This window comes from Lepus europaeus, chromosome 20, assembly GCF_033115175.1.
Source record: "Lepus europaeus isolate LE1 chromosome 20, mLepTim1.pri, whole genome shotgun sequence".
In the NCBI taxonomy this organism is placed as follows: domain Eukaryota; kingdom Metazoa; phylum Chordata; class Mammalia; order Lagomorpha; family Leporidae; genus Lepus; species Lepus europaeus.
In genome coordinates this window covers 53720900-53792988 of record NC_084846.1, presented here as the reverse complement: position 1 = coordinate 53792988, position 72089 = coordinate 53720900, and positions in this window count along the sequence as shown.

Sequence of the window (72089 nt, the reverse complement as noted above, 5' to 3'; positions counted from 1 at the left end):
TTCTGAATTTTTCCAATCTATGTATGATTAAAGTACTCTCACATAGGGATACTAAAAAATTTTGTTTTTTGATAATGCTTAGAACAACTACTATAAAAAAGAATGGGATAACATTCTGTGCTTTTAGCACTTTTTTTGACAACATACATATCACTTCTGATGATACACTTTAATTGATTATATGTTTATAATTTTTACTGGATTCTATTACTTCAAGGTCAGAAGAGTTGATCACATACTATTCAGTTCTTCCGTGGTCCCTACCATTCATGCTGCACAGAAAGTAGAATATTAATAAAAATTCTCTGTGTTGAATGGATCAATTCTGTGATTCTTACAGCCCAGTGGGAAGCTGCTGATAGATCTGAAAGTGTGGGAAGCCCCCATCACTGAAAAAGTGGAAGAAACCAAAGGATAAGGAAACCAACTATGGGTATCATTAACCAAAGATATTGGGCTACCTCAAGGACCATCCTGATACCAGGAAAGCCAAGAGACCTTGGATATAATAGTCTCATGACACTAGGTTCTCTTGGTCCAATAATCAGATGGAAGTGGGGTATAGGAAAAGATAGGCATTAGGGATGTTGTTACAATTTGTAAACGTATTTTCAAAAAGTATATATAAAGGAACACTTGGTGAATATTGAGTAGTGGTTTAATGAAAATCAAGAAGACTTAGTTAAAATTTCATCTGATAGCAAGAATGTTCTAGAAACCATCCCTCTTCTTCCAGCATGCATGCTTACTCCAAGACCTGCTCCATTGTAGTTTCAGCGGTCTCTGCACCTTTTCAGTATGTTCTCCCACCACACTGTTTCTAGTCAACCTTTGAAGCACTGACCTGGTTGGTGGTATCACAGTGTGATCCCCCTCCCCTGGAGAATCAACTGTCAGCTTGTAGGATTTGTAGGATTGCTCTGATGAGTAATGTAGGGTGATCTTTGTGGGTCGCCAACCAAGGTCTCCTGAGGTCACCACTTGAGGCACTAAAAGGAAGAACATGTACTTTATCAGGTTTCAGAAGACCAGGAAAGACATTGGAAGCACAAGAAAGCCCTCATGCATCATTGATGGCTTGAAAACGACGGGCGCTCCTCGGAAAGTAGGGGAGGCAGCCTCTGGGAGCTGCAGGCGGTTTCTGGCTGATGAGCAGCAAGGAATGGGGAGCTTGGTCCCACAACTGCCAAAAGCTTAATTTTTCCAACAAGAATGAGCTCAGAAGTGGATTCTCCCCCAGAGCCAAGAGGTTGAATTCAGACTCTCTGAGAGCTTGGTTTCAACCTTGCCATACTCAGTGCTGTACTTAAACGCATAAAACTGGGAGCTGACAAATAGAAGCTGTTCTAAGACACTGAGTTTGTGAGAATTGGTTACTTACCAATAGAAAACTAGTATAGCAGATACTGCAGGTACTGGAGTGAGAGGCAATGGAGGTTTGGACTATGGTGGTGGCAATGGAGATAGACACAAATATAATTAGAGATATTTAGGATGCCATTTTATGTCCCGGTTGTTCTACTTTAGGTCCTGCTCCCTGATAAGGTGCGGGGAGATGGCTCAAGTATTTGGGCCCCTGCCACCCACGTGGGAGACTGAGGAAGCTCCTGGCTTTGGTCTTTTTCAGCCCTGGCCATTGTAGCTATCTGGGGAGTAAACCAGCAGATGGAAGATCTCTTTCTCTTTGCCTCCTCCTCTCTCTCCATAGCTTTGACTTTCAAATAAGTAAATAAATATTTGTCTAAAAAAAGAGAAATATTTCAGGGCTAAAATATAAATGCCTATGTGACAGTTTGAGGATAAAGGGGGTGGGATAATTAAAACAGTGTCTGCTTTGTCAGCATTCAAAGTCTGTTGCATTGGAAGACCATCATGCCATGTGGATTCTGAAGTGCTTTTGGGAGGTGGAAAACACTACTGGGTTTTAGATAGAGATTGACGTGGCTTTGGGATAATTAATAGGAGATGTGAAGTACGCAATTTGATAGGAGTCACTGGTATATTAGTGCTTTTTAATGTCACAGACATGGATGATGCTATCCTGAACAGGATGGTATGAGAAGAGAATGGGATGTCCAGGTTCTTAATATCTAATAATCCAGTGAAAGTGAATAAATCCATAGGGAGAGCGTCATTTGGTAAGAAGACAAAATATTAAACAAGAGGTTTACTTGTGAAGGGGAGAGGTTGGAGAAGTGGCTGTGGCTTGTGTATGTGTGTGTGTGTGTGTGTATGTTTCCTATGGGAGACATGTCACATATTTTTTATAAAGCTTTATTTTATTTATTTGAAAGACAGCGTTACAGAGAGGTAGAGACAGAGAGAGACAGAGACAGATGGCCGCAACGGCCAGAACTGTGCCAATCTGAAGCCAGGAGCCAGGAGCTTCCTCCGGGTCTCCCACATGGGTGCAGGGGCCCAAGGCCTTGGGCCATCTTCTACTGCTTTCCCAGGCCATAGCAAAGAGCTGGGTCAGAAGAGCAGCAGTCCGGACTAGAACCGGCGCCCATATGGGATGCCAGCGCTTCAGGCCAGGGTGTTAACCTGCTGTACCACAGCGCCGGCCGCCACATGTCACATATTAAAGCCACTTGAAGGATCCAGCTGGGAAGAAGGTGTAAAGTACACAAAAGGGAAGAACAGATAACATAGTTTCCCGAGGCAGTGGAGGAGATGAGATTCAACGTTCACATGGAGGTTGGTTCCTCCACTCCTTCACCAGGAGTGATAGGGTGCTGACAGGTTTTGAGATTGACAGGTCTGAGTATTAGGAAAAACGAAACGAGTGGCACTCCAGCCTGATGGCTTCTCATTCCTCCAAAAACTATGCAACTACGCTCTTCTGTTGAGAACGTGGGAGGGAGACGAGGCATTCCAAGGGAGAAGAAGTGTGAGTTAAGTCTACAGCAGTCATTGTTCAAAAAGGAAGACTTGCCTGCCTAGAGCTCCACAGGTAACTTCTGGGCAAGCCTGCATGTCAGCATGCATGCAGAGTCATCTTCCCACCAGTGTTTGCCCTCTACCTTCTCTCACGGTGAGATAGAGCTAATATGCAGTGTCTTTTCCCCTTGAAATGCCACAACACATAGCTCACACCATCTTTCCACAACACAGCATATCATAGCACGACAGAGAACATCTCACTGAGTTAGAAATCTGTTAGCAGGTCTTCTTTCTAAGGATAGGCTGTAAACTGCACAAGACAACTTCTGGTGCCTTAATGTATCTCTTCAATGTACTTGAATGGCTTAACAATGAAGATAAAATATTATTAGGTCCTGGCAAAAATACTAATAAAATAAAAATAAAAATGCTAATAAAAATAACAAGAGTAATTTTTCTCTTTTTAAAAAATAATAGAAATATAACAGATTTCATGCTTTTCATAAATATATTTCTAAGATAGCCATACTTACCTCCCTTTCTCCCATAAACTCCCCTCCTATCTTTTTAACTTTTGCGATATCATACTTTTCTTGATTTCATATATAGTTTTTTTTTTTTTTGACAGGCAGAGTGGATAGTGAGAGAGAGAGAGACAGAGAGAAAGGTCTTCCTTTTGCCATTGGTTCACCCTCCAATGGCTGCCGTGGCCGGCGCGCTGCAGCCGGTGCACTGCGCTGATCCGAAGCCAGGAGCCAGGTGCTTCTCTTGGTCTCCCATGGGGTGCAGGGCCCAAGGACTTGGGCCATCCTCCACTGCACTCCCAGGCCACAGCAGAGAGCTGGCCTGGAAGAGGGGCAACTGGGACAGAATCCGGCGCCCTGACCGGGACTAGAACCTGGTGTGCCGGCGCCGATAGGCGGAGGATTAGACTGTTGAGCCACGGCGCCGGCCTCGGCCTCATATATAGTTTTAAGAGCATGATTCTTCCTATCATATTCTCCCACCCTCCTTCCTCCTTTTCTTATTTTTCTTTTAATTTTTACAATGACATATTTTCAATTTTGTAGGTAGAGTTACAGACAGTAAGCGGGAGAGACAGAGAGAAAGGTCTTTCATCTGCTGGTTCACTCCCCAGATGGCTACAACAGCCTGAGCTGCATGGATCTGAAGCCAGGAGCCTAGTCTCTCACATGGGAGCAAGGGCCCAAGGACTTGGGCCATCTTCTACTGTTTTCCCAGGCCACAGCAGAGAGCTGGATTGGAAAAGGAGCAGCCAGGATTAGAACTGGCGCCCATATTGATGCCAGCTTCGCAGGTGGAGGAGTAACTTACTGCACCACAGTGCTGGCCCCTCAATTTTCTTTATAAGCACAGTTTAACCCTCCACTAAATAAAGAATTCAACAAGTAGTAAGTAGAAAAACCACTATTCATCATTTTTAAGGATAAAGATTAAGATTTCATTGAACACTTAACATGTACACTTAATTTTATTAAGTACATTTAAATTTTCTTATATTTTAACTTATAATTAAATTTTCTTATTTATAATTTGATTTCTTATTTACAATTTAATTTATTTTTAATTTAATTTCCTTTCAACTGCCCTAATTTGTCTATTTAATAGATACAGAAAATAAAGCACAGAGGAGAACCAGCGTCTCCATGGTGACACAACAACTAAGTGGAAAAGTTTTTTGAAACCAGTTCTACCTGATATAGAACCAATACTTTGGGACACTAGCTTCGATGGTCTGCCTATAGTACTAATTAAATATTTAACAAGATTCTCTTATTTCAGAAGATGTTTATACCAAATATCTAGAAAAATTTCACCCTCAATCTATTGAAGACAGAAAGGTATTACAGAGCAAAAGTAAATTCACTTATCCATTTTGTATAGATGGCCTTTATGTAGAGAGCTCAATGATAAAAGTGCTGCAGAAGGAAATCAGTGTGGGACCTTCCTAAACAACTGAACAAAATCCAACACCATTATTCTTGCATTATACAGGAAAATTACAAAGCAACTTTGCTTCTACAGGCATGAGTATCTTCTTCATCTACACATTAATGAAATAGAAAAAGGAACAACTTTGATTCAGGACATTGATTAATACTAAGATTGTTCAGATAAAATTAGTGCCATCTTATGAAGCGATTCTACGATTAACTGAGAAAATGGTTCAACACACATCTGAAATCTAAACAAGTACCCAATCCAAAAGAAATGACAAAATGAAAGCCTTACTACTATTCCTCAGGTCATTGTATTTTAAGGAAAATGTGCAGAAAAAGAATGGCATGGAAGAAGGAGTACAATTTAGGAATAAATGGAAAAACCCCTTATGTGTGAATTGTTCTGAAATAACCATGCAATCTGTATTTTATGGGCTGTTTCATTTATTTCTCTAATCTGTTCAAAGAGAGCAAGGAACGCTGCATGAGGGGTAAGTGATTTCATCTGTTGGTTAAGACGCCCACATCCCCTGTCAGAGTGCCTGGATTTGAGTCCTGACTACACTATCAACTCTATAGTTTCCTACTGGCATGGATCCTGGGACAGGTGATGGCTCAAGCAGTTGGGTCCCTGCCACCCACATGGAAGGTCTGAATTGCATTTCAGGCTCCCAACTTTGGTATGGCCCAGGCATTTGAGGAGTAAACCAGGAGATGGGATCAAATCCAGGAATGCTGATATAGCACATGGGCATTTAATTGCCATTTTAACTGCCAGGCTAACGGCCCATCTTGGCCTCACACTTTTAAGATTCATTTATGTAATTTTATGTATCAGTATTATGTGTATCTGAAACTCATACTTTTTAATTTCTGTGTAGTATTACATTGCAAAAATACACCATAGTATGTCAATCAATTCACCCATCAATGGACATTCGGATTGTTTCCACTTTGGGGCAATTCTAAATAAAGCTATTATGAACATTTCAGGGTAAGTTCTTGTGTTGATATATATCTTCTAAAAACTAAAGAATAAACTGCTGAATTTAATAGTAAGCATATGTTTACCTGTTTTCCACAGTGGCTGTACCATTTTACAATTTCACAAAAATACAGGAAATTTCAGGTTTCCATATTTAAGGCAGCATTTGGTATTGTAAATATTTTGAATTCTATCCTATTTGGCTCATGCCTAGTGATATCTCATTGTGTTTTAATTTGCATCTCCATGATGAATAGAGACATTGAGAATCTTTTCTGACTGTTGTTGACCATTTATATAAATATTCTTTGGTGATGTTTAAAGATTCATTTTACAATTTCTATTGATTTTTTTGTAATACTCAATTTTAACTTAGATAATCTGGATGCACACTGTATAGGAAAGTGTTAATGCGTAGGCTTGAGTTGCTTAAACCTTGCTTATTCCCAAGAAAGGCCTGTGTTCATTCCAGGCCTTTGGCCACTGACTAGGAATAGGATACACGGAAGTAATGTTGCTGCATGGTGAAGGTATTAAGTGACACCACACTGCTTACTTTAAAGTGGTGATTCTGTTATATGAGTTTTACCTAAACAGACAAAACCAGCAATTTTTAAAATGGGCAAAGGATTTGAATAGATATTTCTCCAAAGAAGACATATAAATGGTTGCAAAGCACAAAGAAAAATTCTCAGCATCAGTAGTCACCAGGGGAATACAAGTCAAAGACATGATGTAAGAGCGTTCCGTATCCCCCAAGACAGCCACAATAGAAAAGACAGATGCTAACTGTTGGTGAACATGCAAAGAATTTGCAACCTTCAATTATTGTTGGTGAGCATGTAAAATAGTGTGGTTGTTGAGGAAATCAGTTTGGCAATGTCCCAAAAAGTTAAAAATAGAGTTAAGCATAAAACCTGGCAATTCTACTCCTGAGTATATAAACCTGAGAGAAAAGAAATCCCATATACACTTGCACAGCATGTTCATAATAACCAAAAGACAGAAACAACCCAGTCATCAACTGATAATACAGTGTTGTATCTCCATTAAATTGAATATTATTTTATAATAAAAAGAAATGAAGTTCTAATGTGTGCAACATGGACAAAACTTGAAAACAAAATTCTCAGTGAAAAGTCTAGACACAAAAGAGCACAGATTAAATCATTATATTCTCATGAAATGCCCAGGATAGGAAAATCTCTATACCTATGGTAAATTAGTGGTTGCCCAGCACTGGTGGAAGCTGGGCAGGGAGGTTGGAGTTGCATGGACATTTGACTGTTAATTAGCATACCATTTCTTTTAAGTGGAAACAAAATATTTTAAAACAAATTGAGAAGATCATTGCACAACCCAGTGAACACACTGAAGATGTTGTACACTTTAAATGGGTGAATTGTATGTTATTTGAATGGTGCTTCAATAAAGCTGTTTATAAAGCAATCACTGTGCTGGCTGGAATCTTTGAGTTTTAAATCAAGCAATGACTAAGCCAGGAACTTCTTCAGCAGATCTGTACTTCAATGCATTCAACACATTTTGCAAACTATCTTAACATAGAGCTTAAAACACTTATCATAATACTAAAAAAATAAATACTGCATTCTTTTAATACTGAAAGTACCCACAGAAACCCTTGTGAACCTTTCTAAAGATAATCAAGTCTTTGCCACACAATCTCAGAAACTTCTCCTCTGAGAGCCAACATTAAGTTAAGCATTTAAAACAATTTTCAGGATAATCAGATTGGTAAAATAGCTAACACTACTAATGGGTGAGAGCTGAAAGGAGTAAACTGCCAATTATAACTTGATGTGTCTCAGTGAATTTTTCCTTTCCTGATTCAAGATATTTTGCCTTTGTTAAAGTGATGAAGTTGATTCTTTAATAATAGTTTTCATATTTAAAAAGTGGCTTGCTGTAGTTTCTGCTTTTTTGCTTTTGGTCCACTAGGTACAGGGACCAAGGAAGTGTGATTCTAAGAAACAGGGAAGGGTTTGAGTTGTAGAAAATGTGGAGAAGCAAAGAAGAGTGTGCTGGCTGCTGAAGGCAGCTCGGCCTAGAACAGAAACCTGGGATGTTCCATCAATGAGCTGTAGGGTAGAACTTCTCCAAGTCTTGTCTTCCTCATTTATAAAGTGTGTGTCATAGTAATACCATTCAGAGATGATGAAAACCAAATTATTATATATGTATAAATCCTCAAGAAAATACTAGATATTATTGCAACCACCAAATTATTACTGGTTTTGTTATTTTTATTATTTTGATGATCATGTCTCTTGAAAATTCCTGACCCCCAAACGTTTCGCTAGTCCTCCAAACCTTCTGGAGCAGATTTTAAAGGAAGATTTGTTTTCTACATTCAGGTAGACCGATCAAGAGAGGAAGGAGACTGGGGAGGAAAGAACACCAGGGAGTCCATCAGTGCTCCAGTATTCCTCGTGGCCAGGTGCCGAGGGGCACATCTTGCCACTGGAGTCCTGCAGTGCTACTTCAAGGTCCAAGGAATGCACGCTTCATTGATGAACACAACTGGATTTCATGCCCCATCCTCTGATGAGAAGGCAAAACCCTTAATTCAGGGGCAGTCAGCTCTGAGGACACTCAGAGACTTCACTGATCAAACATGGAGCTGTTGTTGGGAATGTGGAAACTGCTTTCCATCCCACTCCTTGTACTTGTACGCGCTGACCGCAATACGGAACAAGGCGATTTTCCCTCGCTGCCAGCGAGCTCCTCTCCAGTTGCACAGCTGCACTGCTGTTGTGTGACATTCTTCATCTAAGTTACTTCTCAGATATCCTTAGAGACAAACTGCTCATAGAAGAAAAATTCACCAAGGAATCCATTCAACTTGACACACTGTTTTCTGGTTTTAAGGAAACCACATCACAGATAAGATTTTCTTCTTGGTTAGTTTCTAGTTACCTGAGAATAAGACTAAGCCACAACAACATAATAAATAAAGGAGACGGAAAAGAGGCTGGCATTTTCTCGAGGTTCTGTCAGATGCACAAGCAGTTTCTATTAGGAGAGCTGAAAAGACGACGCTCCTCGCTCGGGAAAAGCATTTTTCCACATTGTTTGTACCTGTGTAAGTTTTGATGTAAGAGATACTATTTTCTGTGCATTTGTTTAAAATTATCTCAAAGTCTGAGGAAGTGCTGGGTGTCTTCACTGCCTACTCTGCTTGAGGGAGAGTGCAAGAAAATTAGGACCGTGCTGGCTTCCTCGCTGGGCTCTTCTCTCTTTGGTGCCTGTTTCTGCTGTAATTGAGCGCCTCGTTTTGACTTTCACCCCATTACTTCTTGATAAGAAACAAATTGTTTTAAAAAAGGAAATACAACAGACAATTTCAGAGGTCTTTGACATGTTTCCTCTTTTGGCATGTTTCATTCATTTCTGAAAATTTCATTTCATCTGGATTTCTTTCCCTTCAGCTTACCTTATTTTTCTATTGAGTTTTTTGGAGTGTGAATTTGTCAGAGAAAAATCTTCTCAGCTGAGAATTTTTAAAACTGTTTAATAGCCATATATATATATATATATGTATATATATTTGAAGATATGCCTATTCAAATTCTTTGTCTATTTTACAAAATTACTATTGTGATTTTTATTGAGATAAAAGTTATATAACATAACATTAATCACCTTAAAGTATAACAGAAAGGGACATCTAGTACATCTTAGCTTCTTGCTATCCTATCTGATAACATCCTTATATTGCTCTCATAGATGAAAAGTATTTTCTGGAGAATTTTAGATATAGTTACCATGTAGTGCAACCATTACCTCTAGGAGTATGCATGGATTTTAAAATTTTTTGCACCTGTACCAAATAAACTTTTCTGATTTTGTATGAGGTAGCACTATTTCTACAAGCTTTTTGTTTTGCAAATATCAGTGCTGGTTTCCCTAGAATAAGCATCTTTTTTATTTTTTCATGTCACATCAATATGACCAAAGGGAGCTGGAGATTCTAAAGCAGGCAATATTAAGAATAAAAGGGAGCTGAAGTCAGCTGCTGTAGATGCATTGCTTGGTCGCTGAGTAAACTGAGGTACAGAAGAAGCCTCCCACCTTCCGAGATCATCCTCTTCCCAAATCTTCAACTACGTCTGTGTCAGACCACCTTTCTATTTTGGTTGTCAGTAGAGAACACTGATGGAAATGTTCAAATTAATGAGAGTAGGAGGGTTCAGGCCGATTCCCCTGACCCAATCTGTGAACATTTAATTTGCCATTGTGTTGATAACATGGTTATGCATTGGCAGGTTATCCAGAAATGTGCTGGCCTGGGTAGGGTGTGGTGTTACTTCTCTCTATGCAGGCCAGAAACAAAGAACACATTTCAGTTTGCTATTCCAGGTATCTGAAGCTTCAATTTTGAGTCTCTCAAGTGTAATCTAAGACACAGTTGGCAACATCTCTCAATGCTGTTCCAGATGTCAGTGTCAAGGGCTTAAGGGCTTGTCTTGGTGCCAGGCTCTGAGGTAGAACTCTTGAGTCCTGAAGTTCCATTGGTTTAACAAAGTATGTTTTGTTTTATCTTAGAACAGAATAATGGCACGTTCTAGAATGGTACTTTTTTTTTAAGGATTAAACTTATTTATTTATTTGAGAGGTAGAGGTACAGAGACGGGGAAAGGCAGAGAGAAAGGTCTTCCATCTGCTGGTTCACTCTCCAAATGGCTGCAACAGCTAGAGCTGGGCCGACCTGAAGCTAGGCACCAGGAGCTTCTTCCAAGTCTCCCACACAGGTGCTGGGGCCCAAGCACTGGCCCATCTTCCATTGCTTTCCCAGGCCATAGCAGAGAGCTGGTTCAGAAGAGAATCAGCCGGGACATGAACCAATGCACAAATGGGATGCTGGTGCTGCAGGTGGAGGCTTAACCTACTAGGCCACAGCACCAGCCCCAAGAACTTGCTTATTTATTAATGCCATGGGAAAATAAGATGTTGCTGTAGCTGATTTGTCTTTTAAAGGTGTGACCACTTCTCTATTGAAGCACCACTTTGGACAGTTCATCCTTTTGTAAGAATGCATGTCTATTTGATTTAATGAAAGACTTCCACTGTCTACTAATTGTTAACTTATGCTAAACATATCAACATTCCAATTAACTTAAATTAAATCCAATTAGAAAGCAAAATATGCTGAGCCAATTTAAATAAAGTGAAAGCACTGACCAAAACAGAAAGTAGTGTTGAAGTTCACTCGCGTGACTTTCAGCTTTATATAATCAACCATAGGGACAACGAGATTTCCAAAGTGCCACACATCACTGCCATCACACCTTGAATGCTCAAGGCAGGAAATAAAATTATTTTCATAGATTATTTGCTCATTTTCTGAGTTTTTCCTACTGCATTTGAAGCTTTTGAAAATCTGTTACTTGGGTCATATTAGCTAATCTAAAAGAGGATGGTGGGGCTGGCGCTGTGGTGTAAAGGGTGAAGCCGTCGCCTGCAGTATGGCATCCCATATGGGCACCGATTCTAGTCCCAGCTGCTCCACTTCTGATCCAGCTCTCTGCTGTGGCCTGGTCCCCAGCACCAATGTGGGAGGACCCAGAAGAAGCTCCTGGCTCCTGATCGGCGCAGCTCTGGCCATTGTGGTTATCTGGGGAGTGAACTGGTGGGTGGAAGACCTCTCTCCCTCTCTCTGTAACTCTGACTTTCAAATAGATAAGTAAATCTTAAAAAAAAAAAAAAAAAAAAAGGATGGCTAATGTGTGGATCAGCCAAGGTCCAAAAGATAGCATAGATAACATACCCTTTCCAGGTATCTCTAAGGCAAAGGTCTAATAACTGGGTTTAAAAAGCACCTGATTATCTATCTTTTTTTTAACAGAGAGAAGAGCAGTGACAGCAGAAGCTGAAGGTGAAGCCACTTGCAGGCTAGCAGCAGAGAGAAAGCACTGCCCCCAAACAGCTGGAGAGCTCAGGGGAAGAGACGATGTCACACGAAGCCAGGTGCTTTTGCGGCAGTCGGAATCGTGGTGGCAGTGGGAGGCTGTGTGATGGAGGTGGCAGCTAGCAGAATACTGGACCCCTGCCCGAGATCTCACCAGAGGTACAGAAAGATAAACACTGGATTTTGCCCAGCACCTGCCTTTAATCTCTTTCTTTGACTCCCACAGGCTAGGCTTACTTGGAAATCAGGAAATGAGGGTGATAAATAAATAGGATGACCTGTGACGTTCAGAAGACGGGAAATGATGATGATGGGAAAACTTGTACGATGAGTACTCACTGATTTATAAAATAAGAACACCATGAGGAATTTAGAAAGACAATATTTACCTTTCAAGCAAAGGATGTTAAGGAACTTCCAAAAATTATCAAGCAACAATGCAAATTACACTAAGCAAATTACATCAAATGTTCTTGTAGAAATACAAAGGGGTAGAATAAAACACCTCTAGCTTTAAATTTGTGTTAAAAGCTTTTAACGAAATCACTCAGCCTTGCTTTCATTGCATCTCTGAAGGATATTAAATATTTGTACAGGTAATAACTACATTCCAATATTCATGTCAATGTTTAAGAGACTGGCCCCAGTCTACCAATGCAGGGTGTGTCAGATGAGTGACAGTAATGACAACATTTTAGTCATAAGTCAATAAAATTTCCATTGTTTCAGCAATAATTATTGTAGCTATATCCTTTATTTATGGAGACAAAGATCTAGACTCGGAGGCATAAAGATAGTAACTGTATTTTCATTCATTCAAGCAGCTGTTTTCCTGACCACAAATAGGCTAAGTGTTTCAGGAAGAGAAAGAGAAATGGTAGCCCTAGTTTTATGTGCTTAAGAGACAACAGCAAGAAGGAGAAGCATATTAAAGTGTTTAGTTGTGCTTCCCGAAGAAAGAAGAAGACTAAATAGGGTACAGAGTGCTTAAGAGGAAGCTTCCTAGTTAGCCAATGCCAGTTCTGTTTCTTTTTGTGTAATGCTCTGTAAACTGCTTTTGAGCCTTAGTTTACTGTAACAGGTACAAGGATAATATTGCTTTTCTCATGTGGCTGCTATGAGGACTGATTAATATGTTAACCACCACAGGGTGAAGCATGTGTAGTTCTCAATAATGGCAAGAGTAGATGAGCAAGACTTAATTGGAGACTAGAACTGGGTTTTGGGTTTTAAAGAAGAATTTGGATAGGTCAAGGAGGATAGTGATAGAGAAAGTACAAATAGTTTTGAGAAAGACTTATCCAGAGGGAAAAACATATTTGGAGAGAAACGTATAGGGCCAAAGATTAGAAGAAGCTAAGTGAGGGAATATCAGAACGTTAGGATGACTGGAAACACCCAAAGTAAGGCAGTCTTCTCTTCCTGATCATGCTCCTGCCAAGGTGGCGCTTCCATCAGTAGAAGAGGGTTCTTATCCTCTTCTGAAAAACATGGACCAAGTTCACCATATTAAATTTCTGCTCAAAAATACCCCAAATATTGGATAAAATATATACATATTAAAATGCATTGAAGGGGGCCGGCGCCATGGCTCACTTGGTTAATCCTCTGCCTGTGTCGTCGGCATCCCATATGGGCGCCGGGATCTAGTCCTGGTTGCTCCTCTTCCAGTCCAGCTCTCTGCTGTGGCCCGGGAGGGCAGTGGAGGATGGCCCAGGTACTTGGGTGCCTGTACCCACATCGGAGACCAGGAAGAAGTACCTGGCTCCTGGCTTCGGATTGGCATAGCTCCAGCCGTGGCGGCCATTAGGGGGGTGAACCAATGGAAGGAAGACCTTTCTCTCTGTCTCTCTCTCTAGCTATCTGTCAAATAAATTTTAAAAAATGCATTGAAGGATCACATATAAGGGAAACATTTTCACAGACCCATACAGAATTGGGTGTTTGGTATAGCATTGTCAACTTAGTGTATCCCATGTTGGACTGCCTGGGTTCCAGTCCCAGCTCTGCCTCCAATTCTAGGAGCTTGCTAATGTGTACCCGAGGAGACAGCAGGTGACATCTTAAGAATTTGAGTCCCTGCCAACCATGTGGGAAACATGGATTGAATTTCTAGTGCCTGGCTTTAGCTTGTCCCAGCCTTGGCCATTGTGGACACTTGGGCAATGAACCAGCAGATGGAAGATCTCTATGTCTCTATGCCTTTCAAATTAAATAATGGAAGAACACCTGAAAAATAAAGAACTAAACGTCTTCAACATACAAGAATGAAAACTGCAAAAAACTGAGGAAATAAACTCGACAAGAAATGAATAAAATAGAAAATAATCATGTAATAGAAATAAGCAGAAAACTTGATTCTTCAGGGGAAAAAAAACAAACTTACACTGATTTAAAAAAAAAGTGACATCATTACAAATGATGCTGATGTCAAAATTCTTAACAGTTGCTATGGAAAATGTGATACTAATAGATTAGATATTTTAGGGAGAGTGGATAAATTCCTGAAAAATGACAAGTTACTTGTTAAGGTCTAAGTATTTGCAACCCTCCATGATGTATATGCTGAGATCTTAAGAGACAGAGTTGCAGGGGATGGGGGTGGGGTGCTTGTGGAAGTGACCAAGTCATGGGATCAGTTTCCTTACACAAAGGCCTGAGAGAGACCCTGCACCCCTTCTGTGACATGGCAGACACAGTCAGAAGGCACCATCTAGGGTAGGCATTTGGCACAATGGTAAGATGCTGCGTGGGATGCCTGCATCTCATGTGGAGTGCCGAGGTTTGAGTCCCAGCACTGCTTTGATTCCAGCTTCCTGCTGATGCCCATCCTGGGAAGCAGCTATGATGGCTCAGGTATTTGGGTCTCTGCCACCCTTGTAGCAGACCTGGGCTGAATTCCCACTCCTGGCCTCAGCCTGGCCCAGTCCTGGCTGTTGCAGGCATTTGGGGAATAAACCAACAGACGGGCAGCCTTTCAAATAAATAAATAAAAATTAAAATAATTATAATAAAAAAGGTGCCATCAATGAACCAGAGAGCAGGTTCTAACTGGAAACTAAATCTGCCAGTGCCTTGATCATGGTCTTTGCAGCCTCTAGAACTGTGAGAAATGAACTTTTGTTCCTAAGTCCCTCGTTTATGGTATTTTGTTATGGCAGCCCAAATAGACTAAGACACTGCCACGACAAACTAAAAAGAAATCAAAAACCTGAAAATGACTTGAAAGAATTCAACAAGTTACCAAAAATTGCTTCACAAGGGGGAACCCTGGTTTCAGGGTTTCCACAGGTGAGTCTGATCAAATTCCCAGGAAAGAGAGTATTCCAATCTCCCCCCCAAATCTTCCAGGTAATGGGGAAGAACTGAAGTCATTTTTTGAGTCTGGTATGATATTGATGATACCAGTACCTGAAAAGAATACCATAAAGAAGGAGAGTTATAGGCTAATTTCAATCATTAATAATAATATAAAAACTCAAAAAATATTAGCAGATACAGCCCAACAGAATATAAAAGGATAAGAAATTATGACTATATGGAATTTATCTAAGAAATCTACATTCAGTTTAGTATTAGAAAATCAGTTATTATAATCTACCACATTAGGAGTGTACAGGAGAATAGTTATATTATTCTATATCTTCAGGAAAAATTAAGCAATCTTAGAAAACTAGAAAAAGAGGCAAATTTTCTAAATCTGGTAGAGACTTTGTAACAATGTCTATAGCAACATTACACTTAACAAAACCAGAAAGCTTTGCTTGGAGATTGGCTATAAGAGAAGAAAGTTTGCTTTTACTACTATTAAATATTACATTTGAGGCCCTAATAAGACAAAAATTAAATCATAAGGTGTGGAAAAAAGAAATAAAATTGTCATTATTACCAATGATATATTTGCACATAGAGGTATTCAAAAGCAATGATAGATATGAGAATTAGTAGGTTAGTTATATAAGGTTGTTGGATACAAAGTCAGTATTTGAAAATGTTTATGTCAGATTTGATGTGAGCAGGAAAGGTCGAAAGCTTTTCATGCATAAACAGGACATTATGTTCACATAATAAGTTCTAGACGTATACCAAAGGCTTGCAACTGGTGCAGGGACCCAAGCACTTGGGCCGTCCTCCACTGCCTTCCTGGGCCACAGCAGAGAGCTGGACTAGAAGAGGAGCAACCGAGACAGAACTGGTGCCCCAGCCCGGACTAGAACCTGGAGTGCCGGTGCCGAAGGTGAAGGATTAGCCTAGTGAGTCATGGCGCCGGCCTGACATGATTCTATATATAGTGGAACCAAAAGACTCCACTAAGAGACTATTGGAATTCATTAAAAAGTTTGGTAAAGTTGCAGGATATAAAACTAACACACAAAACCCAATAGACTTTTTAAATACAGACAATGCCATGGCTAAGAAACAACTTGTACGATCAGTCACATTTACAATAGCTACAAAAGCTTTTAAATACCTAGAATAATTTTAATCAAGGAGGTGAAAGATCTCTATGGTGAAAATTACAAAACATTAGAAAAATAGATTAAGACAAAAAAATTGGAAAAAATCTTCCATGTTTGTGGATTAGAAGAATTAATATCATCAAAATGTCCACACTACCGAAAGCAATTTATAGATTCCATGTGATCCCAATCAAAATGCCAATGACATTCTTCTCAGATCTAGAAAAAAATGATGCTAAAATTCACATGCAAACACAAGAGACCCCAAATAGCTAAAACAATCTTAAACATCAAAAACAAAGCCAGAAGCATCACAAAACCAGATTTCAATACATTCTACAGGGCAGTTATAATCAGAACAGCCTAGTACTGGCAAACACACACACCAGATGGATAGACCAATGGAACAGTATAGAAACTCCAGAAATCAATCCAAGCATCTTCAACCAACTGATCTCTGACAAAGGAGCTAAAACCAATCCCTGGAGAAAGAACAGTCTCTTCAACAAATGGTGCTGGGGAAATTATATCTCTGCATTCAGAAGTATGAAACAAGACCCCTACCTTACACCTTAAACAAAAATCAACTCAAAAGGGACCAAGGATCTAAATCTATGGCCTGATACTTCAAATTACTGGGGAGAACATTGGGAAAATTCTGCAGGACACTGGCATGAGCATAGACTTCTTGGAAAGACCACAGATGCATGGACAATCAAAGCAAAAATAGACAAATGGGATTATATCAAGCTGAGAAACTTTTGCTCTGCAAAGGAAGCACTCAGCAAAGTGAAGAGACAACCAACAGAACGGGAGAAAATATTTGCAAACTATGAGACTGATTAGGATTTTATCCAGAATCTAAAGAGCTCAAGAAACTCAACAACAACAAACCAATCCAGTAAAGAAATGGGTAAAGGATTTGAACAGGTATTTTTCAAAAGAGGAAATTCAAATGGCCAACAGACACATGAAAAAATGCTCAGGATCACTAGCAGTCAGGGGGAACACAAATAAAAACCACAAGCAAGTTCCAACTCACCGGTTAGAATGGCTGTCATACAAAAATCAAAAAACAATAAAAGATGTGAGGAGAAAAAAACCCTAATTCACTGTTGGTGGGAATGTAAACTAGTACATCTATTGTGGAAGACAGCACAGAGTACCTCAGAAAGCTGAAAAATAGATCTACCATGTGACCCAGCAATCCCACTGCTGGAAATTTACCCAAATGAAATGAAATCAGCATATGAAATTTATCTGAACCTCCCAAGTTTACTGCAGCTCAATTCACAATAGCTAAGATATAGAATCAACCCAGATGTCCACCAACTGATAACTGGATAAAGAAATTGTGATATATAAAGAAATTGTGATATATACTATATACTATATCTATCTATCTATCTATATAGTATGGACTACAACTCAGCTGTAAAAAAGAATGAAATCTTGTCTCTCACAACAAAATATGTATGCATTCACTTGGTATCTCTTCCTATATGGACACTAACTGCATTATATCTGGGGCCCATCCTTATGACTTCTTTTAACCTTAATTATGTCTTGATTTCAAATACCTCCACATTGGGGGGAAGGGGCAGGTGTAGCTTCGGCATATAAATTTGGGAGGTGGGGAACACACATACATTTGGCTGATCACGACTGCTGACCTCCTAGTTACTGACCATTGCCCTGACTCAGAGATTACATTGCTGGAATTAACCTCAGTACTGCCTACCAGAAAGTACTTTTATCTGAGCCGCATACCTTGATTCTTGCCTGGCTCTGTTCTCAAAGCTCATTGCTGTCATCAATTCCCATGGGTAGGTGTCTACTTGTTCCTTATTTGAGTACTCTGCAGCTTTCCCTTATCATACTGACTGGTATTGAATGCCCAGATGCAAGCCTGTGGCCTAATTCCTGCCCACCTCCCCATCTGCTCCCTACTGAGCCTTCTGTATTTTTGCTGCCGGTTTCACATCCATGAATGGACGCTGTTTACTCCTCACCATATGACAAATGGACTGTCACTTTCAGAAATGCTGCCTAATGACTTTCTACCATGGATGTTTCCCCACCAGGCTTTGTGGGGTCACTCATGGCCTCCCTGGAGTTTGCTACAATCTCCCGCCCCCTACTGTAGTGTATTTGTTAGCACTAAGGCCAGAGGCTGTCTCAATAATTTTACCAAACTCAAGAAGTCAAATAGACAATTTACTCACTGTTTATATCTCAGTTGTTTCTCAGGAACACATAATTGGGAAAGTTATTAATTTAAAGAAGAAAAAAGATGAGGTATAATCCCATCTGCAGCAAAGAAAACCAATCATTATGAAAGAGTGCTTAGAGAACTATAGACACTTGTCCCACTTGCGTCCTCTAAGGTGGGTCTTGTATTGAAATCGGTGAATTCTTTTAGAACTGAATGCTTCAGAACGGGGCATTTGTGCCATGACTATGGCTTATGTTCCCATTATAGGAACAAACAAAACCCCATGGGATCGTGTCTACTTAATGGAATGAATTGTTCAACTGATGGGAGATATAAAATGCTTCAGCAGGCAAGCTAACAGAGGCCCTTTTTCCTATTCAGAATAAGCTTTTCTAAAGAACTTTGCATAGATGAAGATCCTTGAAAAGTGGATACTTCCAGTCACGATGGCAGTCATTTCCATAGGATTCTGTGCAATTGGGAACAGTCTGTATTTCATTGAAAATACCCCAATAGGCACAGAGCAAATCATAAAAGTAGATTCTTCTGAGGATTTATTAACTTAATAGATTACTGCTCAATTAGTCCAGAGATTCTATAGAAATTGTCACTCTGTTCTCTGCTAGGATAAAGGAACATGTCTTTCAAAAGCATATTATTCAGTCCTTACATTATTGCAACTGCTCTGGGATCCAAGTGTTTTCCTTCCCTAATCCCCAACCTCAAGAAACTGATCAACAGGGAAATGCTAAGGCAATCCTTTATTCAAAGATAATCAATAACAATTATTTACATTTTTCTTTTTAGATAATTATATAGGCAGTAAAGATAAATTGCTTTTGTTTTCAAGCTGAGTTAGGTAAATCCAGCAACTATAATATTGTATGGCAAAATTGTGATAGAAGAGAATTTTTTATATGAAATCTCCAAGAAAATTTCTAAAAGTTTAGACTTGAAAACAAATTAGGTTTTCTACTTTTTGCTCCCATAGCAGGTTACACAAGGTTATTCTAAGAAATTCAAGGGATATGCACATTATAAAAAATATTCCATGGCCGGCGCCACGGCTCAATAGGCTAATCCTCCGCCTTCAGCGCCGGCACACCGGGTTCTAGTCCCAGTCGGGGTGCCGGATTCTGTCCTGGTTGCTCCTCTTCCAGGCCAGCTCTCTGCTGTGGCCCGAGAGTGCAGTGGAGGATGGCCCAAGTCCTTGGGCCCTGCACCCGCATGGGAGACCAGGAGAAACACCTGGCTCCTGGCTTCGGATCAGCACAGTGTGCCGGCCACAGCCGCCATTGGGGGGTGAACCAACGGAAAAAGGAAGAGCTTTCTCTCTGTCTCTCTCTCTCTCTCTCACTGTCCACTCTGCTTGTCAAAAAAAAAAAAAAGACTTTTAAAAAAATTCCATGAATTTAAAAATATTTTTGACCACACTCATACATCCCCCACAATTTCAGCTGCAGATGATTGTTCTTCTGTGTCCACTGCCCTGACCTCAGTAGACTCACCTACAGACCGTGCCCAAGTCCTTTTCTTCTTGTTTAAACAACACCAAGCACAGAGCCTACCTTACTGTTCATTCTGCATAACTTAATAAGTAAATAGTTTGTGCGCAAATGTCCTTTCCCCTAAAAAGAAGGGTGAGGACGATTGTTATATTGTTAGTTCAACAAAAAGAAAAACATCTGTTAGCCCATGTTTAATATGTGTTTAAAACAATCAAACTGATTTTCCTTTATTTGATACTATGTTAAGTTATAGCTTATACATCAAAGGGGCTCAAGATTTTTACACAAGGAAGATACTAATACCTCTGCCCCAGCCTGAAGCTCCAAGCATTTGAGTTTTATGTCCTGAGAAGAAGGCCAATATATTAAGGAACATATCTCAGCATCTTTTGTTAGTTTCTACTTTTACTATCAAATAAATTACATGTTTGATATTCTGATTATAAACATTCTAGGAAACCCATGTTCTTGTTTTACTTCCTCTAATAAGTATACCCAAGATAATGGTATTTATAGTTCTCTGTGCTTTCTGTAAAATCCAAATTATGACATCTTTGTGTCCTCAACAAGGAAAATTGTGAACATAAATAAAATGGCTTCATTTCAAGTCCTGAAGTACTGCACTGGCTGACGGCTCCACATTGCTCTCAGCTCCTTCCACCTAGACCTTGTCTATCCAACTGAGCCACCTCCTGCTAGTTGGGGAAGGTGCCTTCTTTATGCCCAATGTTTCCTTCTGATGAATGGAATTCTTTCAGTATCTCTCCTCTGCTTTACTTCCTCTTCCTGGAGGAGGTAGAATAACTCATCAGAGTGTTGAACTTGAGTAGGATAAAGTGATGGGTTTGGCTCCGTTCCCCTTGTCTTCTGCAAGCAAGCCTGCTTACAAGACAAATTCTTTTCTACTTTGCACTTGGAATCTCACCCAGGTAGACCTCAGCACTGTGAGGAAGACTCCCTGGCCCAGCACTGCCTACAACCAGGTGCCTGAGTCTGTATAATTCACTATCAAAGCCAGGTCCTCCAACCTAGCCACTTATTCATAAAACTGATAATTTGCCCTCTAAAATTATGATTTATTTCTTGTTCAGTATCTAGAAAATGAGGAGCTGTGATATTTATTGCTCTTCTTCCTCCCCTACCTCAGGGCTCTGCACATATATGCAGGAAATATTTAAAAGCTCTATCTCAAACAATGACTCTCTAGCACTAGAATTTGTTCACATTTCTTTATCTTTTCTCTATTTTTAACCTACCATTTCTCATTCTTGTATCTCTGATTCTTCGACCACCATTTTTGCTTATGTCTTGGCACCCGATGCACATTTCAAGCCCTCTTGGCCATTATAACCAATTTGGTCACCCAGTTTTGTGCGTTTTAACTTTGAAAATATCCAGCCCCGGACCAGCCATGAGGGATCCCAGATGGGCAGCACACTCCCCTTAACCAAACCCTCCCATGGAGAAGAGGAGATTGGCAAATCTGTAGTAAGTGAAAGCCAGCCCCAGCTGCCCTTGCCTCATTTCTAGGCTTTTCCTATGTTTTTGTAGACTTTTCTGTTAGCCCAGAAAAAATTTAGCAGCAATGTTGGGAACTACTTGGATGCTAGAGGAAATGTTTTACTTTCTCCAATTCAACCAACAGACTTGCCCTGTACACGAGATTCAAATAGCCTGTTGAGAGTTTAGGACTCATAAAAAATTCTATTTATATTATGAATGAAACACAACACAGGGCATTATTGACTCATTTTATTGGTGGTGGTGGTGTTTGGTTGGTTTTGTTTCATTTCATGGTCTTGATAGTGCTGTGATATGACATTATTTTGAACCAGAATGGTACCACTATTTCCAAAGTCAATGGGACCCTCAGCCTGTGTTTATATGCCATTTTCTATTTGGAATACTATATTTAAACTTTCAGTTGACTTCATTAAATTGCCGAGTTTTGGAAAAGCTCTTCTCAGAGATGGCAAAAATTTCAATGAGAATTAAAAGTGGCCTTAGAGATTTGAAAGGTAAAATGTAGAAGCAGATTTAGGGTCTCTTAGACTCTAAGTTCAAAAAAAGAAACTCATGAGAGTAATTAAATGAGTTGCCCAATAGAAGCTACACTAAAAGTAAATTTGAGGATTGTGAAAAAGTTGGCTTTGTATCTAATTTAGGGACCTCTTTATTTCACACCACTCTCCTCTCATTCCTAGAGGAATGCAGAAATACTTCAATGCACTCATTTCTGCAGAACTGGTCATTGGGACATTTCTCCTGACTTGGGTTCTTAGTACTCTTCTTTTAGAGCAAATGCAATCATTTAATTAGTTAATTCTTGCTTTGCAAACTTGATAGTTAAAAGTATTTCATCTCTTGGCTAGAGTCTTGTGGAGATCAAAGACTCTGTGACCCTAACAGTGGGTGTGCAGGATCTCTGTTTCTGTTAGCTTTGATCTAAAATGACAAACTTGGAGTCCACAAAGTCACTGTGGTCTCAGCAGTGACTGGAACATGCTTTGAAGCATAATGTACTTTAATAGAGGGGTGAGTAGATTTATTCTGTCTACCTTGAGTCTACGACAAGGGTATGGCTGTACAATTCTCACACGAAGAGATGAAGAATTAAGAACAATAATTCAATTCTGGCCGGTGCCGTGGCTCAACAGGCTAATCCTCGCCTTGTGGCGCCGGCACACCGGGTTCTAGTCCCAGTCGGGGTGCCGGATTCTGTCCCGGTTGCCCCTCTTCCAGGCCAGCTCTCTGCTGTGGCCTGAGAGTGCAGTGGAGGATGGTCCAGGTCCTTAGGCCCTGCACGCATGGGAGACCAGGAAAAACACCTGGCTCCTGCCTTCGGATCAGCGCAGCGCGCCAGCCGCGGCAGCCATTGGAGGGTGAACCAACGGCAAAGGAAGACCTTTCTCTCTGTCTCTCTCTCTCACTGTCCATTCTGCCTATCCAAAAAAAAAAAAAAGAAGAAGAAAGAACAATAATTCAATTTAACATTATAGGTATTTTTAGCTTTCACATTTTGATAATATCTTAGTGAATACTGATATTTTATTATGTTATTATCTTATATGTTTTTAATTCTAAGGAGATTCAGAACATAGTCAAATGTTTGTGATTCAGGTCAATTTCTTTTTATAAAATGCTGGTTGAATTTATTAGCCTACTTCCCAGTTGGATTTCCCATTTTTAAAAACTTAAATATGTAAGAGATTTTTCATGGATTTACAAATTAAGTCACTGACCCTTACATTTTCTTATATTTGCTCTAAAGTGACTTGTTTTCATTTTAGATTGCTTTGAAAACAAGACATTTTAATTTTAGTGTAGTTGAATGTATTAATCCCTCTTTAAGGTGGGTGCTTTCAGACAACAGTTTTCAAGTAGACTGACCTCGTTCCCATCTGGGAGTGTATTGTTAGCTGGAATTAAAAAAAGATGGATTCTCATCAATCTGCAGGTTAGCTCAGGCTAACTCAATCAGAGGCTGTCAAAGTTATGAGAAAGAATGGATGTGTGCATGGCCGCTGGAGACTGCACAGAACTGCTAAAACATGTCAACTGCACCTACTGGCCAGAGAAAAACATAAGATAAACTCTAACAGCAGGAGTGGAACAACAGACCACCTCTATAGTGGAAGTGCTACCAACTCACACTGAAATGGATTGAATACTGCAAAGGGAAGAATTCTTGTGACATACCAGAACTCCTTGGATAATCTCTCAGAGACCACCTCGTGCCCAAATCTCTGTAAGTGCCTCATCACCACAGTGTCTAAATGCAGGAGCCACTGGATCCTTCAAAGCTTTGCGTTTCATCTTATACCTTCTGGTTAACTTGACTAATCAGGAGATCCTGGAACCTGCCATAGAACTCCATTCTACCATCCTCTTGAGAAGGTTAATTTACCTGCCCAATTCAAAAGTAACTCAATGACAGAATTACATTTTGAAGGCTTTTAAAATTTCTATCTACTTATTTTATTTGAAAGGGACAGAGGGAGCAAGGGAGGGAAGGAGAGAGAGAAATTGATTGATTGATTTTTCCACCTGCTGGTTTATTCCCCCAAATGCCTGCAACAGCAAGGCTGGCCAGGCCAAAGACTGAGAATGGAACTCAATCCACACCTTCCACGTAGGTGGCAGGCACCGAATCACTTGAGCCATCACTTACCGCCTCGAAGGGTGTGCTTTAGGAGAAAGCTTGGTCAGACTGGAGCCAGAACACGAGCCCACAGCCTCTGACCTGGGATGTAGAAGTCCCTCATGGTGACTTAAATGCTGTCTTAAACACTCCAAAGACCCCTTGAAGGTCTTTTTCAGGGGCCAAAACTGACATAAATTACTGTATCAGACAAGAAATCATTAGGAAAAATTTATAAAAAGTCATTGAAAAGTTTACTGGGAGACATACATTCAAATTTACATGTCAAAGAAACACCTTGTTTTATTAGAGAAAGATTCTAATCTATTAACATACCACCTCTGGCTAGTAGAAATAGAGACTCTTCGAGATCTAAGGCACTTTTCTTATACAGAAAACTGGGCTAAGAAAATGGATGGGGACAAAATTATAGGACATGAGATGAGAACTTTTTAAGGAGACAGCTGGAGAAAGAAGAGTAAGAAGAGAAGAGAGGTGAATTGTACATCTGAGGTTGCTACTAGGGTAATACTGTGGGAGACTCTGAATTCTAGACCGGCCAAGAGTCCATCCATTTACGTTTTTCTGTGATCCTCAAGGATGGACCTTTTCTCCCATCTCATGACCATCACTTCTTATATTTCCTCCTGAGTGGTCCACACACCTTCTTTCCCTGATCCCTTGATACTACATAGTAACATTCATCATAGACATGAGTTTTAATATATTTGGCGGACTCTTTAGTAAATCAGGCAGAAATAGAAAATCGTGTGTTATTCAGCTTCTAATACATTCTCATATTGATTCATCAACACTTAATTTAGACGTAAGTAGTTAAGCTCTCAGAAAAATTATTCAATATTGTCATCTGTCTCCAGAGAATTTGTACGTAAATGAAGAGATTTTAAATTAGCAGCAAGTGATATTATGCAGAGTAAAGAAAGTGAGTACTTGTACAGAGATTTATGTTTAAAATATGCTTAGTTATTCTATCAATTCTTTTTGGCCCTATCATTTCCATGGCCACAGCAACACCATAACCTGGGCATGGGGGAAGAAGGGAAAAAGAATTGGGAACAGAAAGCTATGAGAATAGTTGGATATGATTTCTGGATATCTATTTGGATTATATTTCCTTTTGACTAACTGGTTTTTCGAATAGCTGCCATGCCAGTCACGACTCTGCTGGAGTTCCCACCTCCACTAAGGCTGGAAGCTTTTTTGGAGGAATTGGAGAAATTCATCACCCACTTAAAGTGAATGCATTTTATTTTATTCTACTGAACAGAAGAAAGAGGATAGGACAGACAATGAAGGTTTAAGAAAAGAAGAGCTGACAAATTCATAGACCAATGATAACTAGTTTAGATGTTTATAGGATTTTGTCAATCTGATCTAGCAATATTACAACCACACATTTCCACCCAAACACAAAACTGACATATTATTTATTATAGCTTGTTTTTCATCATCACATAGACATAACTAGGTTCCTAAAAGCAGCAAGCTGGGGATAGGAAGAATGACTTGCACCCTATATGTCTTTTGCTCGGTTTATTCTTAGGGTCTATATTTTTCCACTGTTAATAAAGACAGCAGCATTCTGTGTTTTCTTGCCCATTAATCAGCCAGAAGCTTCATTGATTGTTCCTGTTAGACAATTCTATTCAGAAAATGAACAAGATAGCAATTCCCTGGCTTACAGAATGACTACTCATGTAGCAGCAAAGATTTATCAAAGAACATACAATCTTGTCCTTTCTACCCCTCCCATCTCCTTGACAGAACATTTTAGCAACTGTACTGAGTACACTGGTATCCTTATAATAGGAAGGTAGCAAATCTGTTATTTTTCTTGGAGAAGGAAGAGTGAATGACAGTTATACTTTCTCTGAAGGAAAAGGTCTACATATTAATCTGTATTCTGTTTTTTTGCTCAAATATGAAACTATGGAAACATCAAGATTTTACAAATTTATTTTTTAATATATATACAGTAAAAACAGGCTTTATGTTGCATAGTTCTAAGAGATTTGATAAATGTGTAGAGTCATGGAACTCTGGCAATAACCATGATGTAGGACAGTTTCGTGAACCCCCTTAACCCCTGGAATTTGTCCCCTGAATAGTCGGACCCATCTCCTTGGCCCTTGGTGTCACTGCTCTGCCCTCCAGTCATGCAGTTCTGTCTTTGCTGCAGGGTCAAATAGAACAGATCTTATGTATGTAGACTTTCAAACCTGACTTCTTTCAGCAAGCGTCATAAATTAGAATGTAGGCATGATGTGGTTGGTATCAGTATTCAGGTTTTTTTTTTTTTTTAATTCCTGAGTGATATTCCCTTAAATAGATTTAACCCAGTTGGATTATCCATTCCACAGATGAAGAGTGTTTGGGTCACTTCTAGATTTTGGTAAATGAAACCATTTAAACATCTGTCAAAAAATTTTTGTGTGAACTTAAACTGTGTGAATCAGGTGCTGTGCATCTCCCAATTCTTTTTTCATTGTTTCACCTTTAATCTGTAGTACATTTTTATAGGCAGTTCATAGTTGAATCTTTTTTTAATTCAGTCTGACAATCTCTATTTTGTATTTGTATTTAGACCATTTACATTAATGCAGCTATTTATGGTTGATTTTTTTTCGCCTCTGCTTTTTGTTTCTTTGCCCCTCCTACCTTCTTTTGAATATTTGAATTTAAGGTATCATTTTTTTTTCTAATCTATTTGACAGAGTTATACAGTGAGAGAGAAACAGAGAGAAAGGTCTTCCTTCCATTGGTTCACCCCCCAAAATGGCCGCTACAGCCAGCACGCTGCACTGATCCGAAGCCAGGAGCCAGGTGTTTCTCCCTGGTCTCCCATGGGGGTGCAGGGCCCAAGCACTTGGGCCATCCTCCACTGCACTCCTGGGCCACAGCAGAGAGCTGGCCTGGAAGAGGAGCAACCAGGACTAGAACCCGGTGCTCATATAGGATGCCGGCACAGCAGGCAGAGGATTAACCAAGTGAGCCATGGCGCCGGCCCCCAAGGTATCATGTTTTAATGACTTTTTAGCTAATATTATTTTGTAAGTTTAATGATTTCTCTAAGATATACAACAACTTTTTTGTCTTCTTACCACTTCATGTATAACAGAGAGGCTTCACAACCTTCTAGGACCCTTACCTTCTCCCTCACATCGTACATTGTAAGGGTATTGTGTTTACATAGGTTGAAATATTCTCTGCAATGTTATAATTTTCCATTTCAATCATGAAACACATAATCTATTATATTCTCCAAAATGTTTACTATTTTTGCTGCTCCCCCTTCATTCCTTGAATTCATGGTCTGCCATCAATTCCTTCAGCCTGAACATTTTTCTTTGGGATTTCTTTGAGGAGTGATCTACAGAGATAAGTTCTAATCTTCTTTATCAAAGAATGCCATTCTTTGCCTCCACCACATTTCGCATAGCTGCTTTCAAGACTGCTTTGTCTTTAGTTTTCAACATTTTGATAATAAACTATCTAGATACGGTTTTTCTTGAATTGTTGTGTTTGGGGTTTACCTAGCTTCTTGAGTCTGAAAAATTACATCATTGAAATAATTACATTAATTATTAATTATATTATTTCAATGGAGAATTATCTGGAAACTGTAAATACAGTCCTTCTTCCTATTGGGTAAGTTAATGGCTTATGGACTGATACCTGCTAATTCCTGAATCACTACTCGGTGTCAATCAGTAAGATATCTTACAGATTTCTAAGCCTCAGTGAAGCTTCAGAATCATTCCTTCCTTAATCAATAATTAAGCAGAAATTCCACTTAAGTGGAAACCAGTGGCCACTCATAATGTATGCATACAAAAACCAATTATTTAAGGCAGTCTACCATGAGCTATGGATGTAAATGATGTAAATTTAGTTCTAAATAGTGTTATGTTAACAAATTGGACTTTGCTGCTATGTCTTCACGTTTCTAAGACATTTAACAATCAACCGTGGGGCTGGCACGGTGGCGTAGCAAGTAAAGCCAGTGCCTGTGATGCTAGTGTCCCACACAGGCTCCACTTCTATTCCACCTCCCTGCTAATGGCCTGGGAAAAGCAGTGGAAGATGGCCCAAGTGCTTGGGCACCTGCACCCATGTGAGGAATCCAAATGCAGCTCCTGGCTTCCATTTGGTCCAACCCGTGCCATTGTGTCCACTTGGGGAGTGAACCAGTGGAAGAAATATCTATGTGCGTGTGTCTTTTTCTCCATGTCTATAACTCTGACTTTCAAACAAAAACAATCTTTTCTTTAAAAAATATATAACACCAGAACTTGCTGCTGGAGTTAAATAACATCTTCAAAGACATTCTTGTTCTATTAAAACTCAGGGTTCCCTCAGCCCAGCAATGGGAGAAATTGATCTGTGACTCCACAGGCTTTTTTCTCTTGTGGAAGCTGTGGTGCTCCCATCCAGCAAGGTTTTGTTCAAAGATTTTTTTTTAACTTTTATTTAATGAATATAAATTTACAAAGTACAGCTTATGGATTACAATGGCTCCCCAACCCCCATAACTTCCCTCCCACCTGCAACTCTCCTCTTTCCCACTCCCTCTCCCCTTCAATTCACATCAAGATTCATTTTCAATTCTCTTTATATACAGAAGATCAGTTTAGTATATATTAAGTAAAGATTTCAACAGTTTGCCCCCACATAGTAACACAAAGTGAAAAGATACTGTTGGAGTACTAGTTATAGCATTAAATCACAATGTACAGCACATTAAGGACAGAGATCCTACATGATTTTTTTAAAAAAATTGATTAATTTTCTATGCTATTTCCAATTTAACACCAAGGTTTTTTTTCATTTTCAATTATCTTATATACAGGAGATCGATTCAGTATATACTATGTAAAGATTTCATCAGTTTGCACCCACACAGAAACACAAAGTGTAAAAATACTGTTTCAGTACTAGTTATAGCATTACTTCACATTGGACAACACATTAAGGACAGATCCCACATGAGACATAAGTACACAGTGACTCCTGTTGTTAACAATGTGACACTCTTATTTATGGCATCAGTAATCTCCCTAGGCTCTAGTCATGAGTTACCAAGGCTGTGGAAGCCTTTAGGGTTCGCCAACTTCGATCTTATTCCGACAGGGTCAGAAAATACCCCTACCATACAACCCAGCCATCCCACTCCTTGGAATTTACCCAAAGGAAATTAAATTGGCAAACAAAAAAGCTGTCTGCACATTAATGTTTATTGCAGCTCAATTCACAATAGCTAATACCTGGAACCAACCCAAATGCCAATCAATAGTAGACCAGATAAAGAAATTATGGGACATGTACTCTATAGAATACTATACAGCAGTCAAAAACAGTGAAACCCGGTCATTTGCAACAAAATGGAGGAACCTGGAAAACATCATGCTGAGTGATTTAAGCCAGTCCCAAAGAGACAAATATCATTTGTTTTCCCTGATCGGTGACAACTAACTGAGCACCAAAGGGGAAACCTGTTGAAGTGAAATGGACACTATGAGAAACAGTGACTTGATCAGCTCTTGTCCTGACTGTTGATGTACAATGCAATACTTTATCCATTATAGGTTTTTTTTTTGTTCTAGTACTAATGGTTGAACTCTGTAATTAACACACAATTATTCTTAAGTGTTTAAATTTTAACTGAAAAGTGATCCCTGTTAAAAATAAGAGTTGGAAAAAGAGAGGGAGGATCTGTACAATTTGGGACATGCTCAATAGGACTTGCCCCAAATGGTAGAGCTGGAAACATGCCAGGGGATTCCAATACAATCCCATCAAGGTGGCATGTACCAATGCCATCTCACTAGTCCAAGTGATCATCTTAAGTTCACAATTGATCACACTGATAGGTCTAAGAGTCAAAGGGATCACACAAACAAGACTAGTGTCTTCTAATACTAACTGATAGAATCAAAAAGGGAGAGAACGATCCAACATGGGAAGTGGGATACACAGCAGACTCAGAATGGCAGATGTCCTAAATAGAACTCTGGCCTCAGAATCAGCCCTTAAAGCATTTGGATCTGGCTGAAGAGCCCATGAGAGTATTTGAGGCATGGAAAGCCAAGACACTCTGGAAAAAAAAAAAAGACCTAAATGAAAGATCTCTGCGAGTGAGATCCCAGTGGAAAGAACAGGGCCATCAAAGAAGGAGGTACCTTTTTCTGAAGGGAGGAGAGAACTCCCACTTTGACTATGTTCAAAGCTTTTTAAAAATAACTTTGTGGGATTCCTCCACTCAGTGTGCAGAAGAAACTGGAATGCATTTGTCCTTTGAATTCACTTTTTAAAAAAACTATTTAGTTATCTGAAAGTCAGAGCTAAAGAGAGGGAGAGGCAGAGCAGAGGCAGAGGCAGAGAGAGAGAGACCTCTACTCGCTGGTTCACTCCCTAAATGGCTGCAATGGCCAGGATTGGGTCAGGTCAAAGCCAGGAGGTTCATCTGTATCTCCCACATGGGAGTAGGGGCCCAAGCACTTGGGCCATCTTCTGCTGCTTTCCCAGGTGTGTGAGCAGGGAGCTGGATCAGAAGTAGAGGATTCCAGGATGTCAGAATAGTGTCAGGGCAGCCTAAGCAAAAATAGTTAAAAAAAAAAAAAGGCAGTGGGGATAAAGTGCATACTCAAGGGAGAGTTGGGGGAAAACAGTAGTGGAGGTTTTGCAGGAGACATCGTGGATCTGTGTGATGGTGGAATGTGCAGATGTGCAGCAACAGCATGGACACAAACAACCCCAGCAGCCCTGAGCTGGAGAAACTGCTGGCCTTGGAGAGCAAGGTGTGATCAGACTGCAGCAGCCCGTGCCACTGGTGTTATCTGTGCCCTTATATCTATTGCAGCTCAATTCACAATAGCCAAAATATGGAATCAACCCAAATGTCTGTCAACCGAAGACTGGATTAAAAAAAAAAGGGGGCATGTACACCATGGAATACTACACAGTGGTAAACACACACACACACACACACACAAAACCCGAAATCTGGTCATTTGCAATGAAATGGATGAAACTGGAAAACATCAGTTAGTGAAATAAGCCAGTCCAAAAAGGACAAATACCATATGTTCTCCCTGACCTGTGATAACTAACAGGGCTCCTAAAAGGTAATCTATAGAAGTGAAATTGACACTTGAGATGCAATGACTTTGAACAGCCCTTGTCTCAACTGTTGAAGTTTTTTTTTTCCCCCATACTATTTGTTGAACTATTAACATAGAGTTAACCATATGTGTATAAACTTAATTGAAAATAGATCTTAGTAAAAAATAAGAATGGGAATAGGAGCGGGAGGAGGAAGAAAGGTGGGAGAGTGGGTGGGTGGGTCGGTACAGTGGGAAGAATCACTTGTTCCTGAAGTTGTAATTAGGAAATGTGTGAAGTTTGTGTTCCTTAAAGAAAAGGTTTCGGGGCGGGGGACCAAAGTGGGTCTACAAAGAGTAGAGAAATTCTGTAAGCCCGTCTGTGGTGTTGTAATTTGGGATATAAATTTGGAAGCTCTGTGGTTTCAGCCCCACCAGATTCTTTAGGCCTGGACTCCCCTGCTCCTCCTCCCTGTCTGTTCTCTCGGGCCCATCCAGGGCACGTAAGGAGAGGCAGACACGAGGAGGGATCCCAGCACTTAGTCCTGGAGTCTTTTCCTCCTCTCTTCGAGACACGGGAGTGGGAGTCAGCAGAATGGACTTAGGTTGTTGACCCAGTAAGGAGAATGATCTCTCTCTGGGACGATGAGGCTCCAGCAAAACTAGAGCAAGACCTGCCCAGTCCTCAGCTGAACCAAATTAATGCCATAACACGAAGGCTTTAAGATTGGCTGTTCTGAGCCAAATGAAACACAAGCATGCAAGTACCCCTGACACAGGCACAAAAACACGCCACCTAGACCTGCAGACTTGTGCACATGCCAAGACACGGTCCATGGGACATTCCCCCAGAACCCAACATTCTCCCCAAAGGAGTTTCCAGGGGAATGCTGCAGAGCTTTTTGAGCTCCTCCTCCCTAGGCCTAGAACCTTCCCGTTTGCAGGGAGGCACACCCAACCCACCCTGACGCGGACGTCTCTTGTACAGGTCTCTGTGGTTGAAGCACTCTTCCCTCCCCTTCAGGGGTTTCTTGTGTGGCCAGGCTATGTCTGAACCCCATGCATTTGACCCTAAAAAATGCCCCACCACCAAGGCAGCGCTTAGAAAGTTGTTTTTCCTACCTTGGCTTTTGCATGTGGTTGCCAGGTTGCCGCGGTGCCTGCTTTTTTTTTTTTTCTCCCTGTGTTGCCTCTTTAGTCTTTCAAATAACAGCCTCGGGCTTTTTGGTGGCTTCTGCAGTTAGATGGGGCACCACGGACAGAGCAGACCACCCCAAATGGGATGGCCAACGTCTCTCGCTCGACCAGAGCTCCCACTCCACAGCGGCAGAGCTCCTGGACAAGCCCCAGGTTGAGAGAAACAGCCTCACCTGTCCACTAGAAGGATGGACTGAGGAAGTGCACCAAAAGCTTTCTCAGCAATCGTGCATGACCTGGTGCCTCACGGGCAGCTCACCTGGGCTGGGTTACAGTGAGCTTTTCATTTCCCGGCACACAGGTTCCCGCCCTCGGATCTTCTTCATTGGCTTAGTAACCATAGGGTTACAATCTTCTGGGCATTTGCTTCAGCTGTTTTGGCCACTAACATTCTGTTTGCCTAGGAACTTTCAGGTGCATGTGATCTAGCTGGTATGCTAGCTAGTTTTCTACTCACAGCTAAACACCTTACTTTGAAAATGATCCAAATGTTTACTTTCACAGAGTGATGAGTTAACCTGCTCTACTATCTATTTAAACATTTATAAGATCATTAAGAGTATATGGGCTTTAGGGGGCCGGCGCTGTAGCGCAGCAGGATAACACCCTGGCCTGAAGCACCAGCATCCCATATGGATGCTTGTTCGAGTTCTGGCTGCTCCACTTCTGATCCAGCTCTCTGCTATGGCCTGGGAAAGCAGTAGAAGATAGCCCAAGTCCTCGGGCCTCTGCACCCGCATGGGAGACCCGGAAGAAGCTCCTGGCTTCAGATTGGCGCAGCTCCAGCCACTGCGGCCCATTGGGGAGTGAACCAACAGATGGAAGACTCTTCTCTCTCTCTCTACCTCTCTCTATAACTCTGACTTTCAAATAAATAAATAAATCTTAAAAAAAAAAAGCATATGGTAGGCCGGCGCCGTGGCTTAACATGCTAATCCTCCACCTTGCGGCGCCGGCACACTGGGTTCTAGTCCCGGTTGGGGCGCCGGATTCTATCCCGATTGCCCCTCTTCCAGGCCAGCTCTCTGCTATGGTCCGGGAAGGCAGTGGAGGATGGCTCGAGTGCTTGGGCCCTGAACCCGCATGGGAGACCAGGAGAAGCACCTGGCTCCTGCCTTCGGATCAGCGTGATGCGCTGGCCGCAGCAGCCATTGGAGGGTGAACCAACGGCATAAAGGAAGACCTTTCTCTCTCTCTCTCACTATCCACTCTGCCTGTTAAAAAAAAAAAAAAAAGCATATGGGCTTTAAACAATTCTGGCCAGAGATATGAATAAAAAAGAGACATGTCCATCTATGGCAAAATAAATTTCATAACTTTGAATATATTATTAAACAAAAAATTAAAGGAGTGAAGATAGTATTGCTAGCAGCAATAAGAGGAAATCAATTGTATACCTGCAGTTTGAAAAAGTAAAAAATTTTAGGTGATTGCTTAACTTAGCAGTTTAGTTGTTGGTAAAAAGTCTTGAGTTCCATGTAGAAGTATTTGGGTTCAACTCCCAACTCTGGTTCCTGATTCCAGCTTCCTGCTGATACAGACCCTGGGAAGCAGCAGTGATGGCTCAAGTGATTGGGTTCCCACCACCATTGTGAGAGACTTAGATTGAGTTCTTGGTTCCTGGCCTCAGCCCCAGCCCAGCCCTGGCTACTGCAGGCATCTGAGACATGAGCTAACAAATGGAGCTCTCTATGCCTGTTTTCCTGCTACTCAATAAATCAATTTTTTAAAAAGATCTATTCATATTATTTGAAAGTCAGAGACACACAGAGAGAGAGAGAGGCAGAGAGATTCTATCTACTAGTTCACTCACCAGATAGCTGCAATGGCCAGGGCTGGGCCAGGCTGAAGTCAGAAGCCAGGAATTTCTTCCAGGTCTCCCATGTGGGTGGCAGGGGCCCAAACACTTGGGCCATCCTCTGCTGCTTTCTCAGGCCATAAGCAGGGAGCTGGGTGGGAAGTAGAGTAGCTGGGACACAAACGAGTACCCTTATGGTATCCTGGCATGGGAGGCAATGGCTTTATCTGCTAGGCCTAAAAGCTGGCTCCAACAATCGTTTTCAAAAAGGAAAATTTAAACTTAATACTGCAGGTAATTGTAACACCGTGCTATCTGTGTGTCTAACCATAAAAGGTACAATAGTAGTTGCTTAAAAGATAAAAATGGCACACTTGCATAGGGCACTTACCAGGAAGGGAGCTTGCATGACTGGAAGTGTGTCTGGTTCAGCTGCTGAGTGGTGAGTGGACCTGAAGGCCTATGAACCACTGTGCTCCACTGCAGCCCATATTGACACTGCTCACCTAAGCTACACTGTATTTATTCACATTTTTCTTTCTTCGGTAATAATCTTACTCTACTGTAACTTTTTTGCTTTATGAACTTTTGTTTAACTTTTAGACTATTTTGTGATACACTTAGCTTAAGATAACAAACATCATATGGCTGTACAAAATTATTTTCTTTCTTTATATCCTGGTTCTTTAAGCTTCTTGTTTAAGAAAGTTTAAATTTATTTTTCCTTGTTAAACTTTTTTGTTATAAACAAGGCACAAACACACCCAATAGCCTGAGCCTACGGAGGGGCAGGATAATCAATAATCCTGTCTTCCACCTCCATAGCTTGTCTCACTGGAAACAGTGAGACAACATGCAGGGAGCCATCATCTTCTCTGATAACAGTGGCTTCTGAACACCTCCTGAAAGACCTGCCTGAGCCTGTTCTATGGCGAACTTAAAAAAAAAAAAAAGTACAATGACTACATGCTAAGCTAATGATGCAAAGGATATCACAGTAAATACATAAACCAATCACGACCACTCCTTGTCACTGTAGATAAGTGCAAGTGCTGTACTGTGAAACCACTTGGCAGCTTGGTAGGTTTGCACCAGTGTCACCACAGACCCTTGAGTAATGCATTGCTCTACAGTGTTGGGATGGCCATGATGTCACTTGGTGGTAGAAATTTTTCAGGTCCATTATATTCTCATGGGACCGCTGTATGTCAGTCCAGCGTCGACCAAAGCATCGTTACACAGTGCATGTCTGTATAACGTTTGGGGATGAAAGGAATTCCTAAGCATAACAACAAAAACATGTACTACAAAGAAAAATATTGAGGCACTGTATGGAACTAAAAGATATTCAATGGCAAAAAATAATGTAAAAAGATTTTAGGTATATAGGTACTTTTGCAGAAACAAAATAATTAAAGATTTTTATGTTATAAAATTCTTCATGATTTAGTTATATTTTATACATTTTTATTATTTTCTTTATTTTAAAGGCAGAGAGAGAAGGAGGGAGGAAGAGGAGGAGAGAGGGAGAAAAACAGAAAGAAAGAGATATCTCCCATGGATAACTTCTCAAAGGCGTTCAACTACTAGGGTGGTGCTGGGCCAATGCCAGAAGCTGGGAACCCAGTCTGGGTCTCCTATGTGAGTGGCAGGGACCTTGAGCCATTGCATGCTGCCTTCCAGGGTCTGTATTAGCAGGAAGCTGGAGTTGGGAGCAGAGCCAGGACTGGAACTCGGGTACTCAAATGTGGAACAGGTACATCCCCGGCAGTGTCTTCTCCGGGTCAAATGCCCACCATGCATGAATATTATTTAGTCCACACAATAAGTTTGGAACAGAGGTGGCATTATGATGATCAGATCTAAAAATTCACAATCTGAGTTGTTCCACTTTGTTATTTTTAGGGAATATAGGAAATCATTGCTATGATAGTAATCAACTGTAATCAACCTAAGCCTGCAATGATTAAAAAAAGTCGATAAATTGGGCCAATTTACTTTTTGTCTCAATTTGCATTTTATGGAGAGATCCTAATAACTTGAAAGAGGTTCCATGCTAAAGGAGAATTATGATGAGAATTATGATGAGAAAATTTGCTTGCTGAACAGGAATCACTAATCACAACCAAACATTGACTGTCATCACCTCAGTTCTTTAATCTTCCAATGTTGAATTGTCTTAAACAATGCTGTGGTCATAAACAGAATAATCCAATGAGTATGGAAAAGGAATAATCCACGTGACACATTCTTATTGTATTTCCAAAGGATATGAGATTTCAATATTTCCTTTGTTCCATAGCATTTCTTACCATATAGAGATGGTACAGGGGATTTAATAACTCTGCATGTGACAGAGTGGCACGTTTCCCACAACTGCAGTGAGCAAGGAAGCAAGCAAAATAAATTATTGCCCAAACCATAAAACAGTGCCATAAAATTTAACTTTGTAATATTCTCCTTCACTGGGCAAAATAAAGACAAAAAAAAAAAAACTTGCTCATGATAACATGGGACCTAAAAATATGCAGATAGTAGCAGGGGACTAGTCCTTGAAATACAATTGTTGTTGTTTTAATTTAAGGCGAGTATCTGGTGTTAACCAGAAAAGGAAGAAAAAAGAAGCCGCCACCAACAGACTGCAACATTTGAGTGACTCTTTTCACCTCTCTTTTTTCTCCAAATCATTGCTTTCTTATCAGCAACAGAAATTTGAGATAGAAAGCAGAAGTCCTATTAGGATGCCAGGAAGTAAGCTTTGCTTAGGAATCCAGGAAAAGTCTGGAGAGGGGGTTAGTGAACGGAAGAATTAGGAGGTATGAGGCACCAAAGATGGCTAGAAATGGAGAGAAAGGACTGGAGGCTGGGTTTGGGGTTCCTGTCCCAGCTAGCAAAGGAACAGCTGGGTGTGCAAAGATTGAGGCTATGCAATTTCATGCCATGGATGTTGGGCTTGGATGGGTTTTCCCAGTAGGGGCACCACAATGAAGCATTCCTCAGGGTTCTCTGTGTGGGAGAAACAAATCTTTTGAACCCCGTCCCGTGGCACACTGGCTCCTGGGACTTCTCAGTGAAGTTAATGGCAAGTCCAAAAGGCTGTGTTGGCAACACGTGATCAGCCTCGCTGGGGTCTGACATTTTTCCTTCAGCAAGGAGGTGGACATATTTCATCCCTCACTATATTTAAGAAATGGAAAGTTTCCATCTCTTCAGTTTTATGAAACTATAATTAGAGCAGCATTTGGGTTCATTCAACCTCTCCTCAAACACACTGGCTCCAAGCACTATGCTATAGAAGCCAGAAGCTGTAACAGAGAGACAAGATCTCTGGTTATGTGGGGAAGCAGAAACTGTAGGTGTAACTCCAACAAGGCCATTTCTCCCTGCTTTCTTAACTTCAGTTCTTGGCTTTGATTAATGATGTTTTGGAAAGCAATCTAGTGAGGTCACTGGAGGTGACCTTCCTCGCAAGGGTTTGGGGTTTTGCTTGTGGAATGGCTTCTCTGGAATTTTCCATCAAAAAATATTATCTTTTTGAAAAAGTTGGCTATTACTTTCCTTCATTGTTATTGTCCATTGTGTGTGCATGTAGCCATTCTTTAGGTATTCTTACTCCCATCCCGGCCAGGAAGCAAGGATAATGTCCTCTCTGGGAGGAACAGCTGTTTCTTACCAGGTTGAGGCAGACACGTTAGATATACTAAGTTGACCTTCTGTATATAAAGATAATTAAAAATGAATCTTAATGAAGAATGGGATGGGAGAGGGAGTAGGAGATGGGATGGGAGATTATTGGGGGAAAAGCTGCTATAATCCGAAAGTTGTACTTTCGAAATTTATATTTATTAAATAAAAAGTTTAAAAAAAACAAAACAAAGATATTGCTGCTGTTAACAATGCATAAATAAAAAGCCCTACAAAATATCTTTGCAGAAAATTCTAGAGTACAAATTAAGCTTAGCAGCTGTGGAAAGGCCACAGCCCTTGATTCCCATTCTGAGAAGAGGGAATTTGAGTTCCCTTTTCCGGACATCCCTTGAAGCACACTCTTTCCACTTTGGCAAACATCTCTGTTACTGGTAGCATGGTGTATGACTCCTGGATTATACAGAAACACCAAGAATACAGCATAATATTGTCTCAGATTTAAACCAATTTTTATCAAAGACCAATTTTTGAGTGTAGTATATTGACTTATCTCTCACCAAAATCCAAAACAGAAAAATTTGCACTTGCTGTAGTAGCAGATGAGAGCATAAGTGGAGTTTATTGGTGAAAACATCTGGCCATAGAGCTTTTAAAAGGCTTGTTAACTGGCCAGCGCCACGGCTCAATAGGCTAATCCTCTGCCTGCGGCGCCAGTACCCCGGGTTCTAGTCCTGGTTGGGGTGCTGGATTCTGTCCCGGTTGCTCCTCTTCCAGTCCAGCTCTCTGCTGTGGCCCGGGAGTGTAGTGGAGGATGGCCCATGTCCTTGGGCCCTGCACCTACATGGGAGACCAGGAGGAAGCACCTGGCTCCTGGCTTCGGATCAGCACAGTGTGTAGCGGCCGTTGGAGGGTGAACCAATAGAAAACGAAGACCTTTCTCTCTGTCTCTCTCTCTCTCACTGTCCACTCTGCCTGTCAAAAAAAAAAAAAAAAGAGAGAGAGAAAAAAAGGCTTGTTAACTAATAATTTAATTTCTTTCATGAATATAAGGTTATTTCAGTTATCTATTTCTCTCAGAATGTATTTTGGTTGTATGCATCTTTCAAGCAATTATTCTATCTTTTATCTAAAAGTTTGAACTTATAGTCATAAGTTATTTTTAATTTTTCTCAGTGGATCATTTTAGTGTCTAGGGAATCAACAGTGATGGCCCTTCATTCATTTTTATGTTGGTTTCATTGATTTTCTCTATTATTTTTAATTTTATTGATCTTTAAAAATTAGTTACTTTAAATTGAAAATCACTGTGTATATTATATTTTGGGTAGCTAAATTGAGCTAACATATGCACTAACTCATATTATCTTTTTTATGTCAGGACACTTAAAATATACTCTATTAATGATTTAAAGAATATAATACATTGTTATTAACTGTAGTTATCACCCTGTAAAATAGATCTCTTGAACTTATTCCTCTGATCCACTGACAGAAATAAAGGGTAGCATGGTTGTTAGGAGCCGGGACAGAGATGGTTGGGAAAATGTTGATGAACTTCAATTATTTCTGCTTTCATTTTTATCATTTCCTTTCTTCCACTTGTGGTAGGTTAATCTATACTTCTTCCACTGGTTTCTTCCTTTTTTTTTTTTTTTTTTTTGACAGGCAGAGTTAGACAGTGAGAGAGAGAGAGACAAAGGTCTTCCTTCCGTTGGTTCACCCCCCAAATGGCCACTGCAGCCGGCACGCTGCGCCGATTCAAAGCCAGGAGCCAGGTGCTTCCTCCTGGTCTCCCATGCGGGTGCAGGGCCCAAGCACTTGGGCCATCCTCCACTGCACTCCAGGGCCCACTGCCTTCCCAGGCCACAGCAAAAAGCTGGCCTGGAAGAGGAGCAACCGGGACAGAATCAGGCGCCCCAACTGGGACTAGAACCCAGGGTGCCGGCACTGCAGGTGGAGGATTAGCCAAGTGAGCCGCGGCGCCGGCCATTCCACTGGTTTTTTAAAGTTGATGCCTAAGATATTGATTGATTATAGATCTTGTTTTTAAAGATATTTATTTTTTACTACCAGTATCAACCTTAGTACACTTCTTTGGTTGCATATCATGAATTTGCTTCTTTCTCTAGTATTTGGGTATGTTCTAGCTTTCTTTGTTACTGCTTTCTAGCTTAATTTCATTGTGTGACCAGAGTATATTGGTATGATTTATATTCTTTTATGTTTGTTAAGGTTTATTTTATGGGCCATAATATGGTCTTCATAAGTTTCAGTCCACTTGAGAAAAAAATGTGCCTTTTGCTATTAGTGCTTAGAGTGTTCTGTAAATACCAGTTATGTGGCTATTTACCCGTGCTGATTCTCTGCCTGCTTCTTTGGGGCGTTACCTATGCTATGTTTCCTGTGAGTTCCCTCAGTGTGTCTCAGACAGTCTGAGGTTCCTCTGTCAAGCATACAAATGTTTTGGTAGTACTTCCCCTTGGATGCTCAACCACTCTGTTGGTACACAATGTCGTCTTTTAATCCCTGAAGATATTTCTTGTTCTGAAGTCTGCTTTGCCAAAAATTAATATCGCTTCTCCAGCCTTCCTTGGTTGATGTTTTCATGGTATCAGTTTCTCAATTATTTTACTTTAAAAGTTTTTGTTGAAATGAACCTCACATAACACAAGATCCACTAATTTTAAAGTCCCCAATGGAATGTTTAGTGGTATATTCATGATGTGCAGCACAATCTAACTCCAGATTATGTCCATCATTCCAAGAAACGTCAAGTCTGTTAGCAGTTGATCCTGTGGCCTCCCTCCCTGAGCTCCTGGTAACCATTAACCTACCTACACTATGCTTTGCCACATCTGGACATTTAATATAAATGAAATGATACAATCTGCAATATTTTGCAACTGGGTTTTCATTTAGCATGTTGGCAAGATTCATCCATTTGTAACATATACTGGTATTTTTTAAAAATTTATTTTATCTTATTTTTTTTACAGTTAGACAGTGAGAGAGAGAGACAGAGAAAAAGGTCTTCCTTCCGTTGGTTCACCCCCTAAATGGCCACTATGGCTGGCGAGCTGTGCCAATCCAAAGCCGGGAGCCAGGTGCTTCCTCCTAGTCTCCCATGTGGGTGCAGGGCCCAAGCACTTGGGCTATCCTCCACTGCCTTCCCGTGCCACAGCAGAGAGCTGGACTGGAAGAGGAGCAACTGGGACAGAACTAGTGCCCCAACCGGGACTAGAACCCGGGGTGCCGGCACCACAGGCGGAGGATTAGCCTAGTGAGCCATGGTGCCGGCCTATACTGGTATTTTGTTGCTTCTTACAGCTGAATAATATTGCATTGTATGGATAGATCACATTGTGCTTAGCCCATCAGTTGATGGGCATTTTGATAGATTCAGCTTTGTGGCTAATATGAACAAAGCTATTATGAATATTTGCCTATGAGTTTTGGGGTGAATATATTTTCAGTTATGTTGGGTACACTCCCAGGAGTGGAATTTCTGTGTCATGTGATAATTTTGCTTAACTTTTTGAAGAATTGCCACACTTTTCTTTGGATGCGCCATGTCTTTTTAAAATCTATATAGTTCTTCATATTTAGAGTGGTTTTCCTATTGACAACATGATGTGGGTCTTCTTTTTTTAACCCAATCTGACAATAACTTTCAATAAAATGTGTTTAACTATTTATATTTAAAGCCATCATTTAGAGTTTCTACCACCTTGCTCTTTTCTATCGGTTATATTTGTCTTCATTTCTTTTTTGTTATTGCTTTTCCTGACTTCTCTAATTTCATCTGAGCATTTTTCATGATTCCTTTTATCTCATGTACTGATTTTATTTGAAAGCTGTTAAAATGTATTGTAGGTTTAAACCCTATGGTTTACAATATGCATTTTGAAATAATATTAATTCATCCTTAAATCATAACAGAGTAACAGAATGTTCCTAATCAATCTTCATTTTTAGTAAATTTAAATTCTTCCTTGCATTTACTGAGATCATCATCTGTTAAAACTACAATGAAATATAACAGCACATCAAATATTCCATGAAATTACTTCTTCAGTTAAATGCCTTATTTTATATTAGTTGCTATTCATTTTGAAGAGGTAGGAAAGAGATTATAGAACATTGTACCATATTTAAGAGCTCAATTTTACACGTGGTTACAATCAATGAAAATATTAGCTCAATTTTATCTAATAAAGCATGATACCAAGTCTTCAGATGATCCTGTCTATATAGAGATGTCTCTTTAACAGTGCCAGTTTATCTTTATATGAGGGGTCTTCAAAAATTCTTGGTAAATGTATAATATGAAAAAACTATGCATGCATTTCAAAATTTGCCTGCACCAAAAATATATGTATCTTTTAATTTGTTCACAAACTTTTTGAAGTATTCATGTATTTCCAATATCCATGAAAATGTCAGGCCATAACATTTGGATCATAAGTCAACATTCAAAAATTTTTCAAGTATGAAGAATTTCTCACCTATAATATAAACAAAAACAATACATACAATAATAAACCTAACAAAAACAGTTGTAATATAAACTGCTGTAGTCACCCTAGAGGAGAGTGTAGTACTGTTTTTAAACTGAAAATATGTACATCCAACACCCCAAATGTCCTACTTTCATGTAACACACAATGAAATAGATATTCTGTTACTCTGGTGATACAAAATCAGAAATAGCTTAAATGTCTATCAGCAGGGAAATTGATTCTATATATACATGACAATCAAAATAGGTTAAGAGCATATTCATATTAAATGATAAATATATAATAGTTATAAGAATGAACATGTATCCATGTGTCATATATATACATACATACACTTTTAATGAAAATAGACAAGTTGAACACTATACATTAAGAGAGATGTAAGGAAACAACTTGAAGAAGACCCACAAAGTTATAACCATGATTAAATGGTTCCAAGGACAGAGGGAGAAGACACTGGAATTGTGCTTGATATTTAAATAAAACTTCAATTTTTATTGCAATTCTTTAATTTTCTATAAACTATGTCAGTAAGAAGATTCTAAATTATTCCTCCCACCCTCCTCTCTCCTCTTTCTCCTTCTCTTTTTCTCTCTCCCTCTCTCTCTCTCTCTCTCAAAGACATACAAACACACACACCATATATCAGTGGTTTACAACAGCAAAGATTTATTTCATCTTGATATTCCATGTTTATCATGAGTTGACTGAAGTGTCTATTCATTTACTTTACTCACATATTTAGCTTGATAAAGCAGCCACTGTCTGAAAAGTTAGAAAGTCAAGGAAAGTCTTGTGGGTTTTGCAGTGTCAATTAAATGACTATCCTGGAAGTAGTATGCAACAGTTATCCTTATCAGTAATAATCCTGAAATGATTTCATGGTGCCACTCACCTGCAAGTGGATCAGGAAGTGCAATTCTACCATAGCCAGAAATTTGAAGAGTCAGAAATAGTCAGAAAATAGAATTAATGTGTATCAAATGAGGAGGATGCACTTATATATTATTCCTACGATCGGTTATTTAAAAATGCAATGAAGCAGTGAACCAGTTGATGAAAAATTTACAACATAAAAACTCACAATATGAAAAACTTTGAGTAATATATTGATGCAACTTTTGAAAGAACATTTTTTTTTATGACAAGGTTTTTACCTTTTCCCTTGGTCCTGAATTCTTCAGCATTTTTACTAGAAACCTGAATGATGAATTATACAGATGGAATTCCATTACAGGTGATGGACAATTTATTCTATTGTGCAATCACAAGTAATAACACAGGGACACCAGTCCCTCTGCTTGTAACCAAGATGAGGTATCAAAGAACAGATGCCTTCCCATCTGAAATGATAAAAAAAGGACACAATAAAACAAACATCAAATTTCAAAACTTTAGAGATCAGACCTCAAAGCACAATACTACCTGAAGTGTGAGGAATGAATGGTGCTAGTCCTATGATTAACCCAGTTCTCAACCTGGAGACAGTCCCCAGACTGTGGCACAGGGAAAAAGCCCAGTCCGAGTGGTCTTGCGATTAAGGAGAAGCAGTTCAGAATCTGCAGAGACCGTGGTGCTAGAGGTCATGGGTAAAATACCAGACAGGAGAATGCTGAGGAGAGAGAGACGGAGAGACAGAGATCCGGGTAGTTTTAGCAGATTGCTGGTAAATGGTTGTTCAGAAGTACCATTCCCAAAACTAGGAAAGAACGAGCAGAAAGAATTAGACACTGCATGCAGCCATGAGTGGTGCCATTCTCTGTCATCCCCCATTCTGGGGAAACTTGTGATGCAGATGGACAGAGCACTCACAATGATCTTGACTGAGTGGGGAATAATTATCTCTAGACTTACCTGGGTTCCACTTAGTAAATGAAGACAGTGACTAAATTATTTTTATGCAGAACTTAACTACATAAGGCTTCTGCCATGAATTGATTGCACTAGCTGCCCAGAGAATCAAAAGTAATTATTTAATTGCAAAGCTATATTTTAGCTCCTTATTTGTTAGCAAACAGATTTTTCTATAGGTGGTTCTAAGGGACCGTGTTGGTCTGAGAAAATGTGGATTGAGGAAATTGGTTGTAACTCGGGTTTTTGTTGTTGTTGCTATTTAAAGATTTTATTTATTTACTTCAAAGTCAGAGTTACAGAGAGGCAGAGACAGAGAGAGATAAATCTTTCATCTGCTGGTTCACTCCCACAATGGCCACAATGGCCTGAGCTGTGCTGATCCAAAGCCAGAGCCTCTTCCAGGTCTCCTATGCGAGCCCAGGGGCCCAAGGACTTGGGCCATCCTCCATTGCTTTCCCAGGCCATAGCAGAGAGCTGGATCAGAAGAGGAGCAGCTGGGACTAGAACCAGTGCCCACATGGGATGCTGGCACTGCAGGCAGCGGCTTTACCCATTAGGCCACAGGGCCGACCCCATTCTTAGGTCTTGATTAAGGGACATCATGGCATAAAAGCACACATCCATGGTCTTCTCTACCAAAGATTTGCAACTAATCCAGAAGACACTTTTAAAATTATACTTTTGCTTCTAGAAAGTTTATGGCTCTAAATAACATCATCTAGACTCTACACAAGTTCTGTTTGATATCCTCATGGGGTAGGATTCTGAGTCTTTACCAGTTCTGAAGACTAGTAAGACAGTGAGTGACAGGCAAGCAACAAATACATCAGAGGAGCTTACTGAACACAGCATCAGGATTCTGCTTTGCTGGAGGCACTGGTTTCAGAAGTGATGGAATGTTTTTGATTTAGGTAATTGTTCTATAGGATTTACCCCAATTTATCTCAAAAATGAAAAATAGCAATTTGTGACTTCTATAAAGATGTTAGTTGAGCTTAGGAAGAAACAGCTTAGTGTGATAGGTCATAAATCAGAAGAACTAAATTTCACCATAGCTCTAACAATTACAGTGAGATAATGTAAGGATAAAGCTTAATGTCTTAGAGCTTCAATTTTCTTTACTAAAAAACTTTTAATTTTATTCTCATTTTATTTTGAAAGGCAGAGAGAGAAAGAAACGAAAATAATCAGACAAAGATCTTGCATGTCCTGGTTCACTCCTCAAATGCTCCCAATAGCAGGGCTGAGCCAGGCTGAAACTGGGTGTCCAGAACTGAATCTGTGTCTTCCACGTGAGTGGCAGGGACACAATCACTTGAGCTCTCCTTGCTGCTTCCCAGAACATGCAGCAGCAGAATGCTGGAATCAGAGCCAAAGCCAGAACTCAAAACTAGGAACTCCAATATGGGGTGCAGGTATACCAAGTGCTGTCTTACCTGGTGAATTTTCTAATACATGCAATGGACACACAAATGTATACCCTACTTAATACACAGTGTCGTTGTTTCACTTAAAAGAAAAAGAAATCTTAGTGTGACACAAAATATTCTTTTCCAACTGTATGAAATTGGCTTCTTACCTACTTTCTCTTCCACCTGAAAATATCCTCTCCCCACACACACACACAAATGTGTAAATCCTACATATTTACCATCAAATTAATCCTTATATCTTGCTTTCTGAACACATTAAACTCTTCAATAATTTTGGAAAAAATAGGAATAGTTTTGAAATATATACACGTGACTTTTGTTATTTTGACTTCCATGTGTCTGGTTTTCTCACTATTCTGCAGGAGACATCTGTCTTAGGGAGGACTATTGTTGTTGTATATCAAGATAGAGATGTGTCTTCTTGTATGCAGCCTTTGCCACTCACAAAAGAGAATTTAGGAAATTCCATGGTAGATGATGAATGAAAACACTCTAAGTATATATTTAAGTTCACATTAACATGGAGGACAAGTTCTGGGTATCTTTATTTTAATTTCAAATTCACAAAACAGAATTGTGAAGGTATAGAAACAATACTCATATACCCCACACTTCCCCTATTGTTTTTTTTTAATTTTTAATTTTTAATTTTTTTGACAGGCAGAGTGGACAGTGAGAGAGAGAGAGAGAGAGTCAGAGAGAAAGATCTTCCTTCTCCTATTGGTTCACCCCCCAATGGCTGCTGCGGCTGGCGCACTGTGCTGATCCGAAGCCAGGGGCCAGGTGCTTCTCCTGGTCTCCCATGGGGTGCAGAGCCCAAGCACTTGGACCATCCTCCATCTGCACTCCCGGGCCACAGCAGAGAGCTGGACTGGAAGAGGAGCAACCGGGACAGAATCTGGCGCTCCGACCTGGACTAGAACCCGGTGTGCCAGTGCCACAGGCAGGGGATTAGCCTATTGAGCCGTGGCACTGGCCAATTTTTCATTTTAATTTTTAACAGAGTCAATGTGATTTGTAGATACAATTCCAAGAACATAGGACTCAATCATGATGTAGAGAAATAGCTTTCCAGGTAGAACAGGAAGAATGGATTATGACACTGGATCCTGGGGCTTATGGGAAGGGGAAGAGAGACAGAGCCAGATCTCCATGTGCCTTTACTTCTTTTTTCTTTAGCAAAACCCAAAAAGAAAGAGGGATTGTTGTGGCGTTGGGCACAAATTTAAAAGCACTGGGAGACTGCTATGCAGGCTGACTCCACACCAAAGCAATAGGTCCAGTAGATGTAGTAGAAAGATGCAGCATTAGGTGAACCTGAAGCAGTGCTTCTAGCTCATGGCATCACATGCAGTTGCCCTATGCTTCAAAGGGACACATGAAGAATAATTGTAGCAAATGTGACTTGATTGTTTGCAATATGCCAGGCATTCTGCTAATGCAGGATAATCACTGAATCGTATTTTCTGTGCAATCACACTGAACAAGTTGCTATCACTGTATCCATTTAACAAATAAGAAAATTGAGGCACATAGAGTTGAAGTAATTTCCCCATGGGATGTAGTTATTGGGTGTTACAGCTCTTTGCAGAGGGCGTCTGAGGGCTTTAGGGTAGGCAGCCTAGGTCAGTGATAAAGTTCAGAGAAATCCAGGATTCCAGCGTATCCACACTGCCAGGGGGTGACAAGGCCAAGAATTCTCACCCCAAAGGAGACACAATGGAGGTGCCCATTTCTCCATGTGTCTATCAGTGACACCAGTGAATGAGGATTTCCACCCCCTGGCCTAAACCAGCAAAACAACAACCCCAGTGCTTCTCCTCTATTGCAATTTAGTCCATGGAGTCCTCTACAATGGATCGCCAACTTAGAAGGAGGAAGAGAAGAAAGAAATGGCCTGGACAAGGAGTTAAGATTAGAATTTTTTATTTCTTACCCATTAGAAGCTGTTTTTAAAATTCTGGCCGGCGCCGTGGCTCAACAGGTTAATCCTCCACCTTGCGGCGCTGGCACACCGGGTTCTAGTCCCGGTCCGGGCGCCAGATTCTATCCCGGTTGCCCCTCCTCCAGGCCAGCTCTCTGCTGTGGCCAGGGAGTGCAGTGGAGGATGGCCCAAGTGCTTGGGCCCTGCACCCCATGGGGGACCAGGATAAGCACCTGGCTCCTGCCATCAGATCAGCACGGTGCGCTGGCTGCAGCAGCCATTGGAGGGTGAACCAACGGCAAAGGAAGTCCTTTCTCTCTGTCTCTCTCTCTCACTGTCCACTCTGCCTATCAAAATAAAATAAAATAAAATAAAATAAAATAAAATAAAATTCTGGCAACTGTGTAAATTAGGGGAAACGAGTTCTGTAAATTGATACTTTGGGGTGTCTCTTACAATATCCAGCGTTGGTGACAATCAGATGTTCTTTTTTCATAGCTGTGTTGCAATGTGATGAAAAATTCTACTTTTTTTTTTTTTTTTTGTATTTGTGTATTGCTGCCCATGCCCACTGTTATGTTGGCTGTTGGTTTTTAAGCACAATTTTGGGGGAAAAAACTGTCAATCAGTTTTGTGAGCTGGAAGACCACGCCTTCGCCACGCCCCTGTGTGACCTCATGTCCCTCCCTACCTGATACCTTCCCCATGCCTCTGTGTGACCTCATCCCCCTACCTGGCCACACCTGGGTGCCAACCAGCCAATCAGATTAATTAACCAATCCCCTTTGGAAGTGGGTTAAAAGCCTAGGACATGATGTGTCCAGGCCTTCTCTTCTTCCCTGGCCTCTTGCCAGGAGGGGGCTTGCTGTAGCCCTGCGCCTCCAGGGTGCATGGCCTTTGGGCCATGTGCTCTAGGCTTCCTGGCCTAGATGCTCATCCACGTGGCTGGTTCCTGGTGCTTGGTATGAATCCATATTTATCTCTCTCAAATAAAGCTCTCTGCCTCTGCTTTGCTGCCGATGATAAGCGGTTGATAGCAGCTCAAGGCACTTGCTGCACGAGGCTTTTGGCCTGCTCTCTGAGTGGTACGGATGCTACCCTAGTTTCCAGACTTTCCCCTCTCTCCAACCTGAACTAAAACCCTCACTTTCCTAGATACCTCTCACACTAAATAAAGCTTAAAACGTACCATGCTGCCTCGTTTGTCTGTGCCGGTATTTAGAATTCTTCTCTAAATATTAGGCAAGAACTCTCCTGGGCTTATTAATGTTGGGGATTTAGAAATAAGCCCATGGTGAAATCATATGGCACCCCAAATTCTGGTAGCACACGTGGCACCCCAAATGGCGCTTCTGAGGAACTTTAAAAGGCACATTTTTGTGTAGATTTTAGGGGGCCATGTCCGACTTCACTTGTGCTTCTAAAATATGTAGTTCTCCATGCCTGCATCATGCTATATAGAACCAATCCATGATCCCTCTTCCTCTTTCTCTGGACCCTGAACACTGGCATTCTGTAGATCTTAATAACTTATAAACAATCAGATGAGAATGTTTGTGTGAATGCTGTGAAGTCCCACAACTGCAAAAAAAAAAAAAATTAGTGTTAACATATCATTGGCCACAATGTCACCCTTCCTTTGGAGACCACTAACTATGGACTTGAGCACAGGCTATGCAAATTGGAAGGCAGGTATAAATTATATTCACAAGCACCGCATGTGAGAAAAAAAATGTCAGCAGTTGGCTCTCTGTCCTCAAACTAAAATTAACTCTGAAAAACTATCACATGCATCTTTATATTCTTTTGTGAACTTGTGTATCTAGTAACCTTGATCCAAACAAAACCATCTGAGAAATGGACTCATCTCTTCAGACCCTTTGGTTACACAGTGACGAGGAGACAAGAGATGCTCACAAAATATTTCATGAAGAAGCAAATGGGTGGATGTCTACGTGTCTGGAGGCTTTCATGGTAGACATTCTTAATACTGAAATGGTAGCATGTCTCAGAATCTTCCACAACCTCTTCCTGGGACCTGTGTGCAAAGCTGGTGATGCACTCACTAGCCCTGGCTTCAGAGTGGAGATTTCTCATTTTAGTAACCATAAGTGCCTGTGGTGCAGGTCTGATCCACACTGTGAGAAATGCTAGTCTGGACAGCCAACATTTCTTTTACTTTCTGCCTTGGCTGCATTTCAAGCCATGGCTGAATACATGCTGAGAATGTGTGCACCTTCTAGACGGGTGATTTACCATTAAGTCCTACACAGTGCCAATTTCCATGCAGGTAGGCCATTATGCACAAGGCTGTTCATACAGCGGTCTTCATAAACCTTCTATTCTACAATGTGAAATGTTGACCACTCACCACTACCCCCAGCCACCATTTCTGCTTTATTTGTCTTCTGTTCATCTGTTACACATAGAAAGTATTAAATAATTTACTTAGATTTTATTTTCTGTCTTCTCTAATTAGACTGTGAAAGCCATGAGTAACTCTTGTTGATTTTCTTCAGCCACATGCTATTGTGTGTAGAACTGTGCCAGTCACAAATAATGTAAGCAAAATAATTGTTGTTGTAAAAAAAAAAAAAAAAAGAATGGCCCACAAGTGGAGACTCTACCTGCAGCACAGGAAGCGCAACCCGTTGTTATCTGTTTTGTGCTCCATCAAGTCTTCCTTATCAGCCCTGAACCAGTTGCTATACAGGAGCAGGAAGTCAGCCTTTGCTGCCATTTCTCTTTAGATCACTGGTAATATAATTTCTTTGAAAATTTCCCTTAACAACTGCAATAGCTTGTGAGAATGCTGCCTCCCCAGCTGTAATTTCATGAGCTATCTTTCTGCAAAACTCTATTGAAATCCATTCAGTCTGGATCCCGCCTTTTCTTATTAAGTTAAAACTCCCCCCTCCAAAGTACTGTTTTCGAAGCAGCTGTTCAGTGCTTAACGAGGCCAATGGTGGGTTCACCTTCTCACAGAAGCTGTAAAGGGCCAGAGAACTATAACCATGACCTAGCCGGCATTCTAACAGAATTAGATGACAGCTTTTAAAAGTTCCATTTTTGCAAATTTAGCATAAAGTCTGTCAGCCCCTGAGTGGGTGGTGCAGCCCTTTGCAAGTTCACATGCCTCCTCTCATTGTGTTATACACCTTCTGGTAGAGTAGCCATAGAGTGATCCTGGTCAATTCTAGGTAGTGTCCACTTTTGCTCTCCCAAGTATCCCACCTTACGATAAGCTTTATGGTCAGCTGACATAAATAAGGGTGATTTTATTCCCCATGTTAGACACACCTTGAGCTCATATTTTGTTTTCATTTCATTGTTATTGATTTGTTCAATGCCATAAATTTTTAAAAATCTGACTTTCTGATTTCCAGATTATATGATATTTCCTTTGAGCTAGAATCTACAGTAAGATAGAACTAGGCACTTGAGAAACCTTCAAAGCCAGTGCTTTTTAGGCCATAACTGGGTGAATAAATATAGGGACAACAGGGAAGGAGGCTGCGTTTACAGAACACACATTTTGTCCTGTGGCAAAGCATTTGTTACACAATTAAATCCTCACAATACCCACTAATGAACATAAATATGAGCCTCCCACATTAAAATTGGGAAATTGAGGTTCAGAGAGTTTAAGTCACTTGTTCTGATAGATGCAGCTAGCAAATGACCCAAGAAAGGTTCAAACTTAAATTTATCTGATGTCTTAATACTGTTGCCTTAGGTGCACACATGCACATAAAATGTAGTCTTTTCCATGTAAGCCTTAGGTTGTAGATCTTGCTCCATAGAAACTGAAGACAAAGAAACATAAAACAAAGCAAATAAAATATATGGCTTATTTCTGGGAAATATAATCCAAGTGTTTTGATCCTTTATTCCTTATTGGGCTGTCTCCCTTGTTTTCCAGAAATAAAACTGAGGTAGGGAATCCGGGTTAACAAAGAAAAGCCTGCTTCTCTCTCTAATCAAAGACTAAAAAGAAGTAGGAATATGCAGAAACAGAGAGGGGGTAACCTTAAGGACTCACATCATAGCTCCATGCTAGCTGCAGCAATGCTACCATCTGTAGAGTATAGGTCTGGGTGGGAATTGGTAACTTAAGGGGAGCAGTGACTTAGAATCATCACCGGGACTTGTATGTGGAATGGAATCTGTGAAAAAATATAGAAGTGGGCACACCACTTCTAAATAAAATTAAAACTATGGACTTGGAGTGAATAGCAAATGGTGTTCTGCGCCACACTGAGGTACATAATCATTCACATGATTCTGGCACCACCAATCAATCTAAAGAGCAGATTTCCCATGTCTTGAACCTAACAAAACAATAAATCTTCAGCCTGGAATAAAGACAACTGGTTAGGACGGGGTTTTTTTTTGTTTCGGTTTTTACATGGTCAATGTCAGGAGTCTGTAGCTGAAACACGGTAAGCCCTGGATCAAATCCCACAGGCTCTCTGTTGCACAGGTTTTTAGATCAGGACCACAACAATAACAGACACCAGTGGACACTCAGGTTTGAATAGCAATGCTGCTCCCTTGCAAAGGGCTCTTCTGAGAAAGCCAACCACTTTGGAACTCTGTTGACTGACAGGCCTGGGTGTTCTCTCCAACTGCAGTTTTGGGGAAGCAATGGAATTTCCCTTCTGTCTCCAATGTCAAACTACATTAATGGCAACAGGCACATTTCCAAAAACTGTTACTCATCTTTAGAGAACATTATTAGTTACCCTAGCTTGCCAAGAAAACACTCTCTAATTGGAAACCCGTGGAAAGCATCAGGAGAAAAACCAGAAACAAAACAGAAACAGAAATTGAAGCAATTGTAATACCTCCCACCCCCAATTTCCTGCCACAGCTCACATCATTAATGCTTTTATTCTAAATGGAATTTTCTTTTTCATTCCCACAGTAAATCATCACAAAACAGAGGCAAATAAATGGTGTTTTCTTTGGCAGCACATTTCAGATTCTTGTCATTTTATTCACCCTCACTCAGAAATCTGATCCACCAATGATTATTAACTGCTTTTCATCATTGCAAGTCAGTGTGTACTTCAATGATAAAGGTAGAAAAAATAAGTTCAAAAGCAGCATTTCCAAAGGAGTGTGGCTTGCAGATTAGGCAAACTCTGCTCACTGGGATTTTTATCCATCTTCCTTCTTTCCAAAAATAAGAATCTTAAATTTGTTCTAGTGTACAGCTCTGCCCGTTGCCCCTGCCTCTAAGAATCACAGGTAACTTTCTGTTCCTACGTGTTTGACTCTTTTAGGTATCTTATAGAAGTGAAATGATGCGCATGATTTTTATGAGTGGTTTATTTCATATAGCATAATGTCCTTAAGTTTCATCCATGTTTTAGCATATGACAACATTTCCTTCTCTTTTTAAGGCTGAATAACTTTCCATTGTGTGAAAATTCCTATTTCCTTTATCCTTGCATGCATCAATGGATGTTGCTTGCATCCATCAATGCAGTTACTTTTATTCTATTCTGAATAATACTGAAAGCACAGACAAATCTCTTTGACACCTATTTCAGTTCTTTTGAATACATACACAACACGGAAGCTGCTGGATCATGTGCTAATCCTATTTTTAATTTTTCAATGAACCTCCATGCTGTTCTCAATGGTAGGTGCACCATCTTACATTCCCATCTACAGTATGCAAGTGTCCCAATTTCTCTATATTCTTAGTTTGGTTTTTCATGTTTTGATAATCACTATCCTAAAATACATGAGATATCTCCATGTGATTTTAATTTGCATTTCTTTGGTTAATAGTATTGTGCATTTTCTCATATTCTTGTTGGCTATATGGATGTTTTCTCTTCAGAAATATCTATATAATTTATTTGTCCACTTTTAATTCAGTTATTTTGTTGTTGTTAAATTGTAGGTATACTTTATATATTCTAAATATGTAAGACATATGCAGTAAATACTTTCTACCATTCCAGAGGTTGCCTTTTCACTCTGCTGAATGTTTAATTTGCATTTTTGCTGAATTTATGTGTTAGTTCTAATGGTTTGGTGTGTGTGTCTGTGTGTATGTATGTGACCTCTAGAATTTTATACATATGAGATCATGCTATCTGTGAATAGAGATAATTTTACTATTTCCATTCCCATTTAAGTGTTCTTTGCATCTTTCCTCTTGCCTAATTGCTCTGGCTAGCACTTTCAGTATTATTTTGAATAGAAGTGCTAAGGGTGTGCGCTCTTGCATTGTTCCTAATGTTGGAGAAAAAATTGTCCATTTTTCATCATTGAGTTTGGTATTTAGCAGTACACTTGTAATATCAAGCTTTCAGTGTGCTTAAATGTATTCCTTCTAGTCCTAACTTTTTTATTTACTTATTTATTTGTTTGTTTGTTTAGGAAGTAGAGTTACAGACAGAGAGAGGGAGACAGAAAGGTCTTCCATCCACTGGTTCACTCCCCAAATGGCCACCAACGGCTGGACCTGGGCTGATCAAAGCCAGGAGCCAGGAGCTGCTTCTGGGTTTCTTATGCGGGTACAGGAGCCCAAGGACTTGGGTCATCTTCTACTGCTTTCCCAGGCCACAGCAGAAAACTAGATCAGAAGTGGAGCAGCCAGGATGAGTACCAACACCCACATGGGATGCCAGTGCTGCAGGTGGAGGCTTAAACTACCATGCCACAGTGCCAGCCCTATTATTCCTAATTTGATGAAACTTTATGTTATGGTAGAATTCAACAATGAAGCATCTGTATTTGTTTTACTTACAATTTTTTCATGGGGCTATTAGCTTATTGATTGAATTTAATTGATAGAAGCTTGTGTAGATTATATCAGTATGTTTCTCATGGTGAATTGTCGTAGTTGGGTCTTTCAAGAAATTGGTTCATTTCATCTATAAAAGGTGTGAGTATAGAGTTTTGCTCTGTATCCTTTATTATCATTTTAATTTTCACAGAATTAGTATTGATGATCTATTTTTTATTTTCAATGTTGAATAATTTGTCTCTTCTTTCTTTCTTGATTAGCCTGATTAGATGTTTATAAATCTTACTGATCTTCAAAAGAAACACCAACTTTTTATTTTATTGATTTATCTATTGTTTTCTGATTTTTAATTTCTTTGATTGATACTACAATTTGTTATTAATTGTTCTCTTCCACTGGCTTTAGGCTTAATTTTCTTTTTTTTTTTTAAATTTTATTTATTTATTTAGACAGGCAGAGTGGATAGTGAGAGAGAGAGACAGAGAGAAAGGTCTTCCTTTTTGCCGTTGGTTCACCCTCCAATGGCCGCTGCGGCTGGCGCATCGCGCTGATCCGAAGCCAGGAGCCAGGTGCTTCTCCTGGTCTCCCATGCGGGTGCAGGGCCCAAGCACTTGGGCCATCCTCCACTGCCTTCCCGGGCCATAGCAGAGAGCTGGCCTGGAAGAGGGGCAACCGGGATAGAATCCGGCGCCCCAACCGGGACTAGAACCCGGTGTGCCGGCGCCACAAGGTGGAGGATTAGCCTGTTAAGCCACGGCGCCGGCCAGGCTTAATTTTCAATTCTTTAAAAACTTCTTTATTTGAAACTCAGAGGGACAGACAGAGATCTCCCACCTTTTAGTTCACTCCCGCCTGCCACAGTTGGGACTGAAGCTGGAATTCAAGAACTCTGAGTCTCCCCTGTGGATGTCAGGGATCCAATCATTTGAGTCATCTCCTTCTTTCTCCCAGGGTTCGCATTAGCAGAAAGCTGGAATCAGGAGCAGTGGAGCCGGGACTCAACTGCAGGCACTCGGATGTGGGATGTGGCAATTCCAAATGGCTCCTAATGTTACACAAAGTCTCAACTTTGAATTTGAAATTATTTCGCTTATTTCATACTAGCTTCTGTCATTGGCTTTGGGATATTTCTTCTTCTTCTTTTTAATTTTTTTATTTATTTGACAGGTAGAGTTATAGACAGTGAGAGAGAGAGAGAGAAAGAAAGGTCTTCCTTCCATTGGTTCAATCCCCCAAATGGCTGCTACGGCCAGCACTGCGCCGATCCAAAGCCAGGAGCCAGGTGCTTCTTCCTGGTCTTCCATGACGGTGCAGGCCTCCGCTGCACTCCCGGGCCACAGCAGAGAGCTGGACTGGAAGAGGAGCAACCGGGACTAGAACCCGGTGCCCATATAGGATGCCAGCGTCGCAGGCGGAGGATTAACCAAGTGAGCCATGGTGCCAGCCCCCCTGGGATATTTCTTCTTTTTAACATAGGCCCTTAATGGTTTAAATTTCCTTTTACAGCTATGAGACTTCATTAAGCCCCGAGTTATAGAAAAGTTTTCTGTCCACCCTCCAAATAATTAGTCATTTTATTGATTTCTAAGTTAATCCCATTGCAGCCTAAGGATGTACTTCATTAGATGCCTATTCTTATGGACCATAATGTGGTCTATCTTGGTGAGTTTCCACATGGACTTGATAAGGTATATTCCACGTTGATGAATGAACTAATCTATACACTTAAATTAGATCAATTTAATTAGATCATCAATTAGATGTCGTTGCTCAGTTCAATAATATGCTCACTAATTTTCTTGCCACTGGATCTACTAGTTCTTGAAAGAGGGTTGTTGAAGTCCTCAACGGTGGTAGCTGCTTTGTCTATGTCTCCTTGAACTTCTGGCAGTTGTTTTCCTCATGTGCTTGATGCCCCATCATTAGGTGCATAAACATGAATAATTGTTTTCTCTTCTTGGAGATATGATCTCTTTATCAGGATACCAAGAAATTATACCTTTCTTTATCCCCGATAGTCATCCTTATTCTAAAGCCTGTTTGAGATATAATCTGGCTACTCCTCTTTCTGCTGATTAGACTTAATGGCATATATCTTTCTCCATGCATCTACTTTTATTCTATTTGAACCTTTCTATTTAACATGAATTCCTTATAGAAAGTGTACAGATGATCTTGCTTTTAAAATGTTTTATTTTAGTTTTAGTTGACACATAATAATTATACTTGTCTTATGGGATACAGTGTGATTTTTTTATACATTTACATTGAATGACGATTAAATCAGGGCAGTTGGCTTATTTGTCACCCCTAACATTCTCATTTCTTTGTAATGAGAACATTCAAAATTCTATCTTATATACCTTACGTTCACAATAGCAACCCTGCTGTGAACTGCTCTCTTGTAGTAACTTTATACCCATGGATGAGTTTCTTCCTGCCCTCCTAATTCCTAGCCTTCCTAGAATAACCACTATTCTTCAATGAAATGAGTGGATTAATGCTATTATAAAAGGGTCACTCAGAAGTTGATCAGCTCTCCTCTGCCATGGGGAAGACACAGCGCTCCTCCCCTCAGAAGGAAGCAGAGGACTGACACCAACCCTCCAGCACCTCGATCTTGGACTTTCCAGTTGTGGAAAAATAAACTTTTTTTTCGATAAATTATACAGTTTCAGGAATTCTGTTACAGAAACACAAATGGACTAAGAAAAGAGTACTATGTAAATATAAGCTAAGCTGAAATGTTAGTCAGTGGTATAATCCTTTGTAAGAAGAATTACCATGCATTTGATAGAAATGAAGGGAAAATAAATTGACTTACTTTAAATTGGAATTGCTCATGATTGAAACAGACTTTCAATACAGGTAATGAGTCTATGAGTATTGAGACTCATTGTGTAATAAATACTGATTGCTCACCAAGTTCACAAAGTTGGTAAACAGTGTGGAGAATTCTTAAAAAACTACAAGTAGGGGCTGGTGCTGTGGCATAGTGGGTAAAGCTGCCGCCTGGGCCCTGTCCACCATTTAGTTTTGTAAATAAAGTTTTATTAGAAAACAGTCACATTCATTTATTTACATGTCTATGGCCTTTCTTGGGCTCCATTGATAGTGCTGGTAGATGCAACAGAATCCTTATAACCCACAATTCTAAAATGTTTACTAGCTAGCTTTTTATAGAAAATGTGATGCCTAGATCTGAATTATAGAAAGTTATATATTAAATATTTCATTATACTCCAAAATCATCCTGAAACAGAGTAAATTATAAAACCATTATCAAAACATATAATCTCTGAATACTGCAGAGACAAGTTGCACAGCATATAAAAATTTTAACATACAAGAGCTTTGCCATGCATTAACTCCGAGAGTACCTAATTTATCAGGTTCTGTTACAACATTACTTTTTCTATAATGATGTTTTATGACTTAGAAGTTGACAATATACTGAGAAAATTTTCAGTATATATGATGTTTTCTTAGCACAGGGATACTATTTACAAGCACTCTAAATTATTGATTTTATGCAAACCCATAAAACTTAAGGACATAAAAACTTCAGTGATGTAACAGAATTCCATTTCTAGTTAGTTTCCTAAAATATTTTTCTTTTGGGAAGTGTCTGCTTTTCACTCACATGATGCTTTTGGAGCAATCACAAAGCCCAACTCACTCATGAAAGAGTTGATCTGTGGTGCAAGCAAAGGTTCATCAAAGTCCTCTTCAGGAATTGGTATAAATGTTGGTGAACACATGTTACTTCTTTTCTGTGGGACCACAAATTATAAAGGCAGTTTAAGTCTTGAGTTTTCTGTGATTACCACTGCCTGATATTAAAGCCGAAGATACCAAACAGAGTACAAATATTGAAACCAGAAACTCAATGCCATCATGTAAATACCTGCAGCCAACCATGTCCAAAGACTCTGCAACTTCCCAATTACACCACTCAACTAATTCCTTTATTTTAATGAATCTAGTTGACTTACATTTCTGTCTTTTGAAATTTAAAGCCACCTGATTAAATCACATACAATCATCAGAGTACAAAACAGACTTTCTAACTGTCCTTTCTATGTTATTTCTTATATGTATTATCTCACAAAACCTGTCTAGATATAGAAATTTATTTTTCTTTCCAGTGATAGGCAATATTTTCACATCAACTTAAAGATATGATGTCTATGAAAAGGTTTTCTGCATTGTCTTAGGTGCTATGGGACCCTAAAATACAAATCCAAAACACAGAGAGTAACAAATGGTGGCAAGGATGTGGACAAAGGGGAACAGTTGTACACTGCTGGTGAGGATGTAAATGAGTGCAGTCACTGTGAAAAACAGTGTGGAGAATTCTTAAAAAACTACAAGTAGGGGCTGGTGCTGTGGCATAGTGCGTAAAGCTGCCTCCTCCAGTGCCAGCATCCCATATGGGCACCAGTTCGAGTTCCAGTTGTTGCACTTCCAATCCAGCTCTCTGCTGTGGCCTGGGAAAGCAGTGGAAGTTGGCCTAAGTGCTTGGGCCCCTGCACCCATGTGGGAGACCTGGAGGAAGCTCCTGGCACCTGGCTTCAGATCGGCATAGCTCTGGCTGTTGCAGCCATCTGGGGAGTGAAACAGCAGATGGAAGACACCTCTCTCTATCTCTGTCCCCCCTCTCTCCCTCCCTCCCTCTCTCTGCCTCTCTGCAATTCTGCCTTTCAAAGAAATAAATAAACCTTAAAAAAAACTAGAAGTAGTCCCATACAATTCAGCAATCCCACTACTAGGTATATATCCAAAAGAATTTAACACAATACATCAAAGGGATACTTGCACCATCATGTTTTTGGCAGTACTGTTCACAATAGCCAAAATTTGGAATCAAACAAGGTATCTATCATCAGATGAACAGATAGAGAAAATGTGGTATATACAAAGAGTGGGATATTATTCAGCTATATAAAATGATGAAATTATATCATTTGCAGCAAAATGAACACAATTGGAGAACATCATGTTGAGTGAAATAAGCTGGACTCAAAAAGACAAATACCTCATGTTCTCCCTTATATGTGAGAACTAAAATTTTAAAACTAAATAAAAAAGAAAGAAAGAAATGTCTGTGTGTATTGGTATTTCTGCAAATATAGTTTTGTAAATTTTTGTTTTATAACTTTGTCAAACCGATTGTTAGGATTGTTATAATACTATAGGGTTTTTTTTTTTTTTTTTTGCCAAAGGGGTATTTTTCTATTCTCTTAATTTTTCCCAAAGAAACCTTTTATTTAAGGAATACAAATTTCACGCATTTTGTAAGTACAACTTTAGGAATATAGTGATTCTGCCACCATACCTACCCTCCCACCCACACTCCCACCCTTTCTTCTCCCTCTCCCATTCCCAGTCCCATTCTCCACTAAGATCTGTTTTCAATTAACTTTATACAAAGAAGATCAATTCTAAACTAAGTCAAGAATTCAACAATCTGCATACACACACAAAAAACCTGTTCCTCAACAGCCAAAGTCATTGCATCTCGAAGTCAATTTTTTTTTTTTGAGAAACTTAATTAACTCTAAAGAACCCAAGAATGATACATCTTTTGGGAACAATTAGAAATAACTATAACTTATGAGACTAGTGATGTCCTCCATTTAATACATTAAAAGAAAGCAATTCTTTGAGAACAAGTTTTATCATTTATTTTTTTTTAATTTATTTTATTTTATTTTTTATTTTTTGACAGGCAGAGTGGACAGTAGAGGGAGACAGAGAGAAAGGTCTTCCTTTGGCGTTGGTTCACCCTCCAATGGCCGCCGCGGTAGGCGCGCTGCGGCCGGCACACCGCGCTGTTCCGATGGCAGGAGCCAGGTGCTTCTCCTGGTCTCCCATGGGGTGCAGGGCCCAAGAACTTGGGTCATCCTCCACTGCACTCCCTGGCCACAGCAGAGAGCTGGCCTGGAAGAGGGGCAATCAGGACAGGATCGGTGCCCCGACCGGGACTAGAACCCGGTGTGCCGGCGCCGCAAGGCGGAGGATTAGCCTGTTAAGCCACGGCACCAGCCTAAGTTTTATCATTTATTAAGGAGACACCTAAGAAACCAAGCAACGGAGTTGGACACTTAGGCATAACTAAAACTTATGAGGCATAATAATATCCTTCACTTAATACACTAAAATGAAATAAATCTTTCAGAACAAGTTTTACTGTTAACTCTCATAATACAACTCTTTGAGGATAGAAGTCCTGCATGGAAGTTAGTGCACAGTGACTTCTGCTGTTAACTTAACAATTAACACTCTTATGTATGATGTCAGTGATCAGCACAGGCTCTTGATATGAGCTGTCTAGGCTATGGAAGCCTTTTGAATCCACGAACTCCGTCAGTATTTAGACAAGGCCATAAGCAAAGTGGAAGTTCTCTCCTCCCTTCAGAGAAAAGCACCTCCTTCTTTGATGGCCACTTCTTTCCCCTGGGATCTCACCCACAGAGGTCCTTCATGTAGGACATTTTTTGCCACAGTAATACTACAGTTTCAATGATCTGTAATTACTTTAAAATTTACTGCATGTGAGTGAAATGGTCACTTTTCCAGTCAACTACTGTTTATAGGTGTTGTCTGTACTGCCACTAAACAAGGTCTTTTTGCTTTTTACTTGTTAAACTTCTTTTTCAGTGAAGTAGTAAGCCTTTATATTGTAATGTAAATATAAATATGTTATCTCAAAAACTAAGAAAAGAAAAACAGAGAAAGGGAAGAAAAAAAGGTAGGAGGGAGAGAGGGGAAAGGAGGAAGGGAACACCATTATAAGTATTGTATCTACAAATCATATTGAATCTGTTAAAAACTAATTAAAATTTATTTAAAAAACAATTTTGCAGCCACTTTTTGAACTTTGCTAAAGTTCAAAATATCAGATTCCTGTGATGCCCCTTTTATTAGTTGATTGATGTGATAAGAATATTTAACATGAGATATACCCTCTTTTTTGTGATTTTTTAAAAAAGGTTTATTTATTTATTTGAAAGTTAGAGTTACACAGAAAGAGAAGGAGAGGCAGAGAGCGAGAGAGAGAGGTCTTCCATCCTCTGGTTCACTCTCCAATAGGCTGCAACAGCCGGAGCTGGGCCCATCCAAAGCCAGGAGTCAGCAGCTTCCTCTAGGTCTCCTACACGGGTGCAGGGACACAGGCACTTGGGCCATCTTCCACTGCATTGCCAGGCCATAGCAGAAGGAGATAGAGAGAGAGAGGTCTTCCATCAGCTGGTTCACCGCTTAAATGCCTTCAACAGCTTGTACTAGGCCAGGCCAAAAGCAGGAGCCCATAGGTCCATCCAAGTCTCTCACATGGGTGACATGGACTAAAGCATTACTTGGGACTGAGCCATTACTTGCTGTCTCTGCCTTTCAGGGTGTGTTTTTGCAGGAAGCTGAATTGGAAATGGATCAGCCGGGACTTGAACCAGGCTCTGTGATATGGTAAATGAGAATCCCAAATGGGACCCTCTTAATGACTGTTTATGTGTACAATGAAATATCACCTTACACCTCTTATCATGAATATTTTCACAAAAAGACAGACAAAAATGAAAGACAAGTGTTGGTGAGAATATGGAGAAATCGAAACCTTGATCACTGTGTGGGAATGCAGTGTATGAGTTCACTTACAGATGAATCGACAAAGAAAATGTGATCTAAACATGTAGTAATGTTACTCACCCTTTAAAGTAAGAAATTCTGCCACATGTGTCAACCTGGGGTAAAGTTACAGAAAGTTAAGCCAAGACCAGGAGGAAGCACCTGGCTTTGGATCGGTGCAGCGTGCTGGACACAGAAACCATTTCGGGGGTGAACCAACAGAAGGAAGACCTTTCTCTCTGTCTCTCTCTCACTAACTCTGCCTGTCAAAAAAAAAGAAAGAAAGAAAGAAAGAAAGTTAAGCCAAGTAAGATACGGCTGTGACTCGCTTTTTAACACCCATACTGACTTTGTCATACTGACATTTTAAAAACTGTTTTCTTTAATTACAGCTAAATGTGAAATTTTCTATGATACTATGGAGAATTCCTTAATCAATTTCAATTCCTTGTTTTTTAGAGATTGCAAAGCTTACACCAAAACAGCCTTGCTTTACAGCTGAAGCTAATACAATCCCAGGTCCCATAGAAGACTCTCGTAAATGAGACAAGGGACAGCTGAGAACTAGTCCTGCTGTTTCCTCATTTCATTTATAACACGCTATCCTACGTTCCCAGAGATTGTGATATTGAATTAACACAACGTGATTAAGAACAAAAGTGGTAGAGTTATTTTCCCACAATAACAAGTTGAAACAAACGGAACATATGCATCCTGCTGTTGGCTCAGTCTCTTCCGCAGTGGCATATATTTGAAATACAGCTAAATATGTTGTTGGGTTTAATAGGGGTGTGTTACCATTTAAAAACAAAACAAAAAAAACTATGCCACCTATTATGTTAAAAGTTGTTTTATGTAACTTACCACACTTTAAATTCTTTTTTTTTAACTTTTATTTAGTAAATATAAATTTCCAAAGTACAGTTTATGGATTACAATGGCTTCCCCCCCATAACTTCCCTCCCATCTCCCGCTCCCTCTCCCATTCCATTCACATCAGGATTCATTTTCAATTATCTTTATATACAGAAGATCGATTCAGTATATATTAAGTAAAGATTTCATCAGTTTGCACCCACACAGAAACACAAAGTGTAAAATACTGTTTCAGTACTAGTTATAGCATTACTTCACATTGGACAACACATTAAGGACAGATCCCACATGAGGAGTAAGTACACAGTGACTCCTGTTGCTGACTTAACAATTTGACACTCTTGTTTATGGCGTCAGTAATCTCCCTAGGCTATAGTCATGAGTTGCCAAGGCTATGGAAGCCTTTTGAGTTCCCTGACTTCGATCTTAATCAGTCAGGGTCATAGTCAAAGTGGAAGTTCTCTCCTCCCTTCAGAGAAAGGTACCTCCTTCTTTGATGGCCCTGTTCTTTCCACTGGGATCTCACTCGCAGAGATCTTTCATTTAGGTTTTATTTATTTATTTATTTATTTATTTATTTGCCAGAGTATCTTGGCTTTCCATGCCTACAATACTCTCATGGGCTCTTCAGCCAGATCCGAGTGCCTTAAGGGCTGATTCTGAGGCCAGAGAGCTATTCAGAACATCTGCCATTCTATGAGTCTGCTGTGTCTCCCGCTTCCCATGTTGGATCGTTCTCTCCCTTTTTGATTCTATCAGTTAGTATTCGCAGACACTAGTCTTGTTTATGTGATCCCTTTGACTCTTAGACCTATCAGAGCCATCAATTGTGAACTGAAGATGATCACTTGGACTAGTGAGATGGAATTGGTACATGCCACCTTGATGGGATTGTATTGGAATCCCCTGGCACGTTTCTAACTCCACCATTTGGGGCAAGTCTGATTGAGCATGTCCCAAATTGTACATCTCCTCCCTCTCTTATTCCCACCCTTATATTTAACAGGGATAACTTTTCAGCTAAATTTAAACACCTAAGAATAATTGTGTGTTAATTAGGGGCTGGTGCTGTGGTGCAGCAACTTAAAACCCTGGCCTATGGTGCCAGCATCACATTGAGGCACCGGTTCTAGCCCTGGCTGCTCCATTTCCAATCCAGCTCTCTGCTGTGGCCTGGGAAAGCAGTATAAGATGGCCCAAGTTCTTGGGCCCCTGCACCTACCTGGGAGACACGGAGGAAGTTCCTGGCTCCTGGCTTCGGATTGGTGCAGCTCTGGCCATTGTGGCCATTTGGGGAGTGAACCAGAAGATGGAATACCTCTCTGTCTCTCCCTCTCTGTAAATCTTTCAAATAAATAAAATAAATCTTTAAAATAAAATTCTAAACATAAACCCTTTAAGTTAATGATTATTATTTTACAGCTGAAAAATTAAGGATAATCAAAATATTGTATTCATTCTACGTATTATTGAGAGCAGAGCATTTGCCTTGATAGATGATCTGAGTTCCCTAAAAATGGTCTGTCCTGTACCTACAATCAGTGAGACAGATGTTTTTGTGATAGCTTGAAATTTAGTCCTATTTTTTCACTGTGCTATGAACAAATGATTCTTCTACATTGCACTGTGAGTAAAATATCCTTCTACCAGTTGATCTTGGCCTTGGACATGTGATTTGATTTGGCCAGTGGGGGGTTAACAGAAGTGAAACCAACAGAGGCTTGAACTGTATTCATGGGTAAGGCTTGTGTTTTTGTGCTCTAGTGATCTCCTGAGAAGAACAAATTATAGATGGCTTTTACCACTTCAGCCAAGACATGACCCCAGCTCCTAGAACCAAATTCAATAGATTTACATACTGAGACAGAGTTTTCTTGTTGAGCTCAGCTTATATAAACCAAATTGATTATTGTTTTAAGACATTGAGTTTTGGGGTGATTTGTCAGGTAGCACTATTGTGACAACAGTTGCCTGATACACTGCTATGGCCACCTCCTGTAGTTGCTGCCATGACAGGTTAATGGTTGATTCTAGAGTGGCTGTTCCAGGTCCATTCTGTAGCTTAACAGACACACAACCAAGGTGCCTTGCCTCAAGTCCTAGTCTTACTGTGTGCACCTTGTCTTGAGTCTTCTCTCTTGCTTCTGTGGCATGAGTTACTTAGGAGCTGATGGGTCCCCATACCTGTGCACCATTCCATGGATAGAATGTTTTGAGAGAGAGAGAGAGAGAAAGAGAATGGGGCTTTTCTGAAGATGTCCTAGGAAAACAAGCTACAAGATGGCTGTAGCGAACTCTATGCATTTTTCATTGTTTGTTTACTTACAAATTTAGGCTGACAAAAAAAGATTAACTAAATTTTCTAAGTTCAGAGAATGAATAAATGGGAAAATCAGTACTAAAACTCAGATTCCAATTCTAAGGCCAAATATAAAGCCATCATATTATACTGTATTATTTTATGTTGTTTTGACAATCTAAAAATATGTGAAAATATTTTGTGATAATTCATTTATTAATCGTATCTATTGGGAACTGAAGTAATTCTAAGTGGACTGTTTTTCTTCTTTAATAGAGTACTTAAATATCAGAGTAAGAAAATTTTGAAATTAAGCAGGAAGTTCAGAACTGTCTCTTGGAGTTATTTCATTTTCTATAAAAAGTGAAAGAAATTATAGTCAAACGAATTTGGTAATTTTTTCGATAGTTAGTAGAGCCCTATTCCTTTTGAATTCTGAAACTCAGTTATCACATCAGTGAATTCAAATAAATTGTGTTATATTTGTTTTGTAAATGAGCAACTGAAATTATTTGCCATTAAATCACCAAGAAGTATTTTTGGAGTGAAATGATATGATATCAATAAGATAGTGGAGGCAAGGAGTGCTGAGCAAGTATTGGACAAAAATCTCTTGTCCTCCCATAGTGGATTCATCCTTTGAAAATGTCTGTTGTGAAATGGTTAAGTGCATGATCCCTATACTTTACTTAAGGTGCCCCTGTGCATGGTCCACCCATGCCTGCGTGACCTTTTCACTGATTGGCTCCCCTACTGCGCATGTCCTTCATAAGCTTTACAAGCCTGTACATTTCCTCAATAAAGCGGTTCCTGCTTCGACAGAACTCACAGGTGCTTGTGGTGTGTTCATCAACCATTGACCTTACCCTTCCCGTTTGCCTTGTTGGGGAGTGCTTGTGCTGCCCCTGCTAGTTAGGGGCTAGCATTGGGCTTGAGACCCCGAAAGCTACAAACAACTGCATGGATGATAATGACAAATATAATTTAGAATGAAAATACACAGAAATAGGAGTATTTCCTATATAATTCCATTCATAAACATTTCAAAAACAATATAGAACACTCTCGGGTATTAGAAATGAGGATAAAGTTTTTCCTAGGAAGTAGTAGTGGCTCAAAGGAGTTTCTGTGTACAGGGGGTAGTCTGTTTCTTGATATGGATGCTGCTTATACATGGAAATGCATTTGCTTAGTGACAGTTCATCTATTTATGTGAAATATGTTGTTTATATAATACAGACATATTATGTATGTATCATGTGTATTATTTGTATACTTTTCTGTACATATGGTACATTCAATAAAATCTTGCAAAGAATCTTGTGTGAAGGAAATGAATATAATTTTGAGTGTATGAATCAGAATATTAGACAATTCTAAGTTTGTAAATATGGAACATATGGCAAGGCTTATTTCATGAATCTATTATCATATGTGTATTACTGGGAAATCAACATCACTTCAAAATAGTAACTGTTTTTCCTAAATGAAATTACAAAACTTACAGCACAATTTTAAGCTAAACTTTTCAAAAAAGCTATAAAATGTAGGCACCAAGAAAGAGATGATAGGAGGCGATTTGTGAAGTTTCCTGACTACCTTAGAACATCACCTACATTTGAGGCAAAACACAGACAATGACTCTTTTTGCTGACATTCTATGAAAATACACAGCCCCATATTTCAAACTATCTTTGAAATACATCTGTTATTATAGATAGTGGGTTTAAAGGTCTTACATGATTCATTTAACATCTACTTCTGGAAGAGCACTTGATGTGTAAGGGGGTAACTTTTCATTTGTTTTTCCCAGGATGATAAAAAATTAACACATAGCTTGGATTTTTGTTGAAAACAATCTCTGTAAAATAGGAAACCACACAAAACAGACACCAAATGCTCTCTGCTAGAGAATGCAAAATGTCTGAATGAAAGTTTTAGAATGGCATATACCTAAAAATGGACTTGACTAATATGGCAATATTCTCCTAAAAAGTACTGCATTATAAGTAAAATAAAACAGAAAGTGCTTTTTCTGATGATCACTATAAAAATGAAGACACATATCTCAACAGATTCGTGCATTGTGATTTCATGTTACTTTTTAAATAATGAAGTTACACCAGTCCTTTGAGCTCTACAGTCCAAGAAGGAAGACAGATCTCCTTTAAAGAACAAAAAATCCTGCCATGATTGGCTCCATGTGAATTCTGAGAAGAATCTCTGCTCCTTCCATTCCGACATTGTCTTGCTTTTGATTTTGAAACAGTATAGTCTCGTAATTAAGTGTTTTGAGTGAAAAATAAAATCAAATTAATTTTAGAACAAGCTCTCCTTTTTAGATTTGGTATACTGGCTGAGGTTGAGGATTATCTAGCTTTGGAAATCATCAATTTCTTATCTATAAGTATATTTGGCTTTGGAAATCATCAATTTCTTATCTATAAGTATATTTGGAAGAAAAATCATAAAAATAGGCATTAGATGGCTACTGCAATAGCTAAAGTTCTAGAAAGGGGTAACAGAGGTAAGATGATTTTTGCAAGTTGTATCTTGGCTAGGGAGGGGGCACTTTCCAGCTCTGAGGAGGTCGCTAGGATTTTCATCTCCAACTCCTGCTTTCATTCGTTGACAGTTGTTGCATTCATGACAGTTGCCCCTGCCGGAGCATGGGGCAGAAGTGATTTCCTGGTAATCCCAGCTTACCATGTTCATGGCCAAGTGACCATTTGTTGCTCCGGAGAAAACTCTCAGGCCAAGAAATGCAGATTCTAACAACTGAAAGAACTGACAGTCAGCTGCAGTCTGCTGAGGAGATAAAGTCAGGGTGATATGACTCAGACATGGACAGTACGAGCTACAGTCCACACTTGTGACTCAGATCTGTGCAAACCATTTGTTAAAGTGACTCTGTCGTTCCATTACTTATCTAAGGCATTAGCCAGAGATAATTTATAAAACAGGGGAAATGGTGGAACAAGCTGCAGTTCTTTCTGGACCCACGACTGATACCCATCATCTTCCTTCTTAGTTCTCCTCTAGGTCCTCCTAGATAACCCTCAACCTTGGCCAGTATACCTGCTGGCCTGATAGGAAGACCCAGACTTTATCACTCAAATGTTTGGTCTCCTGTGGTTATGCACTGTTCAGGCTATGGCTGCTGTAAATGCTCATTCGTGGTTATTGCTGGACATGATTTAACTCACCATCATGGAGCTGGGTGGGCTCATGAAGGGATGGTATCATACAGAGGATCTGGTGTCTGGTCAAGCTCTGTGCTATTGGGTCATACGTTCAGTGGCAACCATGGGTGATCGGTCTTGGTGAGAGGGAATACACACAGCCAGGTGTATGCAAAGCTGCCATCTTTACCACCATGCCTATTCCATTCAAGTGCCCATTGTACAAACACCAGGATGAGGATGGAGGCTGGCTAACCCCCACTACATGAGTGGGGTTATCCATCTGACTTCTCAGAGCCTCTGCTAAATGCTGTTCTTGGGTGGGGAATGACATGAGACACACAGAAGCACATACTTCTTTCACAGTTCCCACAACTACTTGAGAACTCTCTTTGGGAAATGGTGGTTTCAGTGCTAACAAGAGAAATGGCGTGAAACTTTTATAACATGGGGCATTATTCAGAAAAGAAAAGGTAGAGGAGTAACCAAGACTAAAGTGGAAAGTTCCCGATCCTCTGTAGAAGGGCAGAAACCCTCTAGCATTGAAGATTTCTGTGTAAGGAAGAGGTAGAAAATTAGAGAAAAAGGACATGATACCCTTTCTTACTTACTTACTTACAAGAAATGACAGTATAAGTATCTCACATTTATTATCCTAACATCCTGAGGTTATGTACATAGCTTCAGTGGTACAGCAGTTTTCTGGTACATAATCATATTTATTATCCTAAAACCATGGATCACCAAAGTAGCTTCAATAGCATAGTATTTTTCCACATTAACCAAACACCTGAATTACTTTGTCCTTTACTATAAAATGTCATTTCAAATGTATTTGTATACATATTTACTTCAATGGCACTGAGAAATATTTGGGAGTCAAAACAAGTTCAGATTTCATCTCTGTAGTTTCTCAAGTTTATTTAAATTATCTTAGGCACCTAAAGTGGAGCCAGCCACAATGCAGGGACTTGCTAAGTGATAACAGATATTGTTATCAGTATCATAGCCCTGAAGAAATTTAATAAACAATTAATTATTTCCTGGATTTCCACCATATATCGTAGACAAAAACATCCTTCAACCTTTGAAAGAGAAATTTTCTTATTTTCTGAAATAAATAGATTAAATGTCACTGTTTACCTGTTTTGTACTGACATTTCCAAAGGAAGCATATTTGGCCTGAAGGCTCCCAGGAAATAAGAGCTCTACAATATTTATTATACAGTTGTCTGTTCTTTTGGTCAAATCAGGTGTGTTTCAGTTGCTGCTACTTCCTCAAGGGTAGTTTATTAAACAGGCCAGCTGGACAGAGCTCAATACTGACTTTTAAGATTAAGAAAGGAAGTTAATGTTCTTTCCAGAGTAATACCCACATCAGTATTTCAGTCATTCACCCAGGTCATGTAAAGCCGCAGTTTAAAATTCCCAACACACCATGGCTTAGACATTTTAGGACCTTAAGCATTCAGGGTAGTTGACTTATTAACCAAAACAGAGTTTAACCTCTTGTGGTTCTTACCAAGAAGATGCATTCTCACTTGTCAAATTTACCTCTCCTTAGAATCTTAGGATCTGGTTCCCTGAGATGTAATAGCCCTACCACTCTGTCAAGACTGGATTTACCTTAGCTCAAACACACACATACACACACACACAGAGTTTCTGCTAACTGTAAACCAAAGACAGTGACATATGCCACTTGGCTGTAATGGAAAATAAAGGACCAGGATGCTTCTTAATAAGAATTGAAACATAATATGTAGTTGAGTCATAACATATTAGTTAGATTTCTTATGGTCAGGGTTCAGTTGCAGAGATTAGAATGCTCCTGACCATGTTTGAACACAGGGAGATTTATTACTGGGTAGTTAAAGGCTTACAAGTCATTAGAGTTGATGAAGGAATAGTTTTAGTGTAAATCAGTCCTTCAGGCCAACTTTCCGACTGTGAACTGTGGACAAGCAGACCGACTGGAAGGATTAATTTCACCGCTGTTACTCAGGGCCAGCTCTGGGAGATCTGTCACATCACAGCCACCAACTGATAACTGGTGCCATAATCTCACACAGAAAAAACACCTCCTATCTCTGTCAACTATAATATGGACATTTTTTTCCCTCAGTGGATGACTATTCGTAGGGAATTGCCTATGAAGAAGACATGCATGTGTTTAAGACTAAGACACTTAAGGCCGGCGCCGCGGCTCACTAGGCTAATCCTCCGCCTTGCGGCACCAGCACACCAGGTTCTAGTCCCGGTCGGGGCACCGATCCTGTCCCGGTTGCCCCTCTTCCAGGCCAGCTCTCTGCTGTGGCCAGGGAGTGCAGTGGAGGATGGCCCAAGTGCTTGGGCCCTGCACCCCATGGGAGACCAGGAGAAGCACCTGGCTCCTGCCATCAGATCAGCGCGGTGCGCCGGTCGCAGCACGCCAGCCGTGGCGGCCATTGGAGGGTGAACCAACGGCAAAAGGAAGACCTTTCTCTCTCTCTCTCTCACTGTCTACTCTGCCTGTCAAAAAAAAAAAAAAAAGACTAAGACACTTAAGAAGTAGGAATAGGGACCCTGAGAACTCTTTTCCTGACAGTTTTTATTCCTCTGACATGTTAGATCTGTTCGATGTATATCACGTCCACTGAACAATGACATGCTTCTTCACACAATTCATTGGATCAAATCGCATTCTGTTGATGCTGAGCTATTTGTTTCATGTATCTGTTTGTATTCCTGGGTCCAATATTCAATACTTACTGAGTTAAAAATGTAAGCTAGGAGCTTAATTTGCAAACTAAGACTAGTCATTAGCAGAATAAGGCACTGCCTCAATACAAATTCTAGTGAACACATTTTTCATGTAACTGTTAGCAATTTGTATGTCTTCCTATGAGAAATGTGGGTTTAGGTATAGTTCCCCATTTTCTTTCTTTCTTTTTTTTATTTGACAGATAGAGTTAGACAGTGAGAGAGAGAAAGAGACGGAGAAAGATCTTCCTTCCATTGGTTCACCCCGCAAATGGCCGCTATGGCCGGTGCCCTGCACCGATCCGAAGCCAGGAGCCAGGTGCTTCCTCCTGGTCTCCCATGCGCCTGCAGGGGCCCAAGCACCTGGGCCATCCTCTACTGCCCTCCCAGGCCACAGCAGAGAGCTGGACTGGAAGAGGAGCAGCCGGGACTAGAACCCAGCACCCATATGGGATGCCAGTGCCACAGGCAGAGGATTAATCTAGTGAACCATGGCACCGGTCCCTCTCCATTTTCAAATTGGATTATTTGGAATTTTTTTTTTTAATTTTTGACAGGCAGAGTGGACAGTGAGAGAGAGAGAGAGACAGAGAGAAAGGTCTTCCTTTGCCGTTGGTTCACCCTCCAATGGCCGCCGCAGTAGCGCGCTGTGGCCGGCGCACCGCGCTGTTCCGATGGCAGGAGCCAGGTGCTTCTCCTGGTCTCCCATGGGGTGCAGGGCCCAAGCACTTGGGCCATCCTCCACTGCACTCCCTGGCCACAGCAGAGAGCTGGCCTGGAAGAGGGGCAACTGGGACAGGATCGGTGCCCTGACCGGGACTAGAACCCGGTGTGCCGGTGCCGCAAGGCGGAGGATTAGCCTGTTGAGCCACGGCGCCGGCCGGATTATTTGGAATTTTGTTTGCTTCGAAGTTGTTTGAGTTTTTTATATTCTGAATTTTAAACACTTGTCAGATGTATAGCTTGAAGATATGTTCTGCAACCCTGAGGGTTTTCCCGTAACTCTGCTGATTGTCTC